A 72,089-nucleotide genomic window follows, 5' to 3' on the forward strand; every position below is an offset into this window, starting at 1 on the left:
AATGTGGTATGATGAATACACAATTTTGCTTTTCCTTAAGTAAACAAAATGTTTACAAAATCAATAAATTACTGGTTGATTATATTAGAAAATGTTCCCCAGTGGGTTTCTTTAGTGAGCTTTTCTACAAATTTAAATTATAATTTAATTAAGTGTTGTTTTCACATTTGTGAAAGCAAAGGTCATGAATTGCAGATGAAACAAAAATACACCTGGCAATCGCATGAATCTAATTTAAAAGCAACAACTACAACAAAAATGAACCAGGTAATAAAATACTAAAATAGCATGTAAATATTCATGAAAGAGGGTTTAGAATAAAGTGATGTTTATCAGGGAATACTTCCTAGAAAACAGAAATGTTGCACCAGTGTTGTATGGAATGATAGACCCAAATAAAAAGAGAGAAAAGGGAATGACATAACAGATAGAAGGTGAAAAAAGAAGACCTGTAGAGGAGAAGGGAGTAGAGAGAATAAGAAAAGAGGCGCCCTGGCCGGTTGGCTCAGCAGTAGAGCGTCGGCCTGGTGTGAGGGGGACCCGGGTTCGATTCCCGGCCAGGGCACATAGGAGAAGCGCCCATTTGCTTCTCCACCCCTCCCCTCCTTCTTCTCTGTCTCTCTCTTCCCCTCCCGCAGCCAAGGCTCCATTGGAACAAAGATGGTCCGTGCACTGGGGATGGCTCCTTGGCCTCTACCCCAGGCGCTAGAGTGGCTCTGGTCGCAGCAGAGTGACGCCCCGGAGGGGCAGAGCATCGCCCCCTGGTGGGCAGAGCATCGCCCCTGGTGGGCGTGCCAGGTGGATCCCGGTCGGGCGCATGCGGGAGTCTGTCTGACTGTCTCTCGCCGTTTCCAGCTTCAGAAAAAAAAAAAAAAGAGGCAAGTGGGAAAGAAGAGGGGAGAAGAAGTTAGAGAAAAATACATGGCAAATGTAAAGTTGAAAATGTGGAGTCAACTTTGAAGAGGTAGTGTAACATAGTGGTAAAAGTAGGTGTGAGGCAGTGGAGTCTGACTAAACAGATTTACTTCTAGGTTCTTGAACTTACTAGCTGTCTGGCCTTAAGGTTATTTTGAATTCCACAGAATAACTTTCAATATCTGTAAAATAGAGAGATGGATAGTTGTACTTTATGGGTTATTTTTAGGACTATATAAATTATATACGTAGTCCTTTGGATGGTACCTGGAACATTATGTTAGCTGTGTGTGTGTGTGTGTGTGTGTGTGTGTGTGTGTGTGTGTGTGTAAAGGCACATGCATATGTATACAAAAACAGGCAATCCTTTCAATTGACATCAGAGAAAGAGGTTCAGAAAGTTAACTTGTTTAAGGTCAAACAGCTGGGATGGATTATGCAATACACTTTATAATGAAGGTATTGGGACTAATTTTCTGAATTTATTTGATAGAGATATAAATATTTATGCTTGGAGAAACAGCTAAAGAGAAAAAATATGTTTTATACTATATTTTTAGAGCCATAGCTGATACATTCAGATTTTCTACTAAATCAGATAGTGGAACAAACAGTTATTGACAAGAAGCCATTTCCTAGTTATGATGGACAAGAAATGTTTACTTTTTCAATATCTTTGTAGAGCTAAGATTTTATTAAAAGCTTTGCTGATACCTAGACTTGACCCTTGGAAAAACTGAGGAAGTAAGGAGATTGGTCCAAGCAGCCTCTATGACTTTCTTCAGCCCCACAAATGGTGCTTTCTCCTTGATTTATTTGCTCATTATATTCTTAACATCTCTTGAATTTTGCATTATAATTAACTGTGTGTCATGATCTCAGAAGTTAACTGTTAACTACTGATTATGAGAGCTAGAGTGAGAGTGAAAAGACACAGATCATTAGAAACAATAGATAAACCTTACAAATACTATGTTTGACTTTAAAATGTACTACAAATTTTTTATAGCAAATTTTCCTTTTAAGTAAACTTCTGATTAGGGGAAATAAGGTAAATTTATACTTCCTGAGTATGCACACATTGGTTACCCAGCAAGGAAAACCTACATGATAACATAGTGACAGATTGGGAAAGCTAAAGTTTAGAAACAACACAACCAACACATGAAAAATTGAGACCTGATTATAATAATAGCCAATTTAAAATAGGCATTTAGAGACACATAAACCTAACCCATAGTCGAATGAATCTGAAAAGAATGTTTGACTTAAAGATGAATGAGACAGGAGTAACTAGTAAAAGAGAATTAAAACTTACTAAAATACAAAAAGAAGGGTGACCCTTTGAACACAAAGATACATTTATAACTTAATATTTAAATACTAAAAATAATTCTGATTGCATAATTAATGTTTATTAATTATGAAAGAGAGAAAGCTCCAACATTATACAAGAAGCTTTTCAACACTTCATTAATTTTATAAATGGAGATTAACAAGAAAATAGGATTCATAATACAGTGAGTGATTATTCACTTGTTCTTTCAAAAGAGGAAAATTAACATTCAATGGGATAAGCAGTTGTGTTTTAAATTTTAATTATTATAAGTAGCAAATTATAAAACTTGCTTAGAGATCTATCATACACCACCCCAAAAAATTAATATTGAAATTTCTTATCTAGCCCAACAGTGTAAACATTTCAGAAAACCATTGTGTTATTCAATTTACCATCTAGACACATAAAAATTGATTTCTATCAAATAAGAGGTAAACAAGATATGGTACATAATATGTATTGCCTTCATTATTGCAATCAGGTGTTCCATTTTACCAAAAACATCAGTAAATAGGAAGCAAAATTCTTAAGAGAATAAAAAATAATACTCTACCAACAGGACTGTTTCGTCAGAACTCTGCGAGTTAGAGGTTTGAGTTTTAACACTGTGTGTCATTAAAAAGTTCTACGTTTTTAGAAATACTATGCTTGGTTTATTACATAAGGTTTCACTACAAATTAACATGATACGTATTAACATCATTGAAACCCTGTTTTTCAATGTCTTCTTTTTTTTTAAGGATTTTTAAAAAGATTTTATTTATTCATTATAGACAGGGGAGAGAGAGAGAGAGAGAGAGAGAGAGAGAGAGGAGGGGGGAGGAGCAGGAAGCATCAACTCCCATATGCGCCTTGACCAGGCAAGCCCAGGGTTTTGAACAGGCAACCTCAGCGTTTCCAGGTTGACGCTTTATCCACTGTGCCACCACAGGTCAGGCCTCAGTGTCTTCTTATCTTCCAGAAATGAGTCCAGTGAGGAGATAGAAAACACACAGAAAGGAGGTACAAATGTGGCAGAAAACAAATACGAACACAAAACAAATGGGTGAAAAGGCCTCTAGAGTTGAAGTTACTGAAAATATGCATGTACAAATTATACAAAATAATAGTTATACACTGGTGCACAATTAGGAATTGTTCATTACAACAAATCTTACAAAGTTATCATTGCTGAAATATCACAAATCATTAGCTTTATTGAGCACTTATTACATTAATAAAGCACTATCCTTTACAAAACAAAAAGACATATACATCTGGAAAATCAATCAGCAATGTAAGCAGTATATATAATTAAGTACCCAATAAACTGCACATAAAATGAACATAAGAGTTCAGAAAAGGGAGAGACTGGACGCAATGTGAAAACATCTTCTAGGTATGGATCTTACATTTTATTTTAAAATATAGCTAGGATTCTGGCAAATAAGTAATGAGGATGGAGTGAATATTCCAGCAAGGGAAAACTATAAAAATAAAACTGAGAATAGAATGTGAAAGACAACAATATCAAAGTGAGAGAAATTAAATACATAAAACATGCACATGGGAGGTAATAGTAAACCAGATTGGTTTATGTAATGTAGCAGAATTAAAGGAGATAAGTTTAAAATGCAACTCTTGGACCTGACCTGTGGTGGCATAGTGGGTAAAGCATCGACCTGGTGCAGCAAATGAGCACGGTTAGTAATTCCAGGTCCTGAGAGAGAACCATGCAGAATGAAGAAAATAAAAAGAGAAATAGGATGGGATCGGGAGGCCTTTGCAAGCCGACAGCAAAACAGAGCAAAGCAGCCCCCGGTTTGTTTTATTATATAGCCATATGCAAATAAGGAAGTCTATGATACAAAGTCAGTCACACATCTCCAAGGCAACCCAAGAATTCTCCCAAGTGCAGAAACCCTCCACCCTGCATAACTGAAATCAACCAATATCAGAACAAATAAGGGGTAAGTGGAAGGGCATATAAATTGCTTCTAGCAACTTAAGTAAGTGAGTAGGGGGATGGGAGGAGTTCAAATACTCAGCTTCATAGCCAATATGGAGATGTGAGGAAAAACTTAGCCTTTAGCAACTTAACCAAGCAACTGAGGTGGGGTGTTGGGCAGTCTGGCAGCTTACTACCAGCTCCCCACACCTCTGTCCCCCCAAAATCTAAACCTCAAGGATCCTGTCGGCTTGCGGTCCCCAACAACCTGGAATGCTGAGGCTGCTGGTTCAAAAACCCAGGCTTGTCTGGTCAAGGCATTTATGGGAGTTGATGCTTCCTGTCCCCACCTTCTCTCTCTCTCCTCACTAAAATATATAAAAAATAAAAAATAAAATTAAAAATACAGATTTTGGGCCATAGGGAAACACTAAATTTTCTGAGTATGAAAGTAACATGTTTAAAATAATGATTTTGTGAGATTAATATAGAAAACAGTCCATAAAATGAATTAAATTGGGTAAGAGGCAAAAGCCAGGGAGCATGATAACAGCAATGGGAAAGAGAAAAATGGGAGATGCCAAACATAACTTTAGAATGAATTGCAATTGGTGAGGAATATAGATGAGCCATCAGGAAAGAAAGACTAACAAAGAGGACAAGATATTTGACTTCGGGCTAATTATTTAACTTTCCGGGCTTCACAACCATTTCCTTGGAATTTATTAATTGGCATATGAAGTTTCCTTCCAAATGTTAGATAACTCATTATTTCACTGGATTCAGAGTTCAGAGTGCTAACCATTATACCATGGGACCTACTCTAACTCATTATTTAAAATGTTAGGATGTCTATCATATTTCTGTCTTGATATTTTGCTGATATATTTTCAAAATCTCTTTCACTTCAGACATAAAAGGTTTCTTCAGAAAAAATGGAAAATTTTAAATACAATTCTTTTGTTTTTTGAAAAAGAGAGAGGGACAGACATGGACAGACTGACAAAAAGGGAGAGAGATGAGAAGCATCAACTTGTTGTTGCAGCACTTTAGTTGTTCATTGATTGCTTTCTCATATGTGCCTTAACCAAGGGGCTCCAGCTGAGCCAGTGACCTTGGGCTCAAGCCAGCAACCTTAGGCTCAAACCAGTGACCTTGCACTCAAGCCAGGGACCATGGGGTCATGTCTATGATCCCACACTCAAGTGGCAACCCCATGCTCAAGCTGGTGAGCCTGCACTTAACCCAGAAACCTCTGGATTTTGAATCTGGGTCCTCAGCATCCTAGGTCAATGCTCCATCTACTGTACCACCACCTGATCAGGCCAAGTACAATTTTTTTTTTGTATTTTTCTGAAGCTGGAAACGGGGAGAGACAGTCAGACAGACTCCCGCATGTGCCCGACCGGGATCCACCCGGCATGCCGACCAGGGGGCGATGCTCTGCCCACCAGGGGGCGATGCTCTGCCCACCAGGGGGCGATGCTCTGCCCCTCCAGGGCGTCGCTCTGTTGCGACCAGAGCCACTCCAGCACCTGAGGCAGAGGCCAAGGAGCCATCCCCAGCGCCCAGGCCATCTTTGCTCCAATGGAGCCCTGGCTGCAGGAGGGGAAGAGAGAGACAGAGAGGAAGGAGAGGGGGAGGGGTGGAGAAGCAGATGGGCGCTTCTCCTGTGTGCCCTGGCCGGGAATCGAACCTGGGACTCCTGCACGCCAGGCCGACGCTCTACCACTGAGCCAACCGGCCAGGGCCCAAGTACAATTCTTAATACTAAGAATTCTTTTTAAATTTGTATTTTTATTTTGAATATCTATCTGAGAACATTTGTATTTGTTATGGAACATCTTTCATCTTAGTTATGATAATGAATGAACAATATTCATGATCAGGAAAAACTTCCCTTTTAAGAAAGAAGGTAAAGAGATTAAGCAAAAGAACATATATACATATAACATGTGGAGACAGACAACAATGTGGCGATAGCCAGAGGGAAAAGGGAGTGGGGTACGTGGAGATGGGTAGGGGGGGAATGAGGATAAAAGAGACTTCGCTGGTGGCAATGGGTACATGATGCAGTATGCAGATGACTTTTTATTGAGTTGCACACCTGAATCTGTACCCCTAAAAATTCAATTTTAAAAAATAAAAAATTTCTTGATTATAAAAAATAGATTCTTGACTACAATGTGTCTAACAAATTGAAATACCGTTCAAAAAATATAGGATAGTATTTGAACAATCCAAGCCACAAATCACTTATACCTGATATTATCAATAACTAAAGCAAAAATCATCCCTAGGTATATAAACAAGAGCAAGTCCACATACCTTTTATATCCCTGGGTTCTCTTAACAGCACCTAGTAGTCTGGCAGAAAAGAAGAGCTCAATTAACAAGGAAATAGCATGGCTATAATCCTGAATTATCATTCACTAGTACTAGTTACTAGTGTTTTAAGGAAAAGTAGGTTAATAGAAAAAATAAGTCCTGCTTTTCATGACTTAAAGTACAAGGTAGCCTGACCAGGTGGTGGCGCAGTGGATAGAGCATCGGACTGGGATGTGGAGGACCCAGGTTCGAGACTCCGAGGTCACCAGCTTGAGCGCGGGCTCATCTGGTTTGAGCAAAGCTCACCAGCTTGGACCCAAGGTCGCTGGCTTGAGCAAGGGGTTACTCGTTCTGCTGAAGGCCCGAGGTCAAGGCACATGTGAGAAAGCAATCAATGAACAACTAAGGAACTGCAATGAAAAACTGATGATTGATGCTTCTCATCTCTCTCCATTCCCGTCTGTCTGTCCCAGTCTATCCCTCTTTCTGACCCTGTCTCTGTAAAAAAACAAAAACAAAAACAAAAAAACCCCCAAAAAACTAAAGTACAAGGTAATGGTCCTTAAACTTTCTGAATATAAAGAACCCCTTTTAATACCAAAACGATTCCCAGAACCCCATATAACAGCAGTTATGATGTTCATTGTCACTGACTAAATAACTATATGACAATAACTGTGATTAATTCAGTAACAATTTTAAATAATTGTATTTTGGGGACTTCATTTAAATTACAGTCAATTCCAAAACATAGATTATCTGTAATAAATCAGAGCTCTTGATCTTTTAGGAAATTACTGCTCAAAAATGTATATAGCCTTGGCCAAGATATATACAGAATTTAAATCATTTGGTTACAACAAAATATTTTTGAATTACCTACTAGGTGCCAGGCACTCTGACAGGGCCACATGATAAAAGATAAAGTGAGTCCCTACTTTTAGAAAGTTCAGTATATTGGGAAACACTAATTGACCATTATAAACACAATCTGTGTGTACAAGAAGTGACATCATTATACAGGGAGATAGTGAGGTGGCCAAAGAAAGATTCCGATGGATGACATAGAACTAAATTTTAAATGAAGAGTAGGAACTACTAGGGTTTAATGACAGCCCAAAGCAACGCCACAGTGATGATAACTAGTATCATATAGACTTAGAGACAAACCTCTGGATTTTTGTAGCAAAATAAATGTATAGATCAAGCAATTGCAGAATATAAGAGTGAAAGAGACAGAAAGAAGCCTAAACATAAAAGACCTTATGTGACTATGTTAAGGAGCTTAAATTTTATGCTTAAATGATGGGGAACCATTTAGGGCTTTAAGCTGATGTACGGATAATCAGACTTCTGCTTTATATAGAGCTTTGTGGTAGTTGTATAATAAATTGGTTTGAAAGGAATAAGAATAGAGGTAAGAAAACTATTTGTTGAATAAAATGACTAACTGAATGAATGAAACTGTATAGTCCAGACAAAAGATGGTGAGAGTTTGAACTATAAATGATAGAAGTAGAAAGGAAAAGATTTAAAAATATCTGCATCAAATCAGCAGAGCCTAGTGACTGATTAAATGTGAACTATGAAGGATAAGTAAAAGACAAATACTGGTTTAGTGAGTGGGTGGAAAATAGTGTCACCAAATGAAATTCAAAATACTGAATGAAGAGCTCTTTTGTGGGAAAAATAATGAGATCTATTTTTCCTGTCTTGTGAGACAGATATATCTAGCAAGAGTTAGATAATGGGGTTTGAAGCTCAACTGAGAGAAATGTGAGGTATATATACATTTGTTGGTCATCATCACTTAGGTAATAGGAGATAAAGTATAAATTAGTTTATCCAAGGAAAGAGTAAAAAATCAGTAAAAAAATAGCTACATAATAAAATCTTGGAAACACCTACATTTAGAGGGTGAAGACAAGGAGTCCATGAAATTCACAGAGAAAGCACAGTACAAGGCGAGCCAATAAAAATGCTTATTTAAGAGTACTATAAAGTGGAAAGTTTCAAAGAGAAAAATGCAATAAACATTATGAAGTAAAGTTGTGTTATATAGTAAGATAAGACATTTTAAAAAACATTCATTAGCCTGACCAGGCGGTGGTGCAGTGGATAGAGTGTCGGACTGGGACCCAGAGGACCCGGGTTTGAGACCCAGAGGTCACCAGCTTGAGTGTGGGCTCATCGGGTTTGAGCAAGGCTCACCAGCATGGACCCAAGGTTGCTGGCTCGAGCAAGGAGTCACTCGGTCTGCTGTAGCTCCCCAGTCAAGGCACATATGAGAAATCAATCAATGGACAACTAAAGAACCGCAATGAAGATTTGATGTTTCTCATCTCTCTCCCTTCCTGTCTGTCTGTCCCTATCTGTCCCTCTCTCGAACTCTCTTTTGTCTCTGCCACAAAAATAAATAAATAAAATTAAAAAAATGTTTATTAAACTTGAAAATTAGATAAATAACAACAACTATGTTTCTGTGAAGTGGAGGAGAAAATCAGATTGCAGTTGGCCATAATATCCATTATCTGTTCAAGATAGTTACTGAGTACTATCTACTTGCCAAGCATGATGCTATTTGCTGGACATAGAATAGTGGACAAAACAGACATGAGTATGTTCCATTTATCATGTGGTTAGGTGCCTATACCACATATTTCCTGAACAATTGATAAAAATAATTTTAATAAGAAATTTGTTAAAAATTAAGAAGATGATTTGAAACTATTTCCCTGGTTAGACGGAAGAAATATATTTTATATTATGAGGAAGACAAAAGATTATATATTTATACACACATATAAACACATACACTATGCCATAATAATGAATTAGCTGAGTTCCAGGAATACTTACAACTAACTTGAATTACTTTGCCTCCCCTGTCTTTTCTAATGAGAGAGGGGTGGAGTATGGGGGAAGGGAAAGAGATGAGAGGCATCAACTCTTAGTTGCACCACTGTAGTTGTTCACCGACTGCTTTTGATATGTGCCTTGATGGGGGCGGGGGTGTAAAGCTCAGCAGTGACCCCTTGCTCAATCGACCGACCTTGGCCTCAAGCCAGCTACCGTGGGGTCACGTTTATGATCCCAAGCTCAAACCAGTGACCTTGTCCTCAAGCTGGCGACCTTGGGTTTTGAACCTGGGTCCTCAGCATTCCAGGCCTATGCTCTATCCACTGTGCCACTGCCTGGTCAGGCTAATTTTGTACTTTTATACTGGATTTGCTAAATGAGCGCTTCATCATTATGCACAAAAATGTGTATACTACTATGCATACACATTCAACAATGTTGGAAAATACTGAATAGCTCCTAAAATAATCAATAAACTATTTTTATAATCCTTCTGGAACAATTTTTCTTAAGTTATTATTAATCCATGTACTAATACAAAATGAATTAAGGAATACAAAATCAGAATTATAATCAGAATTGAATGATTGGCCCTGGCCGGTTGGCTCAGTGGTAGAGCGTCGGCCTGGCGTGCAGAAGTCCCGGGTTCAATTCCCGGCCAGGGCACACAGGAGAAGCGCCCATCTGCTTCTCCACCCCTCCCCCTCTCCTTCCTCTCTGTCTCTCTCTTCCCCTCCCGCAGCCGAGGCTCCATTGGAGCAAAGATGGCCCGGGCACTGGGGATGGCTCCTTGGCCTCTGCCCCAGGCGCTAGAGTGGCTCCGGTCCACAGAGCTACGCCCCGGAGGGGCAGAGCATCGCCCCCTGGTGGGCAGAGCATTGCCCCCTGGTGGGCGTGCCAGGTGGATCCCAGTCAGGCGCATGCGGGCACATGCGGGACTCTGACTGTCTCTCCCTGTTTCCGGCTTCAGAAAAATACAGAAAAAAAAAGAATTGAATGATTAATGTGAGACTAATTTTAAAATTCACAATAAAAAAATCCCATGTTACATTATGATTAGCAGCATATTTGAAACTCTTTTCACTAAAACTGAAATTCAGTAACCTTAGTCATTTCTATGAAATTTTGTTATAGAACACATCTTTTTTCATTGCTTTGCTTATGCAATTATTTTCCTCCTTTGCCTTTAGGAGCAAAACTGTGCACTTTTCCCTTTTGGGCTTTAAATTTAGTCTTTTTATAATAAATGAGACTTAAGGAGTTGATGTAACATAACATCATGGAGACTGGAAGGAGACTTCATTACGAAGGTAAAGAAACAAGAGTTTAGTAGTTCATTCCTTTGTAACATTCAAGTGAAAAATATAAAGATACAAAAGACAACTATAGGCTCTTTAATAAAAGCAGCTGCTTTAATTATATGTTCAATCTAAAATTCAGAACTTGCCCTGTCTGCAGTTTGGGTAGTTTCTTATGTTAAGCCCCATATAGTTGAGTTTCATTCATTTCTATTACTTGAAAGAAAGCAATTCATATAATCATATAATTGTTAAATAATTCTATGTGTAGCTTCCCCATCCTTTTGCCAGAATCTGCTGTCATACAGTTTGTCAAAAACAACAGGCTATTTTGAGACAGTGCTTGTCATAAACAACTTTGGTTGGTCATTGGCTTTTGCTTTTCTTTCTCTCTTAAAATCTTACTCACCTCCTCTCACATCTGTGAATGACATGAACTTTGTATTCAGTGCCATACCATTGCCACTTCCCATTTGCACAAACTACCTTCTTTCAAAGCACCACTCTTACTACTAAGGATATACCAAAGTTTGATTTCCCTCCCAGGCCTGTACTTTCTGGGAACTACTGAATATTCCAGACCTATTATATATTTTCTTTCTTACTGAAACTTGCCTGTGTTCAATATCTTCCAGGTTTTGAAGCTTTTAGCCCTTAATAAACTAATTCACACGGAAAAGTTGCTGGCTATAATGTAGTATCCCCTTTAGGGCATATTAAAGCAGGATTACATAAGAATCACTAATATTGGGAATTTCTAGTGTATGAGAGGATGGTGATATGATTACCAAAGTTAGCATCTTTTTAACAACAACCTTCAAATCATACTGTGTCTTATACATAGGCAATATGTTCTAGTCAAAACAAAAAGACTAGATTGAAATGGAGGATATCTAGATTTTAATATTGACACTAGTATTGTGTGTGGGACCTGGTAAGTTACTTTAATCTCAGTTTCCTCCTCTGTAAAATGAAAAAGTTGGAATAGATCATTAAGAATATTAGCATCTCTAACTTTATATGGTTTTATTCTACATAGAAAGTCACCTATACTGAGCAGGCTACATACAACTACTTTGCTTGACTTTAAACTATCTTCATTATACTTTTCAATTTTGTAGAATTATCAATGAAAAGTTCCCTTGGTTCTTCCAATATGCATGCCTTTATCACAGATATTCAGAGAAGCTGAGCTACTGTCCTGTAAACTCTCTAAACATAGACTATCAAAATCAGACACTGTTCTCCAATATCATGTGCAGCCAACAATCTGCAATCTTCCTTGTAATTGCTACAGATCAACAACTTGATTTGAACTTTTATACTTGAAGAAAAAAAGCATAATTCACTAAAACCTGTTTTCTAGTTCTAGTTTACACGAAGTCCGAAATTAAATTTGTTCATGTCAAATTCTGCTTTAAATCACATATAGTTAGCTTGTCTGAACAAGAATCAATGCTATCAATTTCTACAATGAGTGACTCAGCCATGAAAATGAATACTATCTTGCCATTATTACATGGATGAACCTTGAGGTTATTTTGCTAAGTGAAATAAATCAGATGGGTAAAGACAAATATTGTATGATTTCACTGATTTGTGAAATTTAAAAAAACAAAAAGGAGAAAAAATGAAACTAAACAACAACAAAAACCCTCTTAGTAACAGAGAACAGATTAGTGATTGCCAAAAGGGAAACTGTTGGGGGTGTGAAATGAATAAAGGGGGTCAATTTTCTGGGGGAAGATTGGTAACTGGACTTGGTGGTGACTACTATGTCAAACTATAATGTTGTACACCTGAAACTTATACAATGTTATATACCAATTATAACTGTGAAATATATGTATGTGTATATATCTATATATATTCCAAAACTACCTGAACCAAAATGGCATTGGTTTAAGTTCAAATGCCTAAATTAGGTTCTTCATTATTCTTGTACAAGAAGTGTATGGTAGTTGATCTCCCATCCAATAAAGTAGTATTACTTTAAATTTTATTCAAAGGAAAAAATTAAAAATAACACATCTTTCGGTGACAACCCCTAAATTGTACCCACAACTTGTAAACTGTCTCATTATTTTTCTGCCCATTGAGTTCTTTAGTAATAATGAAAATTTATTGTAGTATCATTGTTTTTGAGTTATATTAAGTGCAAAGTAAAAAAAATGATGATCTGACAATAGTAAAGTAAAATCTGTAATGATTTGCATTTCCTTATATATAAAATAGTGTAATGATGCCATTAATGTAAACAAGGGACAAATGATTTGTCTCATTCATCTGGTTTTGAAACCTGTAAAACTATTTTAATATCACATAGCTCTGGGTATTCTCTTTTTTAAAAGAGAGAGAGAGAGGGGGAGGGAAGGACAGATATGGACAGACAAAAAGGGAGAGAGATGAGAAGCATCAACTTGTTTTTGCAGCACTTTAGTTGGTCATTGATTGCTTTCTCATATGTGCCTTGATGGGAGGGCTCCAGCCAAGTTGGTGATCCCTTGCTCAAGCCAGCGACCATGGACTTCAAGTCTGCGACCTTTGGGCTCAAGCCAGTGACCACGGGGTCCTGTCTATGATCCCATGCTCAAGCTGGTGAGGCCATGCTCAAGCTAGCGACTTCAGGGTTTTGAACCTCAGTCCTCAGTGTCACAGACTGACATTCTATCCACTGCAACACTGCCTGGTGAGGAAAAATTCAGGGCTTTGGCTTTTTTTTTTGTATTTTTCCTAAGTGAGAAGTGGGGGAGGGAGGCTGACAGACTCCCACATGCATGAGACCGGGATCCACCCAGCATGCCCATATGGGGGGGGATGCTAGGCCCATCTGGGGCATTGCTCTGTTGCAATCAGAGCCATTCTAGCACCTGAGGCGGAGGCCATGGAGCCTTCCTCAATGCCCAGGCCAACTTTGCTCCAGTGGAGCCTTGGCTGCAGGAGGGGAAGAGAGAGAGAGAGAGAGAAAGGAGAGGGGGAGGGGTGGAGAAGCAGATGGGCACTTCTCCTGTGTGCCCTGGCTGGGAATAGAACCCGGGACTTCCACACAACAGACTGACACTCTACTGTTGAGCCAACCAGCCAGGGCCAAAATTCAGAGGTTTTAAAAGGTTCAGATAGAATAAAAACATGTAACAAACCTTCTAGAATAGGGCTATGTAACTCAGATAGGCAATTAATGTGATATACTTACACTTTGTTAACTTTTGCCTGACACTGACTTGTCTTAAGGACAGTCTTTCCTTCTGACTGAATAAGAGCACAATAACAGCTATTCTGGCTCAGATTCATAGTCCATCCATCTTAGTATTTTATCGTTTGTGCAATGGTGAGCACACAGTAGGCAGTCAATATTTCAGTAAACTGTTCTTCAAATAAACAGGCATATATGACTTATAAGGCACCAATATAAAAAAAAAACCCAGGTCTTCCATAAAATGTATGCAGATTTTACTCCTTTTTGAACCTACATTTTCAGTATATAAAATCTTTTAACACATAAAACAGTACTTCTTTTATTTATCCTAAATTACCAATTTCTATATCTCCAAACTCATTCAACAAGGCCAGAGCTACCCTGATACCAAAAGCAGACAAAAACTACAAAAAACAAAAGAGAATTACAGGCCAATATCCCTGATAAACATAGATGCCAAAAGTCTCACCTAAATAATAGCAAACCGAATTCGACAGTGCAATAAAAGGGTTATACAACATGATCAAGTGGTATTTATATCAGGTACACATGGGTGATTTAACATCAGCAAAACAATTAATTGATTCACCACCACAACAAAACTAAGAACAAAAATTGTATGATTAATCTCAAAAGATGCATAGAAATAATTTGTCTGGCCCTGGTAGATTAGCTCAGTGGATAAAGCATTGGCCCAGCATGTGTACACCACAGGGTTTCATCTCCTGTTAGGACATACAGGAGAAGTAGCCATCTGTTTCTCTTCTGTTACCCCTCCCCCTTATCTCTCGCTTCCTCTCCTTCACCTCTCGCAGCCAGGGGCTCAATTGGCTCAAGTGTCAGCCATGGATGCTAAGAATAGCTTGGTTGATTTGAGCATCAGACCCAGATGGGGTTGCCAGGTCGGGGTACATGAGGGAGTCTGTCTCACTATCTCTCCTCTTCTCACTTAAAAAAATAGAATTGTACAATTGAAACCTATAAAATTTTATTAACCAGTGCCACCCCAATACATTTATTAAAAATTAAAAAATGATTTAAAGAGTTAAATGTAAGGCCTGAAACCTTTAAACTCCTAGAATAAAACATAGAAAGTAAACTATTTGAATATTTGGATATGTCCTTGTGAGCAAAAGAAACAAAAAGCAAGAGTAAACAAATGATACTTTATCAAACTAAAAAAACTTCTGGCCCTGGCCGGTTGGCTCAGCAGTAGAGCGTCGGCTTAGCGTGCGGAGGACCCGGGTTCAATTCCCGGCCAGGGCACACAGGAGAAGCGCCCATTTGCTTCTCCACCCCTCTGAGCGCTTTCCTCTCTGTCTCTCTCTTCCCCTCCCGCAGCCAAGGCTCCATTGGAGCAAAGATGGCCCGGGCGCTGGGGATGGCTCTATGGCCTCTGCCTCAGGCGCTAGAGTGGCTCTGGTCGCAACATGGCGACGCCCAGGATGGGCAGAGCATCGCCCCCTGGTGGGCAGAGCGTTGCCCCCTGGTGGGCGTGCCGGGTGGATCCCGGTCGGGCGCATGCGGGAGTCTGTCTGACTGTCTCTCCCTGTTTCCAGCTTTAGAAAAAATGAAAAAAAAAACAAACAAACAAACAAAAAACAAACAAAAAAAACTTCTGCACAGTGAAGGAAACCACTGACAAAATGAAAAGGGGCAACCTATATAATGGGATAATATATTTGAAAATATATAAGAATGTCATACATCTGAGTAAAAAAAAGAGATAATTCAACTGAAAAATGGGCATAGGACATGAAACATTTTGCAGTTTTTTTTTTAATTTATTTTTATTTTATTTATTCATTTTAGAAAGGAGAGAGAGAGAGAGAGAAAGAGAGAGAGAGATGGGGGGAGGAGCAGGAAGCATCAACTCCCATATGTGCCTTGACCAGGCAAGCCCAGGGTTTCGAACCAGCGACCTCAGCATTTCCAGGTCGACGCTTTATCCACTGCGCCACCACAGGTCAGGCCATGAAACATTTTGCAAAGAAGACATACAGATGGTCAACAGACATATGAAAAGATGCTCAACATCACTAATCGTCAGGGAAATGCAATTCTAAACTACAATGAGATACCACCTCATACCATTCAGAACGGCTATTATCAAAAAGTCAGTCCTGGCCAGTTGGCTCAGCGGTAGAGCGTCGGCCTAGCATGCGGAGGACCTGGGTTTGATTCCTGGCCAGGGCACACAAGAGAAGCGCCCATTTGCTTCTCCACCCCTCCGCCCGGCCTTCCTCTCTGTCTCTCTCTTCCCCTCCCGCAGCCAAGGCTCCATTGGAGCAAAATGGCCCGGGCGCTGGGGATGGCTCTGTGGCCTCTGCCTCAGGCACTAGAGTGGCTCTGGTTGCAACATGGCGACGCCCAGGATGGGCAGAGCATCGCCCCCTGGTGGGCAGAGCGTCGCCCCCTGGTGGGCGTGCCGGGTGGATCCCGGTCGGGCGCATGCGGGAGTCTGTCTGACTGTCTCTCCCTGTTTCCAGCTTCAGAAAAATGCAAAACAAAATGCAAAAAAAAAAAAAAAAAAGTCAACAAGTAGTATCTATTGGTGAGGATGTGAAGAAAAGGAAACCTGTTACACTGTTTGTGGGATTGCAGGTTGGTACAGCCACTATGAAAAAACAATACAGAGATTCCTCGAAAAACTAAAATAGATATACCACATGCTGCAGCAATTCCACCTCTGGGTATTTATGCAATGAAAATTTAAAAAAAAATTGAAAATATATACACACCCTTATGCTCATTGCACCAATATTTGCAATAGCCAAGATATGGAAGAAATCTAGGTGTCTATAAAAAAAAGTAAATAAAGAAGATATGAGATATATATATATATCTCACATGCATGCACGATATATGCAATGGAATATTATACAGCAATAAAAAGACTTAAATCTTGCTATTTGTGACAACACAAATGAATCTAGAAGGTATTATGCTAAGTGTAATAATAAGTCAAACAGAGAAAGATAAAGACCATATGATTTCACTTATATCTGGAATCTAAAAAATACAAATGAACAAATAAAACAAAACAAAAATAGAAACAGAGACAAAAGGATGTTTACCAGAAGGAAGGGGGTGGAGGGTAGGTAAAAAAGGTGAAAGGGAATATAGTCAATAATATTGTGATAAGTTTTCACGGTGACTTGATTAGCAGAATTGGTGCGGTAATCACATTGTAAGGTATACAATGTCAAATCATGGTATTTTACACCTGAAACTTTTATAACTAATATAATATTGTATACCAACTGTACTGAAATAAAAAATAAAAATAGTTATTTCTACTCTATATCTCCATTAGTTCCAATTCCAGTATATATATACGTTAGAGAACTTTTTTTTTTTTTTTTTTTGCATTTTTCTGAAGCTGGAAACAGGGAGAGACAGACAGACTCCCGCATGCGCCCGACCGGGATCCACCCGGCACGCCCACCAGGGGGCGACGCTCTGCCCACCAGGGGGCGATGCTCTGCCCATCCTGGGCGTCGCCATGTTGCAACCAGAGCCACTCTAGCGCCTGAGGCAGAGGCCACAGAGCCATCCCCAGCGCCCGGCCATCTTTGCTCCAATGGAGCCTTGGCTGCGGGAGGGGAAGAGAGAGACAGAGAGGAAGGCGTGGCGGAGGGGTGGAGAAGCAAATGGGCGCTTCTCCTGTGTGCCCTGGCCGGTAATCGAACCAGGGTCCTCCGCACGCTAGGCCGACGCTCTACCGCTGAGCCAACCGGCCAGGGCGAGAACTCTTGAAATGTGTACAGTAAGACACAGTGAGTCACTACAGCATTGATTGTAATTGAAAAAAAAAAAAAATAAAAGCAACCTATAAATGTCCATCAAGATAGAAATAAATAAAATGCACCATATTTATATGGCAGATTATTACATATATAAACATAGATACATCAACATGAATAGATCTTGAACATAATGCTGAGTTAATAAGTATGGAACTGGAGATACACTAAGTGAAATATTAATGTAAATTTAAAAACACATACATATTATGTATTATACATGAATGCATATTTATGCATGAAAGTAGTTTTCTGCAGAAAGGAGAGCAGAGAATAAGACTAGTGAGTGTGGTCAAAGTAGATTTAAACTTTATATTGCTTTATTTATTTTAAGAAGGACTTTAAAAATTGTGACAAAATATTAACTCTTGTAAATTCTTGGTGCAGGTGAAAACATGGGTGTTAAATATGTTATTCTTTATATTTTTATATTTAGAAAACTCATAAAATTAAAATTTCTTACAAAACTATAGAAAATCATGTAATATTGAGAGAACGTACTATTGAAATTATTTAAAAAAAAGAAAAATACTTCCCCCAAACATTGAATAAGCTGATTACTACATACTATAATCACCAAATATTACCATTTATTATTAAAATAATAATGAAATCTTAAAAATCATAATAGAAATGATAAATATATGGATGTATATTTCCTAAGTATCCAAGACTATTTTTTAAAAATTATTTTCCCTATTCACTTGAATCATACATTCAGCTTCTCATGTTGTCTTATTGTGCTCATCTCTCAATTCCTAGTTACAAACAGGATAATTTTTCTGGTTACTGACAGAAGCCACCGAAACCCATTCTCCTTGTTGTTTAACCTCTGTTTCTGCATCCTTATATTTGCCTCAGCTAATAGAGATTTACCGCTTCTGCAGCTCTCATCTCTTTCACCTGTCACTTGGAGTACTAAGCTAGAAATGTTGCATATCAAAAAAAAAAAAAAAAAAAAAAAAAAAAAAGAACCCAAATAAACAAACCAAACAGCACAATGAAATCAGGAACTTGTTCTCTGCCTGCCTAGTTGAACCCATTTTTCCATTATGAACAGGAAAGACCCTCAGTTGTTTACCACTCTATGATTTCTAGGAAAATGAATCATTTTATGTAAACCAGACAGAATGCCTGCCAACTGGAATAATGCCTTCTTTTACTTTTATATTAAACGGGTACCTGAGCTATATAGAAAGCAAGAAGTAGAAGTGCTCTCAATTATGATTGATTCCTCCTTGCCAATCTGCTATACACATTCAAAAGTACTGGATTAGGAATCAAGGAGGCCTGAACTGAATACAGACTCATTTGTTCACAATTTGCTTGAGCAAATCATATTCTTTTTCTGAACTTTGTTTTCCTTTTTAAAAAACAAAAACAAACTGGTAAACACTGTAGAGTTATTACTAAATCTGGTAGAGTGGAAGAAGCAAAGCTAAGATCCAAGATAACCCAGAACAGTAAGAAATATGAATAAATACAATAAAAAATAAATAAATAATTGTGCTTAGGGTGAGAATAAAATTATATTGTTAAAGATTGCATCTGGCGTTAAAAAGATTAACCTTAATCATTACTATAAGTATTTTCAGATTTCATCCTAACATGTTTAGGAGGCTAAACTTAACACTAATATATTCTCAGAGATTATATTAACCTGGAAAGAAAAATATGCCTCATGTCCCTGGTCAATTAGCTCGATGGTAGAGTGTCAGCCTAGTGTGTGGATGTCCAGGGTTCTATTCCCAGTCAGGACACACAGAAGTGCCCATCTGCTTCTCCACCCCTTCCCCTCGTTTCTCTCTCTCTCTCTTCGTCTCTCTCTCTCTCTCTCTCTCTCTCTCTCTCTCTCTCTCAGAGTGAGTTGGTCCCGGGCACTGAGGATGGCTCCATGGCCTCTGCCTCAGGCACTAGATTGGCTCCGGTTGCAACAGAGCAAAGCCCCAGATGGGCAGAGCATTGCTCCAGACTGGACATGCCAGGTGGAACCCGGTCAGGCATATGTGGGAGTCTGTCTCTCTGCCTCCCTGATTTTCACATCAAAAAACAAAACAAAACGGTTCTCAAACAGTGAAGTACATTGGTTAGCATGGAAAATAACGAAATGATAAAATCTATAAAGTTTTGTCTGTCTCTATAGAAATATATTTTATGTCTCAAATAGAGAATTAAGATATCAAAAATAAAAATAATTTTTATACTGTTTCATCTATGGAAGTGGTTTCCAGATTAACTTTATATTAAAAAATTTTTTTTTTTCCAGCATCAAGGATTTACAATTAGGTAACAGTCCGAAACCTACCAATTGTCGTTAACGTAAAACAGTAGGTTTTAGAACAATTTTGGTTCAATAAAAAGCTCAGCCATTTATGTTGTCATTATTTCGCCCTACATATCGAAATTTTAAATATGAGAAAAAAGCCAAACTTACAAAATTCCTCAGTAAGAGAATAACTATTCGAGCAATTTTTCACAAAGTACTATCTCATTGCTCTTCCTTGGAATTTCCAAGTTTTGAACTGAAATTCAGTGATAGTGGCACCGAAGATTCCCTTCCTTACAATAAATCTAGAGGGGTGGCGCCTCACGAGTTATTTTTGGTTATTTTAATAAATCGCATATAAGACACCAACTATAATTTCGTATTTCGGTTAACCTCCCACGCACGATAGTTTAGCGAGATTCGGTAGTAATTTTCCTATTTTACATCAGCTATCGGAAAAAAAACTATAATGTACTTATTACGAATATAAGTCTCTCAGAAACATCACCTCTTTAAAGTCAGTTTACTTTTCCGTTCGCCCGGTCCAACCTGAAAGTTCGAGGACCGCGAACTTTTTCAAAACTTCAGGGGAACGACTATCGCAACTCAATATTTCCAATCCCGCTTCTCCCTTACGTCCCTTAAGTAAGATGACAACTTCTTTAAAAAAGTAGTTCAAAGTCCTATATACCTTTTTCCTCCATCCGTCAGATTACGCTCTAGGAACAGAAGTGAGGGCCAAAAGGTGTGAGATCTGAGGGGCGAGGGGGGCTGGACGCGGGACGCGCTCCAAACTAGGTAGACTGGCTGAGGAGGGCGTTAAGCGCGCGCTTAGGCTCAAGTATATAAGGGGGCGGGGCGTAACCTCGGGCCCTGGCGCTCACACGCCCCCTGGCGACGACAGCCCGCGCCAGCTGCCCCCTGGCGACGACAGCCCGCGCCAGCTGCCTCAGCCCGCGGCAGCCATGTTGGCGTCGTCCCAGCCCCGCCCCCGGGGAGCGGACTGCTTCGCTTCCCAGCCGGCCTCACGCAGAGACAGGAAGTGGGAGCATAAGCTGAGCGAGGCATCAGCCCGTGCCTGTGGCAGCTGGGGAGTGGGACGGCAATCGGAGCATCCTCACTTCAAAGCTGGGCTGTCGCCCCCCAGGAAAAGTCGTGGGACCATGTCGACTATGGAGAGTATCCTTTCCCGTGTGCAAAGGTGCTGCTGGGGCTTAGGGACTGCAGCTGGGCTGGGGCGGGAAGGGTGGTGGCGATCTTGAGGTCCAGCTGTGCGGGGCCGAGGACACCGTCGCCCACCTCTGAGCACTGGCAGCTTGCTTGGTTTGTTGAGGGGTATCGTTTTCTGGGAGCCGCCGCCATCCTAGAATCGGGGGACTTGGGACTGCTTTGGGGAGAGCCGGACTCGCGGGGCTGTTTGGAAAAGATTCTTGGGCATGAAGCCACCCTTGTTGAGGGCTGCTGTCACCTGTCCTTTCAGTGACTTGATTCACCTTGAGCAATAAATAGATCGGGGGCTGTGGCGCGGACACAGGCGGCAGGACTCTGCCGGAGGTTTGAAGCGGAAGTCTAGGTTTTGATTGCAGTAGCTTCTGGGAACTTTTACGCTTTTCTCCCATGGAGGTGGCTGGTAAGACAAAGCGCTTATTATCAGCCCTCCAAAGTCACTTGATTGCTTGTGTGTTAATAATTCGATTTAGCGCACGAGGAAACTTAGATCGTCACCTAAAAGTATAAAAATTATCAATTGAACCTATGTTCCCACTTAAGCAGTGAGAACGGGGTTAGGAACCAACCTGTATAACACCCTGAATTGAAGAAGGATGCGATTTGCTTTTCGCAACTGGAAAGCCATCACAGATTTTCCATGTCTGCTGTAATTCCTCCTTTTTTCCAGTAGTCGGCAGTATAGAAAATAGAGGAACCTGGTATCTTGCCATTAAATGAAACTTGGCAAAATGGCAAAAATGACAGTGTGGGTTACATAGTGTTTATTTCACAGCTCATTTTAAAGCGCTTTGCCTTAATTAGTTTGTAAGTCTGAAATACATAAAAAGTTTTGGTCAGAGGATTAAATTATATAAGCCATACTGAGAATATTGATAACACATACTGTTATCGGCCCAAGATAAAAACAAGAATAAAATGTGAAGAAGAGGTGTTACCTTGGCCAGGTAGATCGATTGGTTAGAGCATTGTCCCGATATGCAGAGGTTACTGATTCGATCCCTGGTCAGGGCACATAAAACACACATTGATGTGCAAAAATATGTCATTTTATGAACAGCATTGATAACTAATAGGTCCAGTTATCACTCCAGTTTAAAAGATATAATTTATGAAAGTGTAGCTGTGTAGATGATTTTTTTTTAAAGCAGCATCATAAATGAAAGACTACTGGATTATGAGTCAGGAAGTCAATTTCTAATCCCAGTTTCACCTCTAAGAAACATTTGAGTTAGGATGAGTCAGCCTCTGCAGGGAAAGGTTACTCATCTATAAACATACTAACTGACCTGCCAACCTTATAAAGATGCTATGAAAATAAAACGAGATAGGCATACTAAATCGTAAAGTATTGAATGTGCTGTTAAGAATTAACAAATAGAGTACTAAGTGCTATCTCTTTCCTTAGAACTTTTGGAAAGATTTGAGGTAGTAGCTCTAAAATTGCCTTTTTCTACACTAATAATGCAAATTAATTTTCTTCTACCTAAGCCTACCCTACCTATGTGATTTCCAATAACAAGATAATTAGTTACTAATTTTTTTTGCTGAAAATTATGTATGCCTGGCCAGAATTAAAATTAATAGCACTACTATCAATAGTTTAATATCTTAAAAATAAACTATTAACTACCCTTCAGTCTGTCAGAAGAAGTGAGGAGGTTTAACTTGACTCATATAGTATGTCAATGATTAATTCTCTTGGTTCCACTTTGTAGATTCTAGACCTCTTCCTTGTAGTCTGGAGGGGGAAAATGACATACTGAGTCAGACCTGTCTTCCATAAATAGTAACTTGAACTGAAACTTCAGGAACATTTATTTGTTACCTATATGTAATGCAAAAATCTCATTGTTAGAGTATATAAGCATATTAAATGTATTCACATTTGAATGAGCATGTTAATTGTGACTTCTGTGTTTGGACAGTTAAAACACTGAATTTATGGTGGATTAGAGCAAATCTCACTTTACTTTTGTAGCAGCAGAGCCCTTTTTTTTCTGAATGAATTCCTATGTGGAACCCTAATAACATAAACAGCATTGCCTTAGTACAATATAAACTTAGTTGTAAACTTAAATGGGTAATTTAGTCCTCTTGCCTAGTATCAGTGGTGCTTTTTACCATACTGCAAAAACACTTTTTTACTCTTCATTTACTTAAAGTTATTGCATACAGTACTTCCATTAGGTACTGCTTTAGACTTATAAGGATGATTTGGACTCATTCTTATTCTCCAGGTGTCCATATCTAGTTGAAGAATCAGACATGGAAAAATATCGTGATATATATAAAGTACCATGAGAATATGTCGGAAGCCGATCAACAGCTGCTGGTTGACATAGTCACAGCAAAGAAAATCAATAGCTGCTGGTTGACACAATCACAGCAAAGAAGAGGTGCAGTGATACTTCCACCTTTAACTTCTTGAATTAATTTGGTTTCCCCCCCCCTTTTTCTGGGGTGTGTATGCTATCATTTATGGCACAGGGATGATAGCTCCGTGCTTTCCCTGCAGATTCGCAGTAATTTCTCTGGAAATGAGACAGAGGGTGTGAGTTCCACAGAAAAGCCTATATACCCCCTTGCCTAGACTTGTAGACATAGGAGGCTCGCTAATCCCTGAAAAGGGGCTAAGTCTGTGGGAAAACTCCTCCTATAATCATATTAGGGAAAAGTAGATTGTGACTTATGAATAAGTAGGAAACAGTAGCTATACACAAAGGCACCTTTCAGCCTTCACCTAATCCATTACTTTACCTCCCTAGCCTTTTCATATAATAGAAGAATAGAAAAACTTTTCCTTCCTCTTACATACCTGACCTTCAGGTAGTGGAACACTCTGAGAAAAATAAAGTTAGAACTTAATTAGTATATGAATATAGTAGACAAGTACAATTTTAGTACACAATAGGTCATTAGGTAGAGTTATTAATCAATACTGACCTTTTAGAATCTTGTGTCAATATTGTTGGTACTCAAGTTATTGTATAACTGTACGTAGAATGGCTTACCACCTGATTTATAGCTTATAGAAATGTACTAACCATTGCCTGGAATATTTACCCATATTGAAGCAAAAATAGCTATTAATCATTGTGTTCTGCATAACATGTAATTGTAACTGAGTGTTTAAAAATAAAGCTGTTCTAGCCATTGGCAGAGATGCCTGGCAGATGAGCTAAAAGAATTCAACTCTCTCACTCATTTTGTGCCGACGCTGTCCATTTCTGTGGGACCCCTGGATTCCCCTCCGGGGTGGGACCCCGGCAGGAATACAGGCAAGGTAGCTACTAATAACTGTGAACTTCACATTGTGTTTCCACAGAGTAGAGGCATACCTCGTTTCATTGTGCTTCGCTTTACTGCACTTCGCAGATGTGTTTTATTTTTTTTTTAAATTCAAGGCAAAAACCCTCTAGCAGCAAAAAAGATGATAATTTGCTTTATTGTGATACATACTTTATTGTGGTAGTCTAGAACCAAGTCTGCAATATCTCTAAGATTTGCCTGTATACTTAAGAGTTTAGAACAGAATGTGAAAACATTCTTTGGGTGCAGTTATTTTATATTATATTTATATCAAGCACAAATAGGTTCAGCTTATCCAAATTATAATATTGCTACACATTCCTAACAGTGTTGTTCTTATACTAGTATTATTTAATACATGCTTTGGGTTTTTTTCTTTCAATTTTCAAACAAACCTCATATTTAAAATTTAAAGATATTAACTCATGGTAGCTATAGACTTTTTGTTTTTTGAGGCAAAATTGAAATGAATGTATTTTTCTCCCCACAAATATTTGCTAAGTGTTAGGGTGCTATGACAGGCACTTTGAGTGGTCTGTGGAAGTCATACATAATAGCTAACACTTATTGACTGTATTTACCATTTTCCTGTCCCTGATCTAACCTTTTATTTCAGATGAATTTTGTACAAAAATGTAACTTTAATCCTTACCCCCCAAAATTTACAAAAATGAAAGGTACAATTTTTTTAGGGTATATACCAAGGAGTGGGACTTCTGGGTTGAAAAATGTGTACTTTCACTTTTTAATGTGGATGTGTATAATAATATTAGTATTACTTAATACATGCTATTGGGATTTTTTCCTTTTAATTTTCAAACAACGCTTTTTAAAATTCATAGGTACCATCTCATAATATCTATAAATTCCTCATCTAACCTTCTATTTGAAATAAATTTCATATAAAAGTCATGTAACTTTAATTATCATCCCCCCAAATGTATAAAAAACAATAAAATACTAATTACCTATCATCAGGCATAAGAAATAAAACAATACCAATTCATCTCCTTTCTTCCTCTACCAAAGGCAACTACTGTTTAAACATTTGTATTTTTCATTTTCTTGCATTTCTTTGTATTTTACCACACACATGTACATTGTAAAGATATAGATATGTCTTGCATATTTTCCAGCTTTATATGTGTGGTATCATAGTGCCATTTTTTTAATTTGAGTTTATGCTTGGGATTCATTCATTGTGCCATTTTTATTTCACTTCTATAAAGTTATTTTGTTGTAATGTTGGACTATCCCACAATTTATCCATTCTGTTATGAATATTTATGTTCATTCCATTTTTTCTGTCATTACAAACAATACTGCTGTAATCATTCTTGAACATATTTCCTGTGTCCACTGGGGACAATTTTTCTAAGGTTTATACCAAGGAGTGGGATTTCTGGGTTGAAGAATATATGTACTTTGACTTTTCTATGTAGACATTTGTACTATCTGAAAATAATTATGCTTTGATGATTTCCAGTGTAATTTGTATACCTTTGATTTCTTATCATGCTTGCTGGGACTCTAGCAAAATGCTTTATTTAATAAAAAGCTATAGCAGGATTTTCTTTTTACTGATTTTAAAAGGAATTCTATCTCTTCACTATTAAAGATGATGTTTGCTATATATTTTTATATTTTCTTTGTGTGTGTGTGTGTGTGTGTGAGAGAGAGAGAGAGACAGAGAGAGACAGAGAGGGATCAATAGGGACAGACAGACAGGAACGGAGAGAGATGAGAAGCCTCAATTCTTTGTTGTGGCACCTTAGTTGTTCAGTAATTGCTTTCTCATATGTGCCTTGACCATGGGGACTACAGCAGACCGAGTGACCCCTTGCTCAAGACAGTGACCTTGGGCTCAAGCTTGTGAGCCTTGCTCATACCAGATGAGCCCATGCTTAAGCCCGTGATTTTGGGGTTTTGAACCTGGGTCCTCCATGTCCCAGTCCAACACTCTTATCCACTGTGCCACCGCCTGGTCAGGCTGTTTGCTATATATTTTTGATATACCTTTTTCTTCAGGTTAAGGATTTTTTTTTTTTTTTTAGAGAGGAGAGAGAGACAGAAAGGGAGAGAGAGGAGAGAGAGACAGAGAGAGAGAAGGGGGAGGAGCTGGAAGCATCAACTCCCATATGTGCCTTGACCAGGCAAGCCCAGGGTTTCAAACCGGGGTTTGTTTTTGTTTTTTATGAGAGAGAGAGGAACAGACAAGGGCAGAAAGGAAGGGAGAGATATGAAAAGCATTAACTCTAGTTGTGGCTCTTTAGTTGTTCATTGATTGCTTTCTTATATGTGCCTTGACTGGGGACTCCAGTTGTGCCAGTGACCCCTTGCTCAAGCCAGTGACCTTGGGCTGAAGCCGGCAACCCATGGTGTCATGTCTGTGATCCCACACTCAAGCTGTCAACCCTGCACTCAAGCCAGATGAGCTCGTGCTCAAGCCAGCAACTTCGGGATTTGGAACCTGGGTCCTCAGCATCCCAGACTGATGCTCTATCCTCTGTGCCTCCACCTGGTCAGGCTAAAGTTGATGTTTTTAATAACTATTTCTTGCTGTTCATTTAATGGCACTTTTAAACTAAAAATTATGAAATATGTAAAAATTTTTGTTTTCTCAAATACTTTATGAATAGTTGGCTTAAATAGTATAATCTTATCTGACAAGTTTTATAAATTTAACATCTTGCTTGCATGTAGTTATATTGGGAAATGACTTTTTGAATAGCCTTAACTTATATTTACTGAACATCTATTTAACTTGAAATTTGCTGCAAAAGACCTTAATAGGAATGCCAAGAAATGTGATAAAGAAGAAAAGGCTGAAAAGGCCAAGATTAAAAAGGTAAGCTATTTTTAATAAGTTTAACTTTTTTTAAACTTGTGATATGAGCACTATTACTTATGGAACAGTGGATGTTTCAGTTTATTTTACATTGGAGAAAGATTACTGGCTTTAGCATTCTAAACTAAATATATTAAGGTAAATTATTATCAGACATAGTTAATAATGGCTCCTTTTTGTTTATTACTACTTATATGTTCAATTATGGCTCATATATAGAGTATAACTGTTCTGTTACCTTCATCTAAAGACTACCCTTTGGTTTGTTGCCCAAACCATTCTTACTTAGATGTGTTGTTGTAAAGTACCTAATTCCACAATTCTGCAGGTGTTTGTAGAGGCACATAGTCCAAATAAGTTTTTGGAAAGTTTTATTAAAGGAGGAAATTTATTAAATATGTCGGCCGCATATGGCTGACACAGGGCAACAGACTCAAATTGTGCAGACCACAAAAACAGTTCAGGGGCTGTTTATATACTCTTAATTATACATGGGAGGGGAGAAAACCTGACATCATGGGATAAATTTATACCTTTTGTTTAGAGATACATATATTAACTACATGCTTTCAGGAGGGGAGGGGTAGTTTCCATAGGGACAAATGCCTATAAATGGTTCATCAGTACAAGAAAAGATTTTAATTTAATCTTTTTATTCCTATACCTGGCTAGCTATTCACCCTTCCTCCCATAGGTATGGGGGAAGATCAGAGAATCCAAGTCTCCTTCATCTTCTGCATTTACAACAAAATGCCATTGGTCATATTGGTTTTATGCTAATCACACAAGTACAGAGAGGTCATCCACAAAACCTTTCTGTACGCCTGGCCCAAATCAACAAAATGTTCTCTAAGTTTCCTAAAATATTAATATTAATTCTGTAGCTTTTGGCACCTTATAACATTGTAAAGCCTATATGTAAGAATAATATTTCATATTTTGGCTCATTTTAAGTTCTATAGTCTTTGAAGTTTTATATTTAGATAGTACACAGCATTAATGTATAATGTGTTTCTGTATTTGCTAGTAGTGTTAACAGAATCAGTGTATAGTTGTACTCATGGCTGTGATGTATTACGCTAAAGGGATCAAAGCAAAATCAACAATAAAATAGACATAAAAAATAAAGTAATCCTGCTATTTGCAATAGCATTGATAGACCTTTAGGGCATTATGCTAAATGAAGTAAGTCAAACAAAGAGAGGCAAATACATATGATCTTACTTATGTGGAATTAAAAAACAAACAAACAACTGAACTGTGGTGGTGCAGTGGATAAGCCTTGAGCTGGAACACTGAGGCCGCCGGTTTGAAATCCTGGGCTTGCCTGGTCAAGGCACATATGAGAGTTGATGCTTCCTCTCCTCCTCCCCTTCTCTCTCTTTCTCCTCTAAAATGCATAAATAAAATTAATAAAAATAAAAATAAAACAACTCGTAGATAAAGAGAACAGATTAGTAGTGTCCAGAGGACGGGTATGGGGAATGAGTGAAATGGGTGAAATTAAGGCCCTGGCCAGCTGGCTCAGTGGTAGAGTGTCAGCCCTGCGTATGGAAGTCCCAGGTTCAATTCCCGATCAGGGCACACAGGAAAAGTGCTCGTATGTTTCTCCACTCTTCCTCCTCCCCTTTCTCTCTCTTTCTCTCCCCCTCCTGCAGCCTTTGCTCTATTGAATTGAGTGCCCTAGGTGCTGAGGATGACTTTGTGGTGCCTCCCCATCAGGTGTTAAAAAATAGCTTGGTTGCGGCCCTGGCTGGCTGGCTCAGCAGTAGAGCATCAGCCCAGCGTGTGGAAGTCCTGGGTTCAATTCCTGGCCAGGACAAACAGGAGAATTGCCCACCTGCTTCTCCACCATTCCCCCTCTCTTTTATGTTTATCTTTCTCTTCTCCTCCCACAGCCAAGGCTCCATTGGAGCAAGTTGGTCGGGGCACTAGAATTGCTCCGACCACAACGGAGCAACACCCCAGATGGGCAGAGCATTGCCCTATGGTGGGCGTGCCGGGTGGATCCTGGTCAGGCGCATGCGGGAGTCTGTCTCTCTGCCTCTCAACCCACTTCTCACTTGGGGGAAAAAATATCTCGGTTGATACCATGGCCCCAGATTGGCACTGTAGTGGCTCTAGACGGGGGTTGCTGGGTGGATTGCTGGGTGGAACCTGGTCAGGGTGTATGCAGGGATCTGTCTCTCTATCTCCCCTTCTCTCACTTGGAAAAAAAAGGAAAAAATTGAAAAAGAAAGAAATATGTGAATGTGGTCAAAAGTTATAAACCTCTAATTAGAAAATAAATATAAAAGGTTCTTAGGTTACAACACAGTTCCATTCCTACGACAGTGACGTAACCCAATTTTAGTGTGAGTTGAAACACACCCTAGCCTATGTCACTTACCTATCCTAACACTGTTTTACAATCATAATCTAGAATGTAAAAACACAACTAAGCCACAGAAAAAGGACATAAGTATAATGTACTGTACACTGTACTGTACTGTAGTAACAGAAAAAAAGTGACAAAAAATGAGTGTAAAAAATTCCATATCTTTATTCCTGTGGTTGACTTGCACCCTGGAAGGAGTGTTGCAAGGTGAGAGAGAGTGACCTATTTGGAGGAGGATGCTGAAGAGTCAGGAGAACCTGGAGAAGGTGCTGGAGATACTGGGTCAGGTGAATCAGGGTTGCCTAAGGAACATTCAGGAGACGCTGGAGATGATTCTACCTGTGCTACAGACGTTTCATCTTGAGAAGCAGCTGGTGTAGAGGGTACCGGATCTGTTGCAGGCCTCTCTACCTTCTTAAAGAATTGCTCCAGGCTAGTCTGGAAGGTTGATGACTTCTCTTCCAAAATCTGCCTTTAGCATTGTAAGGCATGCATAACAGCTCTGTAGACCTTACTAAATCTGTCATCGCTGGGGTCCTCAGCCTGAAATTTTGCCAACCCATCTTCTATCATAGAAAATCCTTCTGCCAAACCAAACCCTTGGTAGTAAATCTCTTGGGTTCTAAGGTCTCTATTTCTTTCTCTTCATTCAGCTGCTTTTCCAGCTGAATGAGGCCCTCAGCAGATGGCTCCTCTTCATGGGAGTAAGAGTCATAAACTTGAAACTGTTAGAACCTGAGGACCCCCTGTAAGTTCTGTGGATATAATGTACAACATGGTGACTATAGTCAATAATACTCTACTACAAGAAAAAAATTGTAACTATGTGTAGTGATGGATGTCACCTAGGAAAATTACTTAGAAAGTGAAGTGAGGTTGCATACCATAGTACTTTTATTACATTGCTCTTTATATTATTGAAGAATTGGAGACAAACCTAATTCCTGGCATTGAGGGATCTCAGTTGATGAACATTCTCAAGTATCTGTCATGTCTATAACTTGTGTGTTTTGCTTAATTGGAGGTCCATCTGAGCTATTTAATATCTTCTAAAGTGACTTTTAAGTTTTCCATGGCCAAAGCTATTATAGCAAGAAAAGCATGAATCTATGTTAGTTATATCCATTTCAAATAATACATTTATATAATTACATAATTCAAGTGAAGGTTCTTGTTTGTGTAACATCTAAGCCATTTTATGTACTCTCTGTAGTTTTGTACCAGTGATAAGAAAGCCCCTGGTTAGTGGCACATTCATACTACTAGCCTTTAGAAATGATGATGTAGTTATATATTTGACTTAAAACTATTTTTTTAATTAGGTGAGAAAATAGTGTGCTTTATGCATTTACTTTGTTTTTTATGTTATTTTTTATTATTAATTTTAATGGGGTGACATTGATAACTCAGGGTACATATGTTCAGAGAAAACATCTCCAGGTTATTTGACATTTGATTATGTTGCATACCCATCACCCAAAGTCAAACTGTCTTCCGTCACCTTCTATCTGGTTTTCTTTGTGCCCCTCCCCTCCTCCCCACCCCCTCCCTCTTCTTCCTCTCCCACCCCTGTAACCACCACACTCTTGTCCATGTCTCTGAGTGTCATTTTCATGTCCCATCTATGTATGGAATCATATAGTTCTTAGTATTTTCTGATTTACTTATTTCACTCAGTATAATGTTATCAAGGTCCATCCATGTTGTTGTAAATGATCCAATGTCATCATTTCTTATGGCTGAGTAGTATTTCATAGTATATATGTACTAAAGCTTTTTTTGTTTGTTTGTTTTGTTTTGTTTTGGTTTGGTTTTCATTTTTCCGAAGCTGGAAACGGGGAGGCAGTCAGACTTCCGCATGCGCCCGACCGGGATCCACCCGGCATGCCCACCAGGGGGCGATGTTTTGCCCCTCTGGGGCGTCGCTCTGTTGAGTCCAGAGCCATTCTAGCGCCTGAGGCAGAGGCCACAGAGCCATCCCCAGCACCTGGGCCATCTTTGCTCCAATGGAGCCTCGCTGTGGGAGGGGAAGAGATAGAGAGGAAGGAGAGGGGGAGGGGTGGAGAAGCAAATAGGTGCCTCTCCTGTGTGCCCTGGCCAGGATTTGAACCTGGGACTCCTGCACGCCAGGCCAATGCTCTACTGCTGAGCCAACCAGCCAGGGCCTGTACCAAAGCTTTTTAATCCATTCGTCCACTGACGGACACTTGGGCTGTTTCCAGATCTTTGCTATTGTGAACAATGCTGCCATAAACATGGGGGTGCATTTCTCCTTTTGAAAGAGTGCTATGGTGTTCTTAGGGTATATTCCTAAAAGTGGGAGAGCTGGGTCAAAAGGCAGTTCGATTTTTAATTTCTTGAGGAATCTCCATACTGTTTTCCACAGAGGCTGCACCAGTCTGCATTCCCACCAGCAGTGCAGGGGGGTTCCCTTTTCTCCACATCCTCACCAGCACTATTCTGTGTTGTTTTGTTGATGAGTGCCATTCTGATGGGTGTCAGGTGATATCTCATTGTGATTTTAATTTGCATTTCTCTAATGATTAGTGATGTTGAGCATTTTTTTCATATGCCTATTGGCCATCTGTGTGTCCTCTTTGGAGAAGTGTCTATTCATTTCTTTTGCTCATTTTTGATTGGATTGTTTGTCTTCCTGCTGTTGAGTTTTACAAGTTCTTTATAAATTTTGGTTATTAACCCTTATCAGAAGTATTTTCGAATATATTCTTCCATTGTGTCCCCATTGTGTAGTTTGTCTTTTAATTTTGTTCTTGTTGTCTTTAGCTATGCAAAAGATTTTTAGTTTGATATAGTCCTATTTGTTTATCCTGTCTTTTATTTCACTTGCCCGTGGAGATAAATTGGCAAATATATTGCTGCGAGAGATGGCACAGAGCTTACTGCCTATGTTTTCTCCTAAGATGCTTATGGTTGCATGGCTTACATTTAAGTCTTTTATCCATTTTGAGATTATTTTTGTGAATGTTGTAAGTTGGTGGTCTAGTTTCATTTTTTTGCAGGTAGATGTCCAAGTTTCCCAACGCCATGTGTTAAAGAGGCTGTCTTTACTCCATTGTATGCTCTTACCTCCTGTGTCAAATATCAGTTGTCCATAAAGGTGTGGGTTTATTTCTGGGTTCTCTGTTCTGTTCCATTGATCTGTATGCCTTTCCTTATGCCAGTACCAGGCTGTTTTGAGTACAATGGCTTTGTAGTGTAACTTGATATTGGGAAGTGTGATACCTCCTGCTTTATTCTTCCTTTTCAAGATTGCTGAGGCTATTCATGTTCTTTTTTGATTTCATATAAATTTTTTGAATATGTGTTCTATATCTTAAAAAAAATGTCATTGGTATTTTAATTGGTATTGCATTGAATTTATAAATTGCTTTGGGTAATATAGACATTTTAATAATGATTATTCTTCCTAACCATGAGCACGGTATATGCTTCCACTTGTTTGTATCTTCCTTGATTTCTTTTATCAATGTTTTATAATTTTCCGAGGACAAGTCTTTAATCTCCTTGGTTAAATTTACTCCTAGGTACTTTACTTTTTTGGTTGTAATAGTGGAGGGGATTGTATCCTTAATTTCTCTTTCTGACAGTTCATTGTTGGTGTATAAAAATGCCTTTGATTGGTGAGTATTAATTTTATATTCTGCCACCTTGCTGAATTCACTTATCAGGTCCAGTAGTTTTTTGACTGAGACTTTAGGGTTTTCGATATACAATGTCATATCATCTGCAAATAATGATAATTTTACTTCTTCTTTTCCAACTTGAATGCCTTTTATTTCTTCTTCTTGTCTGATTGCTGTGGCTAGGACTTCCAGGACTATGTTGAATAAGAGTGGTGAAAGGGGGCACCCCTGCCTTGTTCTTGATCTTAAAGGGATTGCTTTTAATTTTTGCCCATTGTGTATAATGTTAGCCGTGGGTTTGTCATAGATGGACTTTATCATGTTGAGGTATGTTCCCTGTATTCCCACTTTGCTGAGAGTTTTGATCATGAATGGGTGCTAGGTTTTATTAAATGCTTTTTCTGCATCTATTGAAATTATCATGTGGTTTTTCTCCTTCCTTTTGTTTATGTAATGGATCACATTGATTGATTTGAAAATATTACCATCCTTGCCTCCCCAGAAAAAATCCCACTTGATCATGGTGTATGATTTTTTTCATATATTGCTGGATCCAGTTTGCTAATATTTTATTGAGGATTTTATTATCTATATTCATCAGGGCTATTGGCCTATAATTTTCTTTCTTTGTGTTGTCTTTGCCTAGTTTTGGAATCAGAATTATACTCGCCTCATAAAAGGAACTTGGAAGTCTTCCTTCCTCTTGAATTTTTTGAAATAGCTTGAGAAGGATAGGAGTTAGTTCTTCTTTGAATATTTGGTAGAATTCACTTCTGAAACCATCAGGCCCAGGACTTTTCTTTGTTGGGAGTTTTTTTGGTAACTGTTTCGATCTCATTTGTTGTAATTGGTATGTTTAGGTTTTCTGATTCTTCCAGATTGATTTTTGGAAGATTGTATGTTTCAAGGAATTTGTCCATTCCATCTAGGTTGTCTAGTTTTTTGGCATACAGTTCTTCGTAGTATTTTCTTACAATATTTTATATTTTTATTGTGCCAGTTGTTATTTCTCCACTCTCGTTTCTAATTTTATTTATTTGAGTCCTCTCTCTTTTTTTCTTGGTGAGTCTAGTTAAAGGTTCATCGATCTTGTTTACCTTTTCAAAGAACCAGCTTCTAGTTTCATTGATCCTCTGTATTGTTTCTTTAGCCTCTATGTCATTTATTTCCAATCTGATCTTTATTATTTCCTTCCTTTACTACCCCTGGACTTTACTTGCTGTTCTTTTTCTAATTCTTTTAGAAGCAGGTTCAAGTTGTTTATTTGAACTTTTTCTAGCTTCTTAAGGTATGCCTGTAATGCTATGAACTTCCCTCTCAGTACTGCTTTTGCTGTGTCCCATAAATTTTGAGTTGTTGTATGCTCATTATTATTTGTTTGTAGGAATCTTTTTATTCTTTGATCTCATTGTTAACCTATTCATTACTTAATAACATGCTATTTAATTTCCAAGTGTTTGAATATTTTTCAGTTTTTCTGTTGTGATTGATTTCTAGTTTTATGCCATTGTGATAAGAGAAAATGCTTGATATGATTTCAGTCTTCTTAAATTTGTTGAGACCGCTTTTGTGCCCTAGCATATGGTCTATCTTAGAGAATGTACCATGAGCACTTGAAAAGAATGTATATTCTGCTGCTTTAGGGTGAAAAGTTCTGAAGATATCTATTAAATCGAGTTGATCTAGTGTGTTCTTTAAGTCTGCTGTTTCTTTGTTAATTTTCTTTCTTGCAGATCTATCTAGTGATGTTAGTGGGGTATTGAAATTCCCTATTATTTTAGTATTGCTGTTGATCTTGCCAGGCCGATGCTCTACCACTGAACCATCCAGCCAGGGCTAAAGTCTGCTTTATATATTTAAGTGCTCCTATATTAGGTGTGTAGATATTTATAATGGTTATATCTTCCTGTTGGATTGTTCCCTTTATCATTATGTAGTGTCCTTCTTTATCTCTTACTATAGCCTTTGTTTTAAAGTCCATTTTGTTTGATATAAGTATTGCTACCCCAGCTTTTTTTTCATTTCCATTTGCATGAAATATTTTTTCCATCCTTTCACTTTCAGTCTGTGTGCATCTTCTGTTTTGAGGTTTGTCTCTTGTAGACAGCATATGTAAGGGTCATATTTTCTTATCTACGCAGCTACCCTATGTTTTTTGATCAGATCATTTAATCCATTTACATTTAAGATTATTATTGATATGTAGTTTATTACCGTTTTATTCTTTAAAGCTGTATTCCTCTTTTGCTATATTCTTTTCCCCCTTTGATGTGTTTACAACAGGCCCCTTAGCCTTTCTGGCAGCATTGGTTTGGTTGTAGTGAATTCCTTGAGTTTTGGTTTTGTTTTGTTTGTTTGTTTGTTTTTTGTCTGGGAAGTTTCTTATTTCTTTTTCAATTTTAAACGATAGCCTTTCTGGATAAAGTAGTCTTAGTTGTAGGTTCTTGTTCTACATTACTTTGAATATTTCTTGCCATTCTCTTCTGGCCTGAAGTGTTTCTGTTAAGTCGGATGTCATTCTTATGGGGGCTCTTTTGTAGGTGATAGCCTTTTTCCTTAGCAGCTTTTAATATTTTCTTTTTATCACTTAGCTTTGGTATTTTAATTATGATGTGTCTTGGTGTAGATTTCTTTGGGTTTCTCTTTAATGGAGTTCCCTGTGCTTCTTGGACGTGTGAGACTTTTTCCTGCCTCAATTTAGGGTAGTTTTCAGGTATGATTTGATTGAACAAATTTCTATCCCTTGTTCTTTCTCTTCTTCTTCTGAAACCCCTATGATGCAGATGTTATTTCTCTTCATGTTGTCACAGAACTGTCTTAGAGTTTCCTCAGACTTTTTGATTCTGTTTTCTTTTTTCTGTTCTGCTTCCGTGCCTTCGTTTATCTTGTCCTCTAACTCGCTGATTCGATCCTCAGTTTCATCCATTCTGCTTTTATTTTCTTCCATTGTGGTCTTAAATTCTGATATTGTATTTGTCATTTCTGAGTGATTCCTTTTTATTATTTCAATGTCCTTTTTTATATTTGATATCTCTTTATTTAGGTGTTTGTAATGACCATCTGTTGCTGTTCTAAGCTCTTTGAACATCCTAACAATCATTATTTTAAACTCTGCATCCACTAATTTAGTTATATCTTACTCATTCAGGTCCTTTTCTGGGGATTTCTGTTGATTCATTTGGGTTGCATTTCTCAGCCTGCCCATTTTGTCTGTGTATAAGAAGGGTTTGGGCACTGGAGTCCAACTGGTGTTGCCTCTGTGTTCCCTAAGTATGGTGTGTCTGCAGGCCTGTCACCCCCTCTGCCGCTGCCTATGGCGTTCGGGTATGGGTGTTGCCTGCGCCGCCCTGCTGCAGCTGTTCCTGGAGTTTCCATCTCTCCTCCACAGAAGGGCCTGTGTTCACCTGCCTGGCTCTACAAGCCTCAGCTGGTCTCGCCCGTCACCCCAACCCTGCAGGTGGGGTTGCGTACTGTGCACAGGCCATAAGCCTCAGCACCAAGGGCAGGGGTGAGCACATTTGCTCAACTGCATGTTTACACCTGTTCCCGGGCTTCCACCCTGCCCCCGCTAGTGGAACTGGCTCGTGCATAGGGCCGCAAGCCTTGGTTTCACAGGTCGGGTGAGGTTGCACACCCTTGCTCAGTGGAAGATTCCGCTTGTTCCAGGCCTCCTGCCTTTATCCCGCAGGCAGGGTTGCAGGCGGCCCACAACCAGGCCAGACCACTTTTGCACATCCCACTGCCTCCTGCCCTCTAGCAAGCCTTCAGCAGTGTGGGTGGGGGTGCTGTAGGTCAGACCGTAATATTCCATACTGTAGTCCTGATAGCTCCCTTCTTCTAAGTGGCTCTGCTCTGAATGCCTCAGGAGAGCTTGTTTGGCTGGTGTCCTGCTTCCCTTTGCTGGTATTGCTGGTTCCAGGGGAAATATTCACTTCAGATTTGGGGAGTGACTCAGCCCAGGGGTTAGGGTGGCTGTTTCTCAAAGTGTTTCTCCCTGTGCCTCCTAGATTATACTCTCTTCCTGCTACTCTGGTCTTCTCCTCTCTTCCCATCCTCCAGAGCCTTAGGTGAGTGGTTGTGAGAGAGGTTTTCTGTGTGGTCCCTTTAAGGAGAACCCTGGGACTGAGAAAACTGTCTCTTTTTCACAAACAGTATCCTGACTTGTTTCCAGCTAAACGCTGTCCATACGCCTCCTCTAGGCTGTGGGGCTGCAGGCTGGGGCATTATTCCTGGGGCCCAAGGCCCTCCCCTCTCTGCTAAACTCTCTTCCCACCACGCGAGTCTCTCCAGGCTGCTGTTCACTCTGGGGTGCTGGGCAGCCCTCTCTATCCACATTTCCACTTTTCCTACCAGTCTCAATGTGGCTTCTTCAGTGTTCCTTGGTTGAAGAGTCCTCTTAGTTTAGTTCAAAGCTGGTTTTTCCAGATGATGGTTCTTAAAATTAAGTTGTAATCCACTTTGGTTCTGGGAGGTGGAAGTTGGTATGTCCACCTACTCCATCGCCTTCTTGCCGCTCTTCTGCATTTTCTTTGTAATAAATTTATATTGTAATAAATAAGTGTATGTGCTGAAAATACTATGCACTAAAATATTAACACTGATAATGGCTCAATGATGGGATTATGGGGAATTTTCAAAAATATAATTTTAAAATTAAAGAACTAAATTTTCATTTTATTTCCTTAAAAACTTATTATAAAAGCTTTTAAATATTAAAAAATAGATTAACTTGGGGTTGTTTTTCTCCTTTTAAGATTTCTTTTGCTCCTCATTTCTGCTGATACTTATTTTTGCTATTTGTCTTCACCACTCTTTACTTTTGTTGTGTTTTAAACAGGCCATTCAGAAAGGCAATACAGAAGTTGCAAGAATACATGCTGAAAATGCAATCCGCCAGAAGAACCAAGCAATTAATTTCTTGAGAATGAGTGCTAGAGTTGACGCGGTGGCAGCCAGAGTTCAAACTGCAGTGACAATGGGCAAGGTGGGGCTTAAAATATGTATGAACAGTAGGAATCCTTGATTTAAGTGTAATGAGAGTAGTAGGGGTTGTCAGAAATCTAAGTCCATTGCAAAGTGCTACAGGATGCGCTTTGGGCAAGGCCTTTATGGACATGAGAGGTACAGTCAAAGTATTTAGTGCAGAAAATGATTTTGACAGTGACTTTTAAGCTAAGGTCTGTGAATTATCTTCCAATGAAGAGTCAAAGACCAGAAGCGCATATTGTATTTTTACATATGGAAAGGGTGGACGGATTTTATAAGTTGATTTGTAAGTATTATATTTAAGAGACTGCCTAAATTTTGAGATTACTTATAGCATGCTCTTACTTTGTTTTAATACTCCCAATAGGTAACCAAGTCCATGGCAGGTGTAGTTAAGTCTATGGATGCTACATTAAGGAGTATGAACCTTGAAAAGGTAAAAAGAAAATCTTGTTTTGTTGTTCAGATAGTATTTTTTCACTAAGTATTTCTTAATACCATATCTCCTTTGACAGATTTCGGCCCTAATGGACAAATTTGAACACCAGTTTGAAACACTGGATGTTCAGACACAACAAATGGAAGACACAATGAGTAGCACCACAACTCTGACAACACCACAAGTAAGGATAGTTTCTTTACTTAGAATAACTTTTTAAAATTAGCCAACTTCAAAATATAATGGTTTTGTGAGCTAGAATCATTTCTTGAATGTGAAGTACACATGGGGTATCCCCAAAATGCAATTAGGAAGTTATGCTCTGTCCCTGGATTCCTGGGGACATGTTGGAAGGTGCCTTTTCCTATCTTATTTTGAAGTTCTAAGGCTTATACTTGGTCATGTGTCTAGAGAGACTGGAACTTGGTTCTGCTTGGGTACCAGTGTTCTATATGGATAAAGACATTGCACTAGGGGCTCATTTAGGCCAGTGGGTATTGCGTATTGTCCTAAGCCTCAGCTAATTCATCTCATTGCAAATATTTTTTGGCTTCCTCTCTACTCTTTAGGTTGTGTTATCTATGCAGAAGTCACAGGTGAATCAATATTAAATTACAAAATCAATTATTTCTCAGAAAACCAAGATGTTTTCTAAACCTGCAACTTAGAGATGTGCTACAGAGAAAATGAAACTTTGAAAATAGTTTGTACATGACACAAGCCAGAAACAAAGTTTTATGAAATTTAAAAATTCACATGGAAAATTTCTCTCATTATCACTATTCTCTTGGACCCCAGTACCTATCACATGGTTAATCAAATGAACAAAGAACTCATTACTACAGCTTTGGATGCTGATATGGAGAAAATATAATTTACAGACTAGGTTATGAAAAATCTGTAACCATCCATCAATATTTTAATGTAGGTAACTCTTCACAAAAAGGTAAATAATAAGATATAACAAGCTTATATTTAGGTTTTAGAATAAAGAAAGAAGGAATTCATGTGTATGTCTTATAATGAGCCTATATATTTAGCCATTAATTTTATACCTTCTATAGAGCCTTGATCCCCAAAATGTGGTTTAGGAATCAAGGACATTTGTATCATCTGAAAGTTCATTAAGAATGTGGAAATTCAGACCCCATTCACAGACATATTGAATCTTTAACAAGATTCTTTGGTGATTTTTTATGTACTGGGTTTGAGAAGTATTGTCTTGGGATTTCTGATTCTTATTCAAGCACCTTAGGTGATCCCCAGATGATTATATGATCAGTCAGATTTAAGAAACACAAGTGAATTGGAAAAATGACTTTAAGTCAGGACACTTGGTTTTTTAATTTCCACTCTACAACCAATTAACTTTGGAGATGTTTACTACCCTGGACCTCTGAATATTTAGCTGTAAATTGTAGAGTTTGGATCCAGTGGTGCCTTTTAGCCCTAAAATCTCTTGAGATTCATTCATCCAACAGTTGCTGAACACCTTCTGTTTCAGGTTTTTATTGTTTGTTTGTTTGTTTTTTAAGAGTCAAATATATACAAAACATTCTTCTTAAAAACTCAACCAAAACTCACAACAGCAATGGAGAAGGATCTGCTTGAACACATTTAGTTGCCCAAATTTTCATACCCTACTAGTGAGCAGTTAGAATTAAAATCAGCATATCCACTCTGGAAAACCAACTTGATAATGTCTACAGTCTCGTTTTTAACCTAGTGACAGAGTCATCCTGTTAAACGTGTCGGATGGTGCTACTTTTCTGCTCAAAATCCTCTAATGGCTGCACATCTCCCTCAAAATAAAAACCGAATTCTTGACAGTAACCTGCAATGCCCTATGGGATCGGCCCCTCCCTGCTTTTCTTTTCCTTATGTCCTGTGGCTGCTTAGCACTCCACTTGGGCACGGGCCTCCTTGTTAACTCTCTGAGTAGTGAGATTTTTTCATGCTCACTGTCCCGTTGGAGTGAGTTTTTTTTTTTTCAAAAAATGAATATAGTCCCAGCTACAGTTTTATTCACTTAAAATCATGTTTATTTGATAACCAATTTATGGAAACAAGAAGAACATACATTTGGCTTTTTTTAATATTGCCTTCCACATGTACGATCATACTCTGGATGGTCAGGAGGCACAAGGACGTACAAGAACGTTCATGCTACTCAAAGGGTTAATTCTCAAACACACCAACTACACAGTTGTTCCTCTTGCAGTTCCTTTGGCTGTTCATCCTCCATCCAGCTGATACCTTCATTGTCTGCTCCCTGCCTCTAGTTTTTTGTTCAGATACCATTTTCTCACTGAGGTCTTCCTGACCACGCAGCTTAGAAAGACATTGACAGCATACCCACCATTCCCTGTACTCCCTACCTCCCTGCTTTATTCTTCTTCATGGGACTTAACCACCTTCTGATATACCATATACTTTTTCAGAATTTTTATTTGCCCTCCCTTCATGTGTGCACACTAGAACATAAGCTTAAAGAAGGCAGGGTTGTATTTCTTTTATCATTTTTGTTATTGATGCATTCCTAGCACTTCAGATGATATCTGGCTTAAAGTAGATGCTGAATTAATATTTGTTGACTCAATCAGAGTATATGAAAATGCATGTAACTTGTAATCCAGTACTTTTACTTTCAAATTTATATACAAAGAAACTCCTATGTGTATGCAGTGGTACTTGCCCGTGAGAATGTTCATTGCATCATTGTCTCTCCAATCGAAGAAACTAGGGGTGAAAGTCTAAATTTCTAGAAATTAATGGATAAATAAAATGGAGTGAATTTCTGTAGTGTAGTATCATCCAGGAGTGAATATGAATAGATCTCAACATAATTAGATCTTACAAAGTTGAATAAGAAAAGCAAGTTGCAGAATAGTATGTATAGTATAATGTTGTTAAGTAAATTTTAAAAACACAAATAATGCTATTTGAGATATAAAATAACAAAATGTAAATGCACATGAGTATTCCATCTATAATTGACCGTTTCCTACATTTTGGAAATATTATAAAAGTGAATGAAAGAGAACCAGAATAACTAAGGCCCAACAGCAAGATTAGTGAGTTACTTAAAATCATACACCTTGTTAATGGTAGAACTGGACTACATCTTAGAACTCCCATCAGTATGTCAAAAATAGTTTTTTTAAGAAAAATAGTTTTTAGTGTGTGTGTGTGTGTATGTGTGTGTATGTGTGTGTATTTTTTACAGAGTCAGAGAGTGGGACAGATAGGGACAAATAGGCAGGAAGGGAGAGATGAGAAGCATCAATTCTTCGTTGCGGCATCTTACTTGTTCATTGCATTGATTGCTTTCTCACATGTGCCTTGACCAGGGGGCTACAGCAGGCCGAGTGACCCCTTGCTCGAGCCAGCTACCCTGCGCTCCAGCTGGTGAGCCTTGCTCCAGCTGGTGAGCCTTGCTCAAGCTGGTGAGCCCGCACTCAAGCTGGCAACCTCAGGGTTTCAATAAAGCATCTGCACACTGTACCATGTGCCCATTGGTCCAAGCAAAGTCCCTTTTGCCCCATTTTCACCCCCTTTCCACCTATCCCCACTGCTCTTTCCCCCTGGGTAGCACTACACTGTTGTCTATGTGTGCATGTTTTTATATATTCTTTTTCCTTTGCTTAATCCCTTCACCTTCCATCTTCCAGCACCTCAGTCCCCTCCCCTCTGACAGCTGTCAGTCTGTTCCATGTGCCCATGTTGCTATTTCTGTTGTTTGTCAGTTTAATTGGTTTATTAGATTTTACATATAGGTGAAATGAAATAACTTAGTTAAAAACAAGAGTTATTTTGGTTAATCAGGCTCTGTTTCCAGAGAACTATCCTGTATACTATTTTTAAAGAGTAATACTTAATATGAAATTTGTATTAACTAGCAGAAAGAAGAATTATGATTAATATAAAATTCAAATCTATTACACTTTAAATACAAGCAAAGTGGGTTAAGAAAGAGCTTTATAAGTTAGTTCACTTTGTTAATGAGAGGTACATTACCCAGATTTCAAATTACATGTGAATATCACTGCTAATATTTTTAACATAACCTTATAGTTTAAGGCTTTATTATTTAACATTGAGAAATAAATCTTTTTGAAATAATTCAGCTCCCTCTGGTGGTAAAAAAAATATTATAAGAGTTTTTTTTTTTTTTTAATTTGAAGACCAGTTTCCCCCTTTTAAAGCAAAATCAGGAACAGGAACCACCCCCAAAAAATTGTCATTAAAATATAAATTATCATATTCTTATTCTAGAACCAAGTGGATATGCTGCTTCAAGAAATGGCAGATGAAGCTGGGTAAGAAGTTATTCAGGGGTTTTAGATAATCTTGATTTAATATGTCCTAAATTTATGTGGTCCTAAAATTATGTGGATAAAAATATTTGTCTTTACCACCAATACTCAGAGTTAGGTTCTTGACCCTAGAAGTTAGTATTGGAAGCACCTTTGAAATATTATCTAGCTCTTTGCCATGGTTATAAAAATGTGACTTTGTTCAGACCATACTGCTTAAAAATCTCTGGTGAGAAATTCATTTAGTTTGTGATAAGAAATGGAGGAAAGTAATTGAGAGAGGCAGAGGTGTTTAAACCTTTTCTCAGTACCATCTGTATACATCAAATATAGCAGTGGTTTTCAACTGCTGGTCCATGGATCAGGGCTGGTCTGCCACAAATTTCCTGCTGGTTGCAAAAGAGTTAACCGCCCTGTTGGGGTATGAGGATTATAGACCTGATGATTATAGAGGCTATAACCTTCCTACCCTAACAGGGTGGTTAACTCTTTCACGGACTGGCATGAAATTTCTGGCAGAACCGTGGTTTAAAACTACTGAAATACAGCATATAGAAATTTTTTGGATTCCTTGTGTATAAAATATCTTCCAAAATAATTATGCTGTGATTAGGCCACTAAGTGTTAAGTTTGAGTCCTACAAACTGATTGATATGTGCAGTGTCCAAGGATTTTAAAAGATGATAGCATTACATCATTGCAGAAGTTCATATATATATTTTTAAGTAAATAATTGACACCCTTAGTGATACTGCTATTAGAAATAGAGTAACTGTTAATGGGCTACTTATTTCAGGCCCTTCACATTTAAGGGGAATGACTTGTCCATGACAACATCTGTGCTGCAGAAGTCTTTTTATTATCAGTATTCCCTTATATACTATTTAGTTCAAGAGACCATTGTAGGTAAAGAATAAAAACTTTTTTTCAAAATTAAAGATTAAATTTTGATGATACTAAAGTTTTATAATTTGTCCTCCAAGGTAGAGTAATAGATTGAAATAGGGTTTATGTATTCTACTGGAAAGAGAAGAATTGAAGGCACCTAGAAAATAGAGTTGATGAATAGTGTTCTAAACAAGCAGTTCAGCTTATCAGCTGTTTAGATAACTAACATGTCAATAGTGAATTAAAACCCAGGTTAATAAATCAGGTTTGCATTATTTGAAAACAGGGCTAGTGGTTAGGTTGTACAGTGTTTTGCTTTGTTAGTTTCCTGATGTAGCCCACGTACCAACAGGGAGGAGAGCAAGAAAGGTGATTTTTGTTAAGCAGTTAAGAGACTAAGCCCCTTGTATGTCGGAAGACTCCATTTTAGTAATATGAGGCTAAGGACTTGTTTCTGTTCCTACCAAAGGCTAAATAAGAAGACAAGGCTTGATAATACTGCAAAAGAGGTCTTATAAAATGAATATTGCCACATTGCAACCTTGCTGACCCTCAGTGAAAATCAAGTCCAGTAGATACATTTTTGAGAAGAATTAGAACAGCATTTCTCAACCTCAACACTATTGAGATTTTGCGCTACATAATCCTGGGGACTGTCCTGTGCACTGTAGGGTATTTAGCAGTACTTCTACCCATAAGATACCAGTAGTATCCCCACCCCACTGTGACAGTCAAAAATGCATCCAGAAATTGCCAAATATTCTTGTGGGAGTAAGGTTGGGGGTCAAAGTAGAGAGGAATTAGATATGTCAATAATGGATGGTGATTAGAGCAGTAGAAACAGTTAGAATCACTGATGTACAAATCACTGATGTCCATTCTTAAAGATGTTTAAGTATATAAATTCTGTTTGAGTTTGTGATACCTTCAACAAATATTTCTATAACATATCTTTACCTTTTAAATAACCATGTGTCGATAGACTCTCTAAACGACTTTTATTTATTTATTTATTTATTTTTTAATTTTTTATTTTTTATTTTTCTGAAGCTGGAAATGGGGAGAGACAGTCAGACAGACTCCCGCATGCGCCCGACCGGGATCCACCCGGCACGCCCACCAGGGGGCGATGCTCTGCCCACCATGGGGTGATGCTCTGCCCCTCCGGGACAGCACTCTGTCGCAACCAGAGCCACTCCAGCGCCTGGGGCAGAGGCCAAGGAGCCATCCCCAGCACCTGGGCCATCTTTGCTCCAATGGAGCCTTGGCTGTGGGAGGGGAAGAGAGAGACAGAGAGGAAGGAGAAGGGGAGGGGTGCAGAAGCAGATGGGCGCTTCTCCTGTGTGCCCTGGCCGGGAATCGAACCCGGGACTTCTGCACGCCAGGCCGACGCTCTACCACTGAGCCAACCCGCCAGGGCCTTATTTATTTATTTATTTTTGTATTTTTCTGAAGTGAGAAGCGGGGAGGCAGAGAGACAGACTCCCGCATGTGCCCGACCGGGATCCACCCAACATGCCCACTAGAGGGTGTTGCTCTGCCCATCTAGGGTGTTGCTCTGTTGCAACAAGAGCCATTCTAGCTCCTGAGGCGGAGGCCACGCAGCTGTCCTCAGCACCCGGGCCAAATTTGCTCCCATGGAGCCTTGGCTGCAGGAGGGGAAGAGAGAGAGAGAAAAGAGAGGGGGAAGGGTAGAGAAGCAGGTGGGCACTTCTCCTATGTGCTCTGACCAGGAATCGAACCTGAGACTTCCACACACTGGGCAACGCTCTACCACTGAGCCAATTGGCCAGCGCTCTCCTAATGACTTTTTTTTTTGATAGAGGGAGACAGAGAGAGAGAGATAGAGGGGGAGAGAGAGAGAGAGAGAGAGAGAGAGAGAGAGAGAAAGAGATGGAGATGGAGATGGAGATGGAGGAACAGACAGGGAGGGAGAGAGATAAGAAGCATCAACTTGTAGTTGGGGCACATTAGTTGTTCATTGGTTGCTTTCTCATTTGTGCCTTGATGGGAGGGGGTGCTGCAGCTATATCAATAACCCGTCACTCAAGCCAGTGTCCTTTAGACTCAAGTCAGTGATCATGGTATCATATCAGTGATCCCACACTCAAGCTGGTGAGCCCACGCTCAAGCCAGTGACGTTGGGGTTTCAAACCTGGGTCCTCAGCATTCCAGGTGTATGCTCTAGTGCACCACTGCCTGGTCTCACTCTCCTAATGCTTTTAAAATTACTGTGTTCCCCATACTATTTTCAAACTGATGTTGGCATACACTGGTCTAGATATAGGCAGAAAGGCTAGTTTATATCCTCAAGGAAGAGTTAACAATGTAGATTAAAATCACAGGCCTTGGAGGTAGAAAATCCTGGGTTCAAATCCTATTTATCACTAAGGTGAAATCTTGGGCAAGTGAACTTAATTTTTCTAAACTTCATTTGTATGGGTGAAGGCAAGTAATGATTCTTGCTAAGGGGAGCTATTCACACTGAACTTGAAGTTAACTCAAATGTTAGATATGGATCCTGAGGCTACATTTATTTAACCTATTTTATCTTTTTTGGCATATTAATTTTACTTTCTAGTAGAAGTCACATAGTAACGTCCAATAAATTGAATATATTGTATGATTTTTATTTTGGTCTTTTGTTCGGATGACCTGATCATTTTCCTGTCTTTTATTAGCCTTTCTATTTACATTTATAAAAATTAACCAGTTTTATTTTTATTTAAATTAAGGTAAAATGCTAGGTGCAATATTCAAATTTGCAATGTCTATTCTTTATTGAATTTATTAAGGTGACACTAGTTAACATAATTATACAAGTTTCAGATACCCTATTTTATCACTTTTAGAATTACATAAGGAGGAAAATGCCAATATTAACATTCATTTATGCTAATTATTTTAAAATTCTAGACTTGATCTCAATATGGAACTACCACAGGGTCAGTCAGGGTCTGTTGGCACCAGTGTTGCTTCCACGGAACAGGTAGAAGTTGTATTTTATCTTGATTGGTATAAAATTGATGTATGAATGAAATATGTATTATGTGTATCTTTATATTTATTAGTAAATGTATATTATACCTTTTTTCTGATATAATATGACATCATACATTAGCAAACTGTGGTTAGCCTTTACTCCGCAATGCTGGATCTTTGCTATTTGCGTGCACTTTTCATTTAAAGATTGAAGTTGCTTCCTTTCATAGCTTCCACTTTATTTAGTTCTCTATTTATTTAGAAATGTTTAAAAACAGAAATTCTTAATGTTGGTTTTTGTGTTAATTTTTGAGATGTTATTTTAATCTTATTTAAAATATGAGCTATTTGAAATATTAGTGATTTATGTTTGTCACAGCCTTTTGACTTTTAAACTTTTCTCTCTTCAGGATGAACTATCGCAGAGACTTGCTCGTCTGCGTGATCAAGTGTAGTTCAGAGAACTGGTGCTTTTCTTTACTTCACCTGCTTCTGAAGTGCTTCATGTGTATATATGGATAAAGTTGCACTCCATTCACATTAAGAGCACCATATATTACAGAATGCTTAAACACTATTTATATATAATGCTTTTTTTTTTTTTTTTGCCATGCTGTACTTTCCAATAATTTAGGAAATCCCAGAGAGTTTCCACCTTGACAGATTTTATAGTTTTGTATATTATATGGAAAAATGTGAGGGACATTATTTTTTTGCAGTTGACTTTGACCAAGCTAGCATTAGCTTGTTATATATGAAAAATCTTCCTCAAAAATAGCATAAAGCCCTGGCTGGTTGGCTCAGTGGTAGAGCATCAGCCTGGCGTGTAGAAGTCCTGGGTTCGATTCCCGGCCAGGGCACACAGGAGAAGCGCCCATCTGCTTCTCCACCCCTCCCCCTCTCCTTCCTCTCTGTCTCTCTCTTCCCCTCCTGCAGCCGAGGCTCCATTGGAGCAAAAGATGGCCCAGGCGCTGGGGATGGCTCCTTGGCCTCTGCCCCAGGCGCTAGAGTGGCTCTGGTCGCAACAGAGCGACGCCTCGGAGGTGCAGAGCGTCGCCCCCTGGTGGGCGTGCCGGATGGATCCCGGTCGGGCGCATGCGGGAGTCTGTCTCTCCCCATTTCCAGCTTCAGAAAAATAAAAAAAAAAAATAGCATAAAAAATTTAATGATAAAGTACTACAGAAGAAAGCATAGCATAACGTTTTTGGTTTCTTTTTAATTCAAAGTTGTTTTAAATTTCTGCATTCACATATGATGCATAAAAATAAAACCATAGAAAAGATGTTGACTTAATGTGCTTACATAGCCAAAAACACCTCATTTAGTATCGTAGGATGGGCAATGCTATTTTTGTGTTTGTTTTTGCTGTTCAAGCTCAAATATAGTTGACTTTGATTTTGTGTTTATCAGTTTATTTAGATTGTTATTGGAATCTTTAGCCAGTAATTTAATGACTATTGTATGAATTCCTGAAATTAAAAAAAAATAACAATTGATAATTTTCCACTATAACTAGAAAAAAATCTACAATGTTGAATTAAGGTCTGCTCGGTTTTTATATTTTTTTCTTGCTAAATTTCACTGTTGTTAAGATTCAGTGAAAGCGAACCTTTCATACTTTCAAGTGAAATAGAAACACATTTTAAATGATTCTCCGGTTGCTATTTTACCCATAATATACCATATTTTACAAGGTTAATTTACATGGCCTCAATATCATTTGCATTTATCTTAGGATTGTTGATTGCTTTTTGAAAATTTTAGCTTACATTTTTAAAACAGCCAAGAAAAATAACAAAACAAAATTAAATCAACTCAAGTTACAACTATTATAAGCCCTGGTTAAATGTGTTTGTCCTTTTAAGCAAAACTCTTTAGTAACTGGAAGAAATGAAGTAGGAATAAATGTTAGAATAAAATGTTTTTCCTAGCCATGTGAATAACTTCCTGACCAATCAAACGAAGTTGGGTGTACACATAAGGGGTGGATACACAGAAATGTCCTAAGGTCAAAAGAAGACTAGACTCTGAAAGGCCTGGATCTTTGGGGAAAAGCATTTGATGGCCAATGCTACAACTTTCCATCTCCCCCAAGATAGCTCTGTTTTATACAAATAAAATTAGCAAATACCTGCAGTTTTCTGTTGTAATAGTCTCAAATGTGGAGAAGTGATCAATTTAGATTTTTAGCTACTATGTCACTAATCCAAGTTAAGTAAGGTGTTTTTCATTACTTACTACATGATGGATCCATGAAAGAATTTTAATATTTCACTTAGTTCTGTTGAAGAACAGATCTGTTCAGAAAGTCTTTCTATTGTTAAGTCATGAAGGCATTCAAAGTGCAATTATGGAGACCTTTTTGCTAAGTATTCACTATTCATATATGTTTTCTATTAGAAATGAGAGTGTGTATAAATGAAGATTATTTTTACTAGTTAATGAAATGAGAAGTTATTCTTTTGCTAAGTTTTACTTTTAGAGAGGAGAGAGAATGAGAGAGAGAGAGAGAGAGAGAGAGAAGGGGGAGGGAGGAGCAGGAAGCACCAACTCCCATATGTGCCTTGACCAGGCAAGCCCAGGGTTTTGAACCGGCAACCTCAGCATTCCAGGTCGACGCTTTATCCACTGCGCCACCACAGGTCAGGCCTTCTTTTGCTAAGTTTTAGTTAAACCTATTTAACTTTATTGGTACTTAACTATATGGTTTGACCTCAACGTGGTAATCTTCCATTTTGTTTATAATTAACGCTTTGTCCTTTCTACTTAAAGGGTAAGTTTGTTTATATTGGAACACCCTGGGGAGGCATAGAAAAGATTATTACTAAAAGATCTGTGAAATAAAGTTATCTAATTATCATTGGTGGGAACTGTAGCTTTTGTTCTTTTGAATTTAATAAAAATTGTTAATTTTGAATATGGCTTACTTAAATAAAAAATATAAATGATTCTTATCTAAAAATAACTTCATAGTTTTATTTAACAGCAATATAAGATTTGTTTTTTTAAAATATTATTTTTTAATAAACACTAAATTTTACTTCTGGATTTATTGATTATCTTATAATAAAAATTATTTTTTACAAATTATTTATTTTATTTATTTAAATAAGAGAGAGAGAGAAAGAAAGAGACAGGGACAGACAGATAGGAAGGGAGATGAGAAGCATTGACTTATAGTTGCGGCACCTTAGGCGTTGATTGTGTTCTCACATGTGCCTTGGCTGGGGGGCTCCAGCCGAGCCAGTGACCCCTTGCTCAAGCCAGTAACCTTGGCCTCAAGCCAGTGACATTGGGCTTCAAGCTAGTGACCTTTAAGCTCAAGTCAGAGACCATGGGGTCATGTCTATGATCCCACGCTCAAGTCAGGGACCCTATGCTCAAGCTGGAAAGCCCGCACTCAAACCTACAACCTCAGAGTTTAAAACCTGGGTCCTCAGAGTTCCAGCCCAACACTATCCTGTGTACCACCTCCTGGTCAGGCAAGTTTTTACAATTTATTTTTACACCAAGAGCCCCACAACCTGTGAACTGTTACCTTGTTAGTATAAATTGCATTTCTAGTTTAAGTTATTTGATAATTGAAAGTAATACATGTCAGATTATACTGTCTTTAAGGTGGACATCATAACACCTTTCATTTACAAGATTGAACAAAATGATATTATTTGAGGACTTGTATATTGGCTGTGTAGATCGAAGTGAGTTGCTTTAGTATGGTACATTCCCTCTATTCTAGCATTCCCCCAAAATAATTCAGAATGCCTTATTAAGGTGTTATGGGTCTTATAATCTTTTCTCTCAGGAGACCAAGAAAACATCTTGTTCACCCCACCACCCATTTTATAGAAGAGAAGACCAAAGAGATTTAGTTTCACTATATTTGTTGAACATCTATATGTGTGAGGAATAATTCTGGGTACTTGGTTATATGGTGGTTCATTTAATCCTCAAAAAATTGTATAAGCTGGTAGTTTATTGTTATCCCAATTTTTAGAGAAAAGGGAACAGGTTGATTGTCTGAAGAAATTGCCAAGATTTATTCAGTTATTAAAGGAACAGCTAGGATTTTTTTTCTGATAATATACTGGTATCCATAATACAAAAAAAAAATCCTTATATTCAGTAATAAGACAAATAACCAAATTTTAAAATTGTCAAAGTATTGGAAACACATCTCTCTAATGAGGATATATGCATGCTTACGCATATTAAAGGATGCTAAATAAGTATGGTTGTAAGGGACATGCAAATCAAGACCAGAAGGAGAGGCCACTTCATACCCACGAAGATGGTTATAAAACAAACAGATGATAACAAGTATTACAGTGATGTGAAGAACTTGGATCTCACATACACAGCTGATGGGGATGTAAAATGGTACAACTTCTTTGAATTTCATTTTGGTAGTTTTTCATAGAGTTAACATAAGACCTAGCAATTCTCTTTCTAGATTTCCACTTGAAAGAATTAAAACATGTTCACAAAAGCATGTTTAACAATAGAACAGCTAGAATTTTATTACAAATATCTCTCACTTTCTTATCCAGTGCTCATGACACTGTACTACACTTGGATTCTAACTGGATGATAAAACAAGTCTTGTTATACCTCATCCACATTTTATCCCTACTATATAATTTTCTGATTTTATTGCTGAGATATGGTAAAAGATACTAATCCTAGACTAAAGATAGCTCATCTCAAGACAAATGGGTGTTTAGTAGAGTGTTTTTAAGCAAGGATTGTTTCTTTTTTCCTGAGCCATCTGAGCTATCAGAAAAATTGACTTTCTTCCAATTTAGAAACCATATCCACTTCACATAACTTACCAATTGGAATTAATTTCTTAAAAAGTTAACTTTTATCCATAAGCTTTTTATTTTCCACACTGGAGAATGTTTCCAAGCAAAAGGATAAGTTAATAAAAATCATTGAACTGAAATTGCAAAAATAAAATCTATCTAGCTGACTGATGATACTGTTTTTATTCTTGTAAATATATTACTTCCCTATTGTAGTGCAGATACAAAGTTTTTGAAAATGACTTACAACATACAAATGACTAATATGCCTGTGGTACTTGGTAAGTATATATTAACCACTGGCTCATGAGTTTTTTTGTCTGCCAGATAGCTAAAAACCATCTAACCTTCAGTTGTAAAAGTCCAAGTAGAACACTAAAGGAAAATGTATGCCTAATAAAATAAATTACTTATTCTGTTTTATATTTGCTCTCAAATTTAGAAAGGGAAGGAATAAAGTCTTCATTTTATATGCCACTTAATCATTAAAATGAAGTTGGGTCATTAAATGAACTCTGTTTATTTCTTAGAAATCTTGCTTAGTCCTGGTCTATTGGCTCAGTGGTAGAGTGTTGGCCAGGCATATAGAAGTCCCAGGTTTGATTCTGGGTCAGGGCTCACAGCAGAAGTGACCATCTGCTTCTCTACCCCTCCCCCTTCTCTATCTCTTTCTTTTCTCCTCCTGCAGCCATCTTTCAGTTGGCTCCAGCGAGTTGGCCCTGGGTATTAAGGATGGCTCCTTGGCCTCCGCGTCAGGCACTAAAAATGGGTCTGGTTACAACAGAGCAATGGCCTCAGATGGGCACAGCATCGCCCCCTAGTGGGCTTGCCTGGTGGATCCCAGTCAGGGCGTACATGCAGGAGTCTGTCTCTCTGCCTCCCTCCTCTCAAAAAAAAAATCTTGCTTAAACTTGGTCATGCCAGAAATGGACATGCTTATCTTTTGCTTTATAAAAATGACATGAAATCATTGGGAGAAAAAAGATTGAAAATTTTCGAAAACAACATTATTGCACAGTGATTTTATGTTACTTCCATAAAGGGATTTAAGTGTTGACATAATGCAATAATTAACAAGGCCTTTCTGTATGGACTTCTGATCATTTCTTGTTTAGATTCAAACAAACATAAAGTCTTAGAGCTATTGAGAGTGAATAAATGATGTGATGAGAGCGTGACATCACCAAGATGGCATCATAGGTTGTCCCTGACTTCATGTCCCCTCAGAAGAATAACTAAACTATTCAAGAACAGGACACCACTGAGAGAATCCTGGAACACGTGTGTGAGGCTGAAGGATCTCTCCATCTTACATAACAGAGACCAGGGCAGACTGTACTAGAAAGGTAAGAGAAGTGGCTCCACGTTAGCCTCATTGCTCCTTTCCATACCAGCACCATGCAGAGAGATCTCTCCTGAGTCAGTATATTCCAGTGGGAAAAGCAGACCTGGGTGGGAGGCAATCAGCTCCCTAGCATTGTGGGTTGTTTTGTGGAAGCCCCTACGCAGCATTTGCACCACAGAGATTTCAGGGCAATATGTGGGGCCCAAACACTGGGAATCTGATAGAGAAGGGTTTGCAGCAACCTGCACAAAAATTTTGGCAAACTAAGTTCATACGTGTACTTTCCAAGTAGTAATCGTATCTAGTGGCTGTATACATCTTCAAGACCATGTTGGTGGTGCACTCTGATTAGGGAACTTGGGAGGGTGCAGATCTACTTCATTCAGATCTTCAGACTTAGTTTTGGCAGGCTTACAGCCAGGTTTACCCACACCCAAGCAAGGAGCCGAATTGTAGCCTCACCTCCCATATTATTGGTATTTTATCAATAATTTTCAAGCCTTATAAGAAATGCTAAGAGGAGCTCTTTGAGCAGAAGTAAAAGAATGCTAATTAACATCATAAAAAATAAAAAGGTAGCCCTGGCCGGTTGGCTCAGTGGTAGAGCGTCGGCCTAGCGTGCAGAGGACCCGGGTTCGATTCCCGGCCAGGGCACACAGGAGAAGCGCCCATTTGCTTCTCCACCCCTCCGCCGCACCTTCCTCTCTGTCTCTCTCTTCCCCTCCCGCAGCCAAGGCTCCATTGGAGCAAAGATGGCCCGGGCGCTGGGGATGGCTCTGTGGCCTCTGCCCCAGGCGCTAGAGTGGCTCTGGTCGCAACATGGCGACGCCCAGGATGGGCAGAGCATCGCCCCCTGGTGGGCAGAGTGTCGCCCCCTGGTGGGCGTGCCGGGTGGATCCCGGTCGGGCGCATGCGGGAGTCTGTCTGACTGTCTCTCCCTGTTTCCAGCTTCAGAAAAATGCAAAAAAAAAAAAAATAAATAAATAAATAAAATAAAAAGGTAGTATAAATCTCACTGTAATAATAAATATATAGTCATAGATTCTGCAACATGGTAATAGCAGTACATAATTCACTTACAACTGTAGTTTAAAAGTAAAAAAACATGAGTGAAAAGAACCATAACAGTAATACATACAATAATCTTGTTATTAGTTATACAATACAAAAATTGTAAATTGTAACAGCTGTAACTTAAAATGTGAGGGGGAGAAGTAAAGGTATAAAGTTTATAAATTCTACTAAAGTTAAGTGATTAATGTAAAATAGGGTATTACTATAAGTTTAAGATCTTTTATGCAATCCTCATGGAAACCACAAAGAAAAAGCCTATATTGTAAAAAAGAACACGATGAAGAAATCAAAGCATACTGATATCTGAAGATATCAGAACACACACAAAAGAAACAAGGAACAAGGGACTTATAAAACAACTGGAAAACAACAAAATGGTTAATTGTAAGGCCTTACCTATCAATAATTACTTTAAATGTAAACAGATTAACATATCTAATTTAAGGACACGAGTAGTTGAATGTATTAAAAACACACAAAAAAGATCCAACAATATATTACCTATTTGAGATTCACTTTAGCCTTAAAGACACAGACTGAGAGAAAAGGGATGTAAAAAGACATTTCAAGCAAATTTTAACAACAACAACAACTACAACAAAACAGCAAGAATAGCTATAAATTACATAATGCAAAATAGACTTTGAATTAAAAATGGTAAAAAGAGACAAAATAATAGTACATTTTTTAATGATAAAGAGGTCAATACATCAACAAGATACAATAATTATAAATACTCATGATCCTAATATTAGAATACCTAAATGTACAAAGCAAAAACTAACATTGCTAGATGGAGAAATGAACATTAATATAGTAATAGTTAGGGATTTTAATACCCCACTTTCAACAATGGCTAAATCAGACAGACAGACAAAATCCATAAGGAAACAGTAGATTTGAACACCACTATAGATCAGTGGTAGTCAACCTGGTCCCTACTGGCCACTAGTGGGCATTCCGCTTTCATGGTGGGCGGTGGCAGAGCAACCAAAGTATAAATAAAAAGATAGATTTAACTATAGTAAGTTGTTTTATAAAGATTTATTTTGACAAACTTAGCAAAAATCCAACATAAAGTACTTGGTAAGTAATTTTTATATGCTTTAACTTGCTGTAACTCTGCTTTATAAATTTTATAAAGTTACTTCTCTACTTTATAAATCATCATTACTGTGGAATCAGTGGGCAGTTAGAAAATTTTACTACTAACAGAGATATAAAAGTGGGCAGTAGGTATAAAAAGGTTGACTACCCTGCTATAGATGAATAGGCCTAGCAGTCATATACAGAGCATTCTATTCAACAACAGAATATACACTTTTACATTAAACATTTTCTATGATAGACCATATGTGAAGCACAAAACAAATCTTAGCAAATTTAAGAAGATTGAAATTATACCAAATATCTTCTCTAACTACAATAGCATGAAACTAGAAATCAATAACAACAGCGAAACTACAAAATTCAAAAAAATATAAAAATTAAAAAACACTTCTAAAAAATCAATGGTTCAAAAATGAAGAAAACAAAAAAAGTGTTTTTAAGAAAAAAAAAAACCAAAACCCAAAATAACAAAGTAGAAACAAATTCATAGATACAGAGAACAGACGGACTGCTGGCAGAGAGGATGGGGGTTGGAGGCTAGATGGAAAAGGTGAAGAGATTGCAAAACAAACAAACAAACAAAGAAAACCATTCAGATACAGACAACAGAATGGTGATTACCAGGAGAAAAGGGGGTTGTAGGTAGGTAGGATGAAGGGCAACTTGTCTTGGGGTGGTGAACACTGACTATAATATACAGATGATGCATTATAGAATTGTGCACCTGAAACCTATGTAATTTTATTAACCAATGTCACCCCAGTAAATTCAATAAAAATGAAATAAAATAAATACCAGAACTTGTGAAATGTGTCAAAAGCAGTTCTAAGAGGGAAGATTATAGCAATAAATACCAATGTTAAGAAGCAAGAAAGATCCCAAATAACCTAACTATATGCCTTAAGGAACAAGAAAAATAAAAATAAAATGAGCTCATAGTTAGCAGAAGAAAGCTAATAAATGTCAATGTAGATATAAATAAAGTAGAGAACAGAAAAACAACAGAATGGATCAACCAAACTAAGAGTTGGTGCTTTGAAAGAGTAAACAAAATTGACAAACCTTTAGACTGGCTAAGGCAAAGTAAAGGACCCACATTAAGAAATTTATAAATAGAAAAAAGAGATGTTACAACATATGCCACAGAAATGGAAAGGCTCATAAGAGCCTATAAATACACTGGACAACCTATAAGACATGGAAAGAGGATGTGAGGGCGATCTGGCTGCAACATCTGTCACTCCATTGATCGCCAGGGTTGATTTGGCTGATCTGGCTGGCTAGGTGGGTGTCCACTTCCTTCCTCACCGCTCCATGTGCTTTCTCCCGAAGCTGTGCACTCGGTCGAAGAGGACAACCTTCCCCGCTAGAGGAGAGGACCGTTGTTCGGTCAAGGGTATACGAGTAGCTGCACCTGCTAGAACCTCCAAACAAGTCTCAAGCTCCATTTGTAGGAGAACGTAGGGTAGTCAAGCTTCCAAGACTCCAGACACATCCAAATGAGGCACTGCATGTGGCAGTCTGCCTTAAAAAAGAAAAAAAAGAAATGGAAAGAAATTCTTAGAAACATACAACTTATCGAGACCGGATCAGGAAGAAATAGAACAGACAAATAGACCAATTATTAGTAAAGAGATTGAGTTAGAATTCAAAACTCTCCCAGTGAAGAAAATCCCAGGACCAGATGGCTTCATTGGTGAACCTGACCAAACATTTAAAGAAGAATTAACACCAATCTTTCTCAAATTCACCCAAAAGATCAAAGAGGAGGGAATACTCCTAAACTAGTTTTATGAGACCAGCATTATCCTGATGACACTATTACAAAACTACAGGCCAATGCCTGATCAAGCAGTGGCACAGTGGATAGAGCATCGGACTGGGACGCCGAGGACCCAGGTTCAAAACCCCAAGGTCGCCGACTTGAGCGCAAGCTCATCTGGTTTGAGCAAGGCTAAACAGCTTGAGTCCAAGGTCCCTGGCTTGAGCAAGGGGTCACTCAGTCTGCTGTAGCCCCCTGGTCAAGGCACATATGAGAAAGCAATCAATGAACAACTAAGGTACTGCAACAAGGAATTGATGATTCTCGTCTCTCTCCCTTCCTGTCTGTCCCCCTCTGCCCCTCTCTGTCTCTGTTACACACACACACACACACACACACACACACACACACACACACACACACACAAAAAAAAAAAAAAAAAAAGAGAGACAAAAAGAGACAAAAAAACCCCAAACAAACCAAAACACTACAGGCCAATACTCCTGATAAATATAGAAAAAAAAAAGCTCAATAAAATATTAACAAACTAAATTCAGCAACACATTAAATGTATTTTTCACCATGATCACCTGGGATTTATCCCTGGGATGTAGGACGCTTCAACATAGTCAAATAAATCAATGTGATACATTAATAGAATGAAAGTAAAAGAATCATATGATCATTTCAATAAATGATCAAAAAGGATTTGATAAATCAACATCTATTTATGATAAAAAAAAACCACTCTTATTAGGTATAGAAGGAACATCATCTCATCAAATGAAGGCCATATATGACAAGCCAGATTGAAAGATTATCCTCTAAGATAAAGAAAGACAAGGGTGCCTACTCCCACCATTTCTATTCAGCCTAGCACTGGAAGTCCTAACTAGAATAATAAGGAATAAAAAGTGATCAGAATTGAAAAGAAGTAAAATTTCTCTATTTGCAGGTGACATGATTTTATATGTAAAAAATCCCAAGTAAAACAACAACCTGTTCTCTAATCAATGAATTCAGTAAAGTTGCAAGATATAAAATTAATATGCAAAAATAAGCAGCATTTCTATACACTAGCAATTTTCTGGAAAAAAATAAATTGACCTCATTTGCAATAGCATCAAAAAAAAAATAAAATACTTAGGAATAAATTTAAGAAGGTGAAAAATCTCTATTGTGAAAACTATAAGACATTGATGAAACTGAAGAAGACAGAAATAAATGGAAAGGTACTTCATGTTCACGGATTGTAAGAATTAATATTGTTAAAAACTAAATATTACCAAAAGCTACTCATAGATTTAGTGCAATCCTTATCAAAATTTCAATGGCATTTTTTACAAAAGCAGAAAATAAGTTACTCCTAAAATTTACATGGAACCACAGAAGACCCCCAAATGGTCAAAATAAAATCTTCAGAAAGAATAACAAAGCAGAGGGCAGCACAGTTCCTGATTTCAAGCTATACTATAAAGCTGTAATCATCAAAACAGTAAGGTACTGGCATAAAAAACAGATAAATGGAATAATATAACAATATCAGAAGCCCAGTTCTGCATGTTTTAACTCTTAATCCTTACAATGGCCATTTTACAGTTAAAGAAATTAGTAAGAGGCAGGGCTGAAATTAACACCAAACTATTTTAAGTTATTTCCATTTGAGGTTAACATAGAAAAACTGAGATCACATCTGCTAAAGAGGACGTATTATAATGATACATAGAGAAATACAGAGGTCAGGACACCATTTTTATAATCATACAACTAAGCTTCCTACATAACTGAGATCTTGACACACTCAGGATACAATAGTAGCTCTAGAAGTCTAACAAGAGATATGGATTATAAAAAACATACTTTTGCTTCTGCCTCTAATATTACAGTATCGTGGTGATGCAATGATCATGATTACCAACTTACTCTGTTTGTATTGTTTCATTCAGCACCAGTTATTGACATACCAGTCTTTTTTTCTACTTTCCATGCCCCTCATCCCTCTCTATCACCATCAAATTCAAGAGAATCTGATGGGCTCATCATTCCACTGAACCCCTATTGGGTGAAACTTTCATGTTAGACTGGACTATGTCATAACCAATTGAAAAGCCCATTATATATGCTGTCTGGGTGGAATTGTCATGAAAGGATAAGAAAGTTCTCAGTGAGCATGGAAAACACCTTAAATATCCTGTCCTGCACCTTGACTGACTCTTAAGCCCATATATGGTTAGAGCATGTCACTTGTTTTTTATTTTAGTGTACTAACACTTTTATGGCACTGGATTCTTACACCTTTTCCATGATTTTGATAGTAGGGTACTCAAAAATATCAGGCCTGGAAGGCATAAGGTTGTCTTCAGTGTCCCAGCTTTCCCTTTACCACTCATCACCCTACTTTCAGCACTCTCTGGCGCTGAGAAAAAGCACGTTGAGTGCTATTATGCACCAACAATGTCACAAACATCTCTCATAATTTTCACAACAGTCTTTGTGTGATATGTTATCCCCATTTCACAATATTATCTGACCTGATCCCAGTGATAGAGAAGGTATGATGTGAGAGATGGTTCAATACCATACACATATTAAAAACAAATCAAACAAATAAAACCCTATTGTCAGTTACAATGTCTAATCTTCCCTTTCGACACATTCTTCAGAGTTGCTACTCTTTATGCAAAGTTTTTGAAATAAATATTCCATTAAGCAGTATCAAACATTCACACATTCAGTGTGAACTTATCTATGTACAGTAAGTAATAAGTCAAATGCCTAGCCAGATATTAGCGAAATAGAAATTAAGTCAAAATAGATTTCCCTGGGGTGTTAGTTAACGTGTATAATGCCCACTGCCCAGAACCAGAGTGTTAGAGAATTGGGATGCCAGGGCTCGGCAAGGTGAGGGAAGTACCTGGTAGAGTCACTAAAATGGCTGAATCTGTCATCCCAAAACTGACAATCTCAATAGCTGTCAGGACTCGGGCACACATTTGCCAGCCTTGGTCTATTTGTCATAACCTCCCCAGTCACACTGAAAAATACCTTCATTTCTCTGACTCTTGTCAGTGGGAGATAATCTGATTTCAACCATCTTGATGTGTTTTACAAGCCTTAAGCTATGTTTACACATTATTTAATCCTGTACCGTTTTAATGGCATATTTTCCAAATTGGAGGGGAATGTGAAAGAGTAGAAAAGGAAGCTCTCATAAAATAGTGCTGGAATAGTGAGTTGCATTTACAGAATGTCTGAGGCAGTGATCCCCACCTTTGGCATGTCGGTGCATTGTGCCAACACATTGGGCAGCTGTCAGGATTGTTTGGCTCTTTACCCTAGCTAACATCAGGATTTAGATTGCTCATATCTTTAACATTGACTACAAATGTGTATGTGATTGAAAAGGCAGTAGTATATTTTGAAATTGAAGCCTTTATTCTTTTTTGTTTATCCAAGTAGAAATCTACAGTCTTCATTTTTCTTCATATGGTTCTTAAATTGCTGTTTTGGTGAATTCTTAATATCAATGTGGTAAACTTTAAAATTGTTTTTCAGAAGTCCAGAGTGTTAACCACCAATGGTAAATTTAATGTTATATGATTGTAACTACAATAAAAAATAAAAGAAAAAAGAAAATAAAATAAGCTTTCAACAATAATGGTTTTACATGATAACTTACATAATCAGCAGTTGCCCTTTCTTTGTCACAGAATATCACTCTAGCTTATGGGAAACAGGATGAAAGAAGTTGAAAAAGGAAAGAGGGCTAGCTGTCCAGGACATTATACTGTCGGGAACATTTTAAATGAGGGTAAATTAAGACAAACTGAAGCCTTTCAGATTCACACAATTCTTATGATAATATTACCTCCTTCCTTGACCTAATCGTTTTACTTCTTCCTTCTATTTAGGTCATTTTAAAAATCATCTTTTCTATAATTAACAACATTTGATTATGGACTATACATGAGACACTAGAATTGCATCAATGTTAACTGTTCTAAATTTGATTATTGTACTGTTCTTATATATGATACTGTATTTGTTCTTTGGAAATACACACTAATATATTTAGGGGTGAAGAGTTATAAGATTTGCAACCTATTCTCCAGTGGTTTGGTAGGAAAACCAGAGAGAGAAATAAGTTAAAAAACATTTTTTTTAATCTCAAAGAAAGAAATGTCAGCCTTTTTTCTTCAACTGAAGCTGTTGGCTGTAGCAACAGCTCAAATTATCTTGTCCCAGGGTCATAATGCTGGAAATTGACAGGGTTGGGACAAAACCCTGTGGCTTCTGCTTCTGATTTGATTGTTTAAAATGGATATGATGGCATCGAATCTTAAGCAAAAAGTTTTTTGATTTCTGACCTATGGAAAATGAATTCTAAAATTGAGTTGAAAATATTGTTGATACGTTTTTCTTTAAACTCAAATTTTGTTGACTAAATAATTCAGAAGATGGCTTTTCTAAATTTCTCCAGCAAATGAAGCAAATACAGTTTTCTCCTTAAGCTAATTTATGATACATCTTAACTACTTTCTAGTATAAATGTGATGCCAGATGTTGCCAGACAAGAACTGTCAAAATATGGTGTGTCTGTTTCAGTGAACTCAGTGAGTCAAAATTTATTTGTTTAATCTTTCTGTTTATTTTTCTTTTAAGAGACAATATTATATTCACCCTCACGTAGAATGCGCTGACTGTTGTTTGAACCATGTCCAATAAGGGGGCATTGAAAATCTCAGAAGAAGAAAAAGTGAGTATATATTTAACTTAGGAATGTTTTCCAAATATAATATTACTTGAAAATCCAATTGGACATGTTACAAATGTATATCACTGTAGATCTTTGCTAAGAACCTTGGGAACAGGGAAAAGCTACAGATTTATAAATACTTTTGGCAACAAACAGAAAGCATGAAGTATGTTGACCAATGTTCAGATACACTGTTTAGTTCACAATTTGGTAATAATGTGATGTTTATTAAATTGTTCTCAGAGTTTGCTTTTGCTTTAAATAGGAACTCAGTCTTTTCTTCCTTTGATCATATTAATGTATGCTTCTCAGATGCACAAATTGAACCATTTTTCATTACGCTAAAAAAAAGAAACTCAGAAAAAGAGGAGAAAAAGGAACAACTTGGAAGAGTTCTTCCATTATTCTTGGGCCTCTCTGCGTAGCCAAGAACTGGATGTTTCAGAAAGTTCAAGACAGCTGGTAACTATATTGAACACTAGATTATTTGCTGCACTAATGCTGTGTTAATTCAATGCCTTTTGACAGTGAGCAGCAAACCTGGTAGGTGACTTTTTAAATGAAACTGAAGAACGGGTTCCTGCAGATCAATTCTTGTCTCAGTGTTGGTGAACAGGAACACCTGCAGGTCTGTGCAGAAAGGGAGCAGGGTAGACTGAAATAAAAGGAAAAATGGAAGTTGAACGGACCACACACAGATCCTAACCAGACTAAGCTCTGCTACCTCACGTGAAAGCCAAACAAGAGGCAGACTGGAGCTGAAAGAATTAGACAGGAAATCACAGACCTGGATTATGCACTGCTACTATAGGATGCTTCCAAGTAATTGATAAATGTTGGGTAGTAGATTAAAGTGAGATGCAGTGAATTAGGACAGTCATGAAGCCCATATCACATGAAGGCCAACATCTGATTGTTTAATTACATTGATGCATTACTAGTGGGGAAAAGAAAATTATTTTGATATAGCATATACTGTCTATTCCTCTCCTGCTGAATAATTGATTATTTTTATTTAGTAATTAAATTTAATGAGGTGACATAGATCAATAAGAGTACATAGGTTTCAGTAAACATTTCTATAGCATTTAAACTGTTAACTGTGCTGTGTGCTCATCACACAAAGTCAAACCATTTTCCATTATCGTATATTTGTCTCTCTTTACACCTTACCCCCACACTCCCTCCCCCTGGTTATCACTTCACTTTTATCTATGTCTATGAGTCTCAGTTTTATATCCCACTTATGTGTGAAATCATATAGTTCTTAGCTTTTTCTGATTTATTCATTTCACTCAGTATAATGTTCTCAAGGTTCATCCATGTTGTTGCAAATAGCAGTATGTCATCATTTCTTATGGCTGAATAGTACTTATTGTGTGTGTGTGTGTGTGTGTATTACTTGATTATTTGAAAATTCTTGTTTGCTGAATGTTTCCTATGTGAATTAGGTATCACCATCCCTTGACCTCCCTTACAAAAACATAAAATAAAAAAGGAAGGAAAAGATTGTGCTCTGACCTCTGCCTCATTGCAATATGATTCCACATGCCAAAAAGGAAAACCATGTAACAAGCCCCAGATGCTAATAAGACAGTTGAACACCTTGCATAAAGTCTAGATAATTTTTAAGGAATTTAAGATTTTTCTTTAAATGACATAAGTAAAGAAAATCAAGGTTTGGGTTGAGTTTCTTTCCCCTCTGGAGTTTCGAGAGTAAAAAATACAAAGGAAATAATATGAAAATAGTTGAAAGTGAAAAAGGAAAACACCAAACAGGAAAATAATCTTTATATTTAGTCATTTTCTGCTACTTAATTTTATCTACTGAACATCCCAGGCAATTTTCTTCTTGAAATTCTTTCTATTTCTACACTACTGAGGGAAACTTTTGCATGCATGGTGTTCACACTATCTGTCAAGGACTTGAAAATGATCAAGAAATGGATGATAATGCATTAAACCATAATCATGGTTGTGCATTATGTTGGACATAAAAAAACGTACTGACAAACTTAGTTCACGCATATTTTTATTGAAAATAAAAAGACAAGGTAATTAAAAAATTATTGATTGATTTTAGCCAGAGAAGAAGGAAACAAGAGATAGAGAGATAAGAAAATCAATTCGTTCTTGTATGTGCTCTGACTGAGTATTGAACTGGCAACCTCTGTGCATTGGGCTGATGCTCTAACCAACCCTGCTATCTGGCCAGGACAAGATAATTTTGTTAAGGAAAGAAAAGGTAAAGACAATTGACAGAGGATGAAAAAGTATCTGAGAAGCAAAGGCAGCAAGCAGAGAAATTAAGTAATTTTGAGGTTCTATCCAAGTCCTGTAGAGTTAATTTGGTTGAGAGGGAAATGTACCATCTAGGAGAGCCTGGTCTCATCTGTCCTGTTGTTCAATAAAATGTGTGAGGGACCTGGAGATAGCAGCAGAGTAGGCAGAAGCACAGACTCCCAGCTCACATCACCGAACTGGATTACAAACTAATTTATGAACAATCAGCATGAAAAAACAACTCTGGACTACAAGAACAGCTCTCGAAAAACCAAGGAGCAAAGAAGAAGCCACAACAAACCTGGTAGAGAGTGCCTGAATCTCCCCTGCTTACAGGAACAGAGAAGGAGGTGGGGCGGAGAGCCCAGAAAGGCTCTCACTCCAAGGAAAAGAGCAGAAAATACTGCTCACAGCCACTTGCCTTGCGATGAGGAAACAAGGTGTGTTGAAAGGGCCAGCTTGTCTTCCAAAAACAAAGGAGAGAGAGAGAGAGACAAATGGTGTGGGGCAGAGGAATGCAGGGGACAACCTGAGAAGCTGATTCATCCAGTGCTGGAGGCAGCCATAGCTGGGGGAGGGGCTAATCTTTCCACAAACAAAAGACTGAAGTGCTTCCAGGTCACAGATCTCCAGACATCTCTCCAGCTCCAATCAGCTCAACAAGACACAGCTGAAAACAAGAAGCGGGGAGGAGGGGCAGTAACTCATATCTCCATGGAAATATGAGATACATCTCCCCCTATTGAAGCTGAAAAAACACCCTGCCCCCAGAGAGAGTAACTAGCAGAAGAGGCATTCAGAGTCTCAGGTTAGAGCCACTGCATTCCTAAATATAGTTTCAAATAAGACCTCTGCTGAGATTAGTAAACAAGACTATCACCTGTTAAGAAAACAAACAAATCAAGACTTCAAAGCAGTCCAAATCTGAAAATGGATTATAAATAATAGCTGATGCCAACCCAAGAAGACCTAGAAATAACACAATTGAAAACTAGAGGCAAACAACACCACCCTAAACTCAACCAGCTCTACAAACAAAACACCCAAACACACAGACATAATGAGAAGACAGAGAAGTGCAATCCAAATGAAACCATAAGAGAAACCTCCAGGAAATGAACTGAGTGATATGGAAATAACCAAACTTCCAGATGCAGAGTTCAAAATAATGATTGTAAGGATTCTTAGGGATCTTAGAACAACAATGGATGATCATTATGAACACCTAAATAAAGAAATAGAAAGTATAAAAAAGGATATTGAAATATTAAAAAAGAATCAGTCAGAGATGACAAATACAATATCAGAAATGAAGATCACAATGGAAGGAATTAAAAACAAGATGGATGGAGCTGAGGACTGAATCAGCGAGTTGGAGGACAAGTGGACTGAAGGCATGAAAGCAGAGAAGAAAAAAGAAAAGAGACTCAAAAAGTCTGAGGAAAATCTTAGAGAACTTTGTGACAACATGAAAAGAAATAAAATCTGCATCATAAGGGTTCCTGAAGAAGAAGAGAAAGAACAAGGGATAGAGACTTTGTTCAATCATATCATAGCAAAAAACTTTCCTAAATTAATGCAGGAGAAACTCTGACAAGTTCAAGAAGCACATAGAACTCCATTAAAATGAAATCCAAAGAAACCTACATCAAGACATATTATAATTAAAATACCAGAGCTAAATGATAAAGAGAAAATATTAAAAGCTGCTAGAGAAAAAAAGGCTATCACCTACAAAGGAGCCCCCATAAGGATGACATCAGACTTCTCAAGAGAAACACCTGAGGACAGAAGGGAATGGCAAAAAATATTCATAGTAATGCAGAACAAGAACCTACAACCAAGACTACTTTATCCAGCAAGGTTATCATTTAAAATTGAAGGAGAAATAAAAACCTTCCCAGACAAAAAAAAAAGAAACTCAAGGAATCCATTACAACCAAACCAATGCTGCAGGAAATGTTAAGGTGCCTGTGGTAAACAGATCATAGTGAAAAAAGAATATAGCAAAAGAGGAATACAGCTTTAAGAATAAAATGGCAATAAACAACTACATATCAATAATAATTTTAAATGTAAATGGATTAAATGATCCAATCAAGAGATATAAGGTAACTGATTGATAAAAAAACAGGACTCGTACATATGCTGTCTACAAGAGTCACACCTTAAAACAAAAGATGCACATAGACTGAAGGTAAAAGGATGGAAAAAACCATTTTGTGCAAATGGAAATGAAAAAAAGTTGGGGTAGAAATACTTATATCAGAAAAAATGGACTTAAAACAAAGATAAAGTCAGAGATAAAGAAGGCCCCTACATAATGATAAAGGGAGCAATCCAACAGGAAGATATATCTATTATAAATATCTAGCACCTAATATAGGAACACCTAAGTATATAAAGCAGACTTTGATGGATATAAAGGGTGAGATCAACAGCAATACTTTAATAGTTGGGGATATCAATACCCCACTAACATCACTAGATAGATCCTCAAGAAAGAAAATTAACAAAGAAACAGCAGACTTAAAGAACACACTAGACCAACTTGATTTAATAGATATCTTCAGAACCTTTCACCCTAAAGCAGCAGAATATACATTCTTTTCAAGGGCTCAGGGTACATTCTCTAGGATAGACCACATGTTAGGGCACAAAAGTGGTCTCAACAAATTTAAGAAGATTGAAATCATATTAAGCATTTTCTCTTATCACAATGGCATAAAACTAGAAATCAACCACAACAGAAAAACTCAAAAATATTCAAACACTTGGAAATTAAATAGCATGTTATTAAGTAATGAATAGGTTAACAATGAGATCAAAGAATAAAAAGATTCCTACAAACGAATAACAATGAGCATGAAACAACTCAAAATTTATGGGACACAGTAAAAGCAGTACTGAGAGGGAAGTTCATAGCACTACAGGTACACTTTAAGAAACTATAAAAAGCTCAAATAAACAACTTAACCCTGCATCTGAAAGAACTAAAAAAGAACAGCAAGTAAAGCCCAATTGTAATAGAAGGAAGGAAATAATAAAGATCAGAGCAGAAATAAATGACATAGAGGCTAAAGAAACAATACAGAGGGTCAATGAAACTAGGAGCTGGTTCTTTGAAAAAGTAAACAAGATCGATGAACCTTTAACTAGACTCACGAAGAAAAAAGAGAGAGGATTCAAATAAATAAAATTAGAAATGAGAGTGGAAAAATAACAATGACACAACAGAAATACAAAATATTGTAAGAAAGTACTATGAAGAACTTTATGCCAAAAAGCTAGAAAACCTAGATGAAATGGACAAATTCCTTGAGACATATAATCTTCCAAAAATCAATCTGGAAGAATCAGAAAACCTGAACAAACCGATTAAACCAAATGAGATCGAAACAGTTATCAAAAAACTCCCAACAAAGAAAAGTCCTGGGCCTGATGGCTTCACAAGTGAATTCTACCAAATATTCAAAGAAGAACTAACTCCTATCCTTCTCAAGCTATTTCAAAAAATTCAAGAGGAAGAAAGACTTCCAAGCTCCTTTTATGAGGCCAGCATAATTCTGATTCTAAAACCAGGTGAAGACAACAGGAAAAAAGAAAATTATAGGCCAATATCCCTGATGAATTTAGATGCTAAAATCCTCAACAAAATATTAGCAAACCGGATTCAGCAATATATGAAATAAATCATACACCATGATCAAGTGGGATTTATTCTGGGGAGGCAAAGCTGGTACAATATTTAAAAATCAATCAATGTGATTCATCATATACCCAAAAGGAAGGAGAAAAACCACATGATAATTTCAATAGATGCAGAAAAAGCATTTGATAAGATCTAGCACCCATTCACGATCAAAACTCTCAACGAAGTGGGAATACAGGGAACATATCTCAACATGATAGAGGCCATCTATGACAAACCCACAGCCAACATCATACTCAATAGGCAAAAATTAAAAGCAATACCCTTAAGATTAGGAACAAGGCAGGGGTGCCCCCTTTCACCACTCTTATTCAACATAGTCTTGGAAATCTTAGCCACAGCAATCAGACAAGAAGAAGAAATAAAGGCATTCAAGTTGGAAAAGAAGAAGTAAAACTATCATTATTTGCAGATGATACGATATTGTATATATAAAACCCTAAAGTCTCAGTCAAAAAACTATTGGACCTGATAAATTAATTCAGCAACCTGGCAGGATATAAAATTAATACTTAGAAATCAGAGGTGTTTTTATACACCAACAATAAGCAGTCAGATAGAGAAATTAAGGAAACAATCCTCTTCACTATTAAATAAAAATAAAGTACTTAGAAGTAAATTTAACCAAGGAGACTAAAGACTTGTACTCAGAAAATTATAAAACATTGATAAAAGAAATCAAGGAAGATACAAAAAAAGTGGAAGCATATAACGTGCTCATGATTAGGAAGAATAAACATCATTAAAATGTCTATATTACCCAAAGCAATTTATAAATTCAATGCAATACCATTAAAATACCAATGACATACTTTAAAGATGTAGATCAGGCCCTGGCTGGTTGGGTCAGCAGTAGAGCGTCGGCCTGGCGCGCGGGGGACCCGGGTTTGATTCCCGGCTGGGGCACATAGGGGAAGCGCCCATTTGCTTCTCCACACCCCCCTCCTTCCTCTCTGTCTCTCTCTTCCCCTCCCGCAGCCAAGGCTCCACTGGAGCAAAGGTGGCCCAGGCGCTGGGGATGGCTCCTTGGCCTCTGCCCCAGGCATTAGAGTGGCTCTGGTCCCGGCAGAGTGACGCCCTGGAGGGGCAGAGCATCACCCCCTGGTGGGCAGAGTGTCGCCCCTGGTGGGCGTGCTGGGTGGATCCCGGTCGGGCGCATGCGAGAGCCTGTCTGACTGTCTCTCCCCGTTTCCAGCTTCAGAAAAATACAAAAAAAAAAAAAAAGATGTAGATCACATATTCCAACAATTTATATGGAACCAAAAAAGAAAACGAGTAGCCTCAGCAATCTTAAAAAATGAAGAATAAAGTGGGAAGTATCACACTTCCTGATATCAAGTTATACTACAAGGCCATTGTACTCAAAACAGCCTGATTCTGGCATAAGAACAGACATATAGATCATTGGAACAGAACAGAGAATGCAGCAGAAATAAACCCACAGCTCTATGGACAGCTGATATTTGACAAAGGAGGTAAGGGCATACAATGGAGTAAAGACAGCCTCTTTAATAAATGGTGTTGGGAAAATTGGCAGCTACCTGCGAAAAAATGAAACTAGACCACCAACCTACACCATTCACAAAAATAAACTCAAAATGGATAAAAGATTTAAATGTAAGGCGTGAAACCATAAACATCTTAGAAGAAAACATAGGCAGTAAGCTCTCCGACATCTCTCGCAGCAATATGTTCGCTGATTTATCTCCAAGGGCAAGTGAAATAAAAGACAAGATAAACAAAATGGACTATATCAAACTGAAAAAGCTTTTTCACAGCCAAAGACAACAAGAACAGAATAAAAAGACAAAGTACACAATGGGAGAACATATTTGACAATACGTCTGATAATGGGTTAATAACCAAAATTTATAAAGAACTTGTAAATCTCAACACCAGGAAGACAAACAATCCGATCAAAAAATGGGCAAAAGAAATGAATAAACACTTTTCCAAAGATGGCCAGTAGGCATATGAAAAAATGCTCAACATCACTAATCATTACAGAAATGCAAATTAAAACCACAATGAGATATCACCTCATACCAGTCTGAATGGAGCTCATCAACAAAACAACACAGAATAAGTGCTGGTGAGGATGTGGAGAAAAGGGAACCCTCCTGCACTACTGGTGGGAATGCAGACTGGTGTAGCCACTGTGGAAAACAGTATGGAAATTCCTAAAAAAATTAAAAATCAAACTACCTTTTGACACAGCTATCCCACTTTTAGGAATGTACCCTAAGAACACCATTGAACTGCTCCAAAAGGAGAAATGCACCCCCATGTTTATGGCAGCATTGTTCACAATAGTGAAGATCTGGAAACAGCCCAAGTGTCCGTCAGTGGACGAGTGGATTATAAAGCTTTGGTACATATATACTATGGAATACTACTCAGCCATAAGAAATGATGACATTGGATCATTTACAATAACATGGATGGACCTTGATAGCATTATACTCAGCGAAATAAGTAAAGCAGAAAAAACTAAGAACTATATGATTCGATACATATATGGGACATAAAATTGAGACTCAGAGTCATGAACAAGAATGTGATGGTAATGGGGGGATGGGGGTGAGGAAGTGGCGAGAAAAGATAGAGAGAGGGTGGAGGGAGGGGAAGGTCACAAAGAAAACCAGATAGAAGGTGACGGAAGACAATTTGACTTTGGGTGAGGGATATGCAACATAATCAAATGTCAAATAATCTGGAGATGTTTTCTCTGAACATATGTACCCTGATTTTTCAATGTCACTGCATTAAAATTAATAAAAATAAGATAAAAAAGAGAAGTTAAGCACAACCCAAAGATATTGCAGTTTTGCTTTCAGATCACCACAATAAAGTAAGTCTGGCAATAAAAAAAATAATAAAATAAAATGTGTGATCTTGGATAATTCATGGAACCTTTTTCTAAGGACTCAGTTTGTTCATATGTAAAGTAAGGATAATAATTTATTTTTATCTTAATTTTACAGGACCTAAAATATTTATGAACACTTTCCTGAAAACTTAAAACACATACAAATCTTTTCTTTTTGAAGATTTTATTTATTTATTTTTAGAGAGAAAGAGAAAGTGGGGAAGAAGCAGGAAGCATCAACTCTCATATGTGTCTTGACTGGGCAAGCCCAGGATTTTGAACTGGCGACCTCAGTGTTCCAGGTCGACACTTTATTCACTGTACCAGCACAGGTCAGGCAGAGACATAAATCTTAAGATTATACATCTGATTATCATCATCATCATTATTTTATCATACTTGAATAGCTAATAAAGCTCTTTTTTGTTAGGGCAGAAGACTACAGTTTGCTCTGCACTGGAGCCAACGGAAGCTAGAATGAAATAGCTAAAGTAGAAGCAGTTGCCATATAACAAGAACTGCACTAAATGTTCTTATTTTCATCTAATCCTTACAACTTTCTAAAGTAGAAATGGTTGTTCTCTTTTTACAGAAAAGGAAAAGGCTCAGTGATTTGCCCAAGGTCATACAGTTAGGAAGTGACAAACCTGGGATACAAGCTCAGGGCCTGTTCCATTTACTCAAAGAATTTCTGCTCCAAATTAAGGTGGAGAAACCAGTTGAAATCAGGCTCTCTGAACAAGGTGCACTATGTAACAGTTGGCCTAAAGATCATGCTTCCCTTTGGGAATTCCTGCTTTCAAACATTCCTGTCAGTAGTATTGCACGTGATAAAATCCTTCCAAGAGTCTAGAGAGAGTAATAATTAACTCATAGAATAAAGTAATAGTGATATTAAAATCCTTGTAGTAGTGAAGTAAGTGGACAATTGTCTTTTTTGTCTACATTTACAAATGTTCTTAATTCTTCAGAACATTGATAGCCATGTTTCCTTAGCTTTCTAGGGTGCAGTAAACATGTCTGAACTTGGGTCCTTCTTTGGTTCATACTGTCCTTAGGAGAGTAGTTAAATTTCTTTAGTATAGGCCTCCCCATCTATAAAGATATTATTATATTACCTTACAGAGTTATTCTGAGGATTCAATGAGACAATGCATATCAAAGTGCCTGTTTCATAGTATTGCTCCAAACATAACAATAATAGCTAACAGTTGTATAGTATTTACTATGTTGCAAACATTGTTGTAAGCCCTTATTTACATTAACTTATATAATTATAATGACCCTATAAAGTAGGCGCTATTATCCTCATTTTATAGTTGAAGAAACTGAAGCACAGAAGAGTTGACTTGCCCAGGGTCACACAACAATGAAGTGGCAATGCTAGGATTCAAACAAGTGGAGTGGCTCTCAGATTTCT

At 37.9% G+C, this 72,089-nt stretch overlaps 1 protein-coding gene across 3 annotated transcripts; it reads left to right on the top strand.

Moving 5' to 3' along the window:
• Positions 1–20,922: 20,922 nt before the first annotated feature.
• Positions 20,923–48,235, top strand: LOC136317145 (charged multivesicular body protein 1B2). 3 transcript variants are annotated; one of them, XM_066249721.1, is made up of 9 exons: positions 20,928–21,113; positions 26,794–26,994; positions 27,257–27,321; positions 38,180–38,326; positions 38,696–38,764; positions 38,844–38,951; positions 43,043–43,086; positions 46,888–46,960; positions 47,364–48,235. In XM_066249721.1, exons 2-9 carry the CDS (start codon positions 26,904–26,906, stop codon positions 47,406–47,408), a joined length of 642 nt encoding a protein of 213 aa, XP_066105818.1. In that variant the 5' UTR covers positions 20,928–21,113; positions 26,794–26,903; the 3' UTR covers positions 47,409–48,235. The 3 variants fall into 3 exon arrangements, with proteins under 3 accessions (XP_066105821.1, XP_066105820.1, XP_066105818.1); XM_066249724.1 differs by lacking the exon at positions 26,794–26,994 and having other exon boundaries at positions 20,923–21,113; positions 27,224–27,321; XM_066249723.1 differs by lacking the exon at positions 46,888–46,960 and having other exon boundaries at positions 20,927–21,113.
• The last annotated feature ends 23,854 nt before the right edge of the window (positions 48,236–72,089 follow it).

Source organism: Saccopteryx bilineata, chromosome X (genome assembly GCF_036850765.1).
Source record: "Saccopteryx bilineata isolate mSacBil1 chromosome X, mSacBil1_pri_phased_curated, whole genome shotgun sequence".
Classification (NCBI taxonomy): Eukaryota; Metazoa; Chordata; class Mammalia; order Chiroptera; family Emballonuridae; genus Saccopteryx; species Saccopteryx bilineata.

Excerpts from the sequence above, each read along its gene's own strand:
- LOC136317145 (XM_066249721.1), top strand. The coding sequence starts at position 26,904 with ATGAGCTCGTGCTCAAGCCAGCAACTTCGGGATTTGGAACCTGGGTCC. Across the intron at positions 26,995-27,256 it reads ATCCTCTGTGCCTCCACCTG|ACCTTAATAGGAATGCCAAG; the intron begins GTCAGGCTAAAG and ends TTGCTGCAAAAG. Across the intron at positions 38,952-43,042 it reads CAACTCTGACAACACCACAA|AACCAAGTGGATATGCTGCT; the intron begins GTAAGGATAGTT and ends TTCTTATTCTAG.